This window comes from Ambystoma mexicanum, chromosome 2q (assembly GCF_040938575.1).
Source record: "Ambystoma mexicanum isolate Mex_15411 chromosome 2q, UKY_AmexF1_1, whole genome shotgun sequence".
Classification (NCBI taxonomy): Eukaryota; Metazoa; Chordata; class Amphibia; order Caudata; family Ambystomatidae; genus Ambystoma; species Ambystoma mexicanum.
Window position 1 is genome coordinate 1,369,721,303 of NC_090924.1, and position 72,089 is coordinate 1,369,793,391.

The window sequence follows — 72,089 nt, forward strand, 5'->3', positions numbered from 1 at the left end:
TGATCATCATTCTGCTGCATATCTATCTGAAGAGCTTCCTTTTGATGATATTTTGTTTCGTTAGGATTGCCCGAAGCAGGGTTTGGAACTTACACCTATTCCCGTTAATCAGAAAGGTCCATACCTTGAAATGGTAGTGGGAAATAGGAAACATCAATTTTTGATAGACACTGGAGCACAGAAGTGCTCCATTGATCATTCTCGGGTTCCAAACATTCCACTGTCAGGGCAAACCAATGTTTCTGTAGGGATTTCTGGCACACCAGTTGTTTGTCCGGTTTCTTCACCGGTACCTATTTCTTTGGGTCCCTTTACGGACCACTGTCCATTTCTCTTGACTTCGAATTGTGGAGAGAATTTGCGGGGGTTGAATCTGTTGAAGGAATTAAATGCGGTAATTCATTGTTCTTCTGATGGAGTGCGTTTGACGATTTCACCACAGCAATGTTCTGTTTCGCAATTCTTGACTAGACTTTTGCCTCCAGAATTCAGTAATGTACCAGAGTGTTTGTGGGCAGTTGATGACAATGATGTCGGTGTTTTACAGATTGAGCCTGTTAAAATAGTTTTGAAACATGGAATTAAGCTGCCCCGTATTCCACAGTATAAGATCTCAGTTGAAGGCGAGCGAGCTTTGAAGAGCATTGTTTCCGATTTTGTGCATCGTGGGGTGATTGAGGAGATTGCAGGAAGTTTGTGCAATAGTCCGATTTTACCCGTGTACAAAAAAGGTGATAATGCAATTCCATTTAGTTTTATAATTGATTTACGTGCCATTAATAAAGTCATCGCTCCGCAATTTCCAATTGTGCCTGATGTGACGACAATATTAACCATGATTCCAGCTACGGCTACTCACTTCAGTGTTGTGGACCTAAAGAATGCTTTCTTCAGTATTCCTATACATGAGGATAGTAGATACTTGTTCGCGTTCACCTTAGGGGGACGCTCATTCACATTTACTTGTTCACCTCAAGGTTATACTGAGAGTCCTAGTATTTATAGTAGGGCTTTGAAAGAGCAGCTTGATACCCTTGGATTGCCCCCTACTTGTACGTTGCTTCAATATGTTGATGATTTGCTTTTAGCCGCTGACTCTGAGAGCTCTTGTAAAGAGGGCACTGTGTTGTTGCTCATCCATCTAGCTAAGCATGGTCACAAAGCTTCACTTAAAAAGTTTCAATATTGTTGCCAGGAGGTCGCCTATTTAGGCTATCTCCTGTCAAAGGAGGGAAGAAGATTGACACCTGAAAGAATAAAACACATTTCTGGCATGTCTGTCCCAAATACACAAAAGGAAGTTAGAGCCTTGATAGGTATGGCTTCTTACTGTAGGTTATGGATCCCAAACTTCTCACTAGTGATAAAACCGATGTTGGCCTTGACGAAGAAGGGTATTTCTTCGCCATTGCCATGGAATACAGAGCATCAACATTCATTCGAGTTGCTCAAGACTGCATTATGTTCGGCGCCAGTTTTGGGCACACCGAACTATGAGAAGGACTTTGTGTTGTTTGTGCATGAATGTGATGGATGTGCTTTGGCTGTATTAACGCAGGAACATAGAGGGAAGAATAGGCCATGCGGTTACTACTCTTCCGCCCTTGATCCTGTTGCATGCGCTTTGCCAAGATGTTTGCGCGCTGTCGCTGCTGCTGCTGCGTCTGTAAAACAGAGTGAGGGAATGGTCCTAGGCCATTATTTAACCCTGATGGTGCCTCACTCTTTAGATATTCTATTGAACAAAACCCAAACGCAACACCTCACTTCCGCACGACTGACAAGATATGAATTAATCTTGTTTGCTCCCCACTTTTAAATTAGGAGGTGCTGCGTTCTTAATCCGGCTGAACTCCTACCTTTCCCGCAAAATACTGTTTGCGGTGACGAAGAGTCACATGACTGCCTGTATACTACTGAACAAGATACAAAAGGCAGAGTTGATTTGAGGGACACTCCTTTGGATAACCCACAAGGGGAGCTATTTTGTGATGGCTCCTGCTTCAAACTACTGGATGGTACATCCACAGCTGCTTATGCAGTCACTACATTGAGTACGGTTGTGGAGACCAAGAGAATTACGCATAACTCTGCGCAGGCCGCAGAGATTATAGCATTGACTCGAGCTTGTGAGCTTTCCGAAGGGCTAAAAGTAAACATATATACTGATAGCCAGTATGCCTTTGGGGTGGCTCACAACTTTGGGAGACTTTGGTCAGAGAGAGGGTTTTTAACTTCGCATGGCACCAAGATCCAACATGGCTCCCTGATAGTACAATTGCTTTCAGCACTTGCGCTCCCTAGTCAGTTAGCAATCATTAAGTGCGCAGCACATCGCAAGATTATAGATGATGTATGGAAAGGGAATGCTTTCGCTGATCAAATAGCTAGACAAACTCCCTCTGATCTCTTCACAGAGATGCATGTTTCAAGGGAGACTGTAGATGCCTATGCAATGGATGAGGATGTCGGGTCTGTACGGGATATCCAAGCCGATGCCACATTAGAAGAATCCAAGAGGTGGGCTGAGGGCTTGGGGAAACTCGATGATGATGGGTGTTGGGTGGACATGGTTGAAGGGAAATGGTTGCTTCCTAATGCCTATATAGTAATGATGGTTACCATGGCACACGGTCCCACACATGTGTGCGCTCAACAGATCACGAGAATGTTAGAGAAAGTCTGGGTAAATGATAAGATTTCAAAAATTGCCCAGCATTATGTCCAAAATTGCGTGATTTGCCTACAACACAATATGGGAAAGGGGACAGCAACTCCAAGAGGTAGCTTTGGGCCTCCTTCTGTCCCGTTTGAAGTGATTCACTTTGACTTTATTGAAATGGAGCGATGTAACAATCTAAAATATGTCCTTGTGGTCATTTGCGCCTTTAGTAAGTGGATCGAGGCTTTCCCTGTTAAAGACGCTACAGCCATGACCACTGCAAAGACCATGTTAAAGGAATTCTTCCCACGGTTCGGTTTGCCGAGAGTTATCTGGTCGGATAATGGTCCGCATTTTATCGCTGCTGTAATTCTACAGATATGTACGGCATTGCAAATTGACAAACGATTCCATTCGGCCAGACATGCTCAGAGCGCCGGATTAGTGGAAAGACACAATGGTATCATAAAAAACAAGCTCGCTAAGACGTGTGCCGGCACCAAACTAAAATGGCCGGACGCCTTACCGATCGTGTTACTTTCAATGCCAATGCGGACAACCCCTCAAACTAAGACTGGGCTCTCTCCCTTTGAGGAGGTAATGGGGAGACCTGTTAATATTTGGGGTTTGCCTAAAAGCTGCGCATTGCGCGATGTAGAACATGTACTTCTCTCCGACTATTGTAACCAATTGACTAAAAACCTGTTTTCAATTTTTCAATTTATCACCAGGTGCGAGAGGCATTGCCGGTGAGGTACGAGGGCCCCGGTCACAGTCTACGACCAGGGGATTGGATCCTCGTTAAATCCTTCGATAGAGCGTCTTGCCTCGCACCACGTTGGAGTGGCCCCTACCAGGTGCTCCTGGTCACTCAGACTGCGGTGCGGGTAGGAGGACGTCGCCACTGGATCCACGGCAGCCACACCAAACGGATCCCACACCCAGTGCCATACGATACAGAAGACGCAGAACCCCTTTCCGACATTGAAACCAACGTACCCGAAACGGCAGAAGGTGGAAAGAGAGTATCGGAGGCCGTTCCGGAAGTTGTAATGCCCGACAAAACGGCCATCTTGCCTCCTTGCTCTCCCACTGCATCGTTTGTGGATCATCCATCTTCTGATCCAACTTCCGTTCACTCGCCACCTCCTGTGGGAAGTGACGACATCCTGTCTGCTGATTCTTTTGCACCGGAAACTGTGAAGTATAATCTCCGCCCAAGGAGATAGGTTTGCAATACGGCTCTTGCTGTACAATTGAAAGAATTTGAGGGCTTGCCTTTTTTTGGCCCAATTGCATAAAGGGTTCTGCTGGCTAAGGGTTGTGGGAAAAGACATTAAGAAGACGCGCGACCAGAGTCGGCAGCAAACGAACAATTGGTGTTTCTCGATTGAAGACGACAATGCCTGCATCCGCTACCGTTTGTACTGAACTTTTGGACAAAAATGTGACTAGGAGAGACAATGAGCAGATATGTATGGGGGCCCCGAAAACGTTTTGTTGTCTACTGGTGATAATCACGGGACTTTTAGTAACTGTTGGTTGTGGGTTTTGGTATTTGGAGAGAATGTACCCTTTGAATGATTTCCTACCTGTTGAAAATATAACTATTGTTCCCACTCCTTCTGTGCAACTACATACCTTGTCACCTAGAGATCTTTTGCATAGACGGAATTATCAAAATAACACTCTACTTCTAATTATGAATGCTACCCATGCAATCTTTAACAGAACCAATTGTTGGATCTGCTCGCATTTACCGCAACATGGGGATAAGGGGCTGGGTTGGTATATTCACCCTTTACCTTTGACAACTGCTTGTTATGCTTCACTTAGAGCACTGTTCTTTGGCCGATGGAACGATAGCATCTCGGGGAACTTTGATGGCACTAATTTGAATAGTTTTGAGAAACGTGTTCTGACTCCCCTGGGATGCTCGCTTTTCGCAAATAGGAGTAAGCTCAATATTGCTTCTATTAGGCCTTCTGATAGACTGTGTCGTCCTTTCCAATCTTTGATTTCCTTTAAAATGGCTCCGATAGGCGATAAGGATGCCGTGCCTCCTTCTTATACTGTTAACCATAGCCCTGATTCAGTTTCTTTCTGCATACAGAGAAATGGCACCCGGTCAATGGGAGATTTTAAAGGTTGTGCCAAAGTTGCAAATTTGACTGGGGAAGACAGACCTTTGTATGTAGGCGAACCTATCTATTTTGTTTGCGGTAATATAGCATTTCCATGGTTGCCCAGGGATTGGGAGGGAACTTGTTATCTAGGAATCCTGTTACCTGGGGTGTTTATAGCAAGTACTGTAGAGGTTTCGAAGGCTCGTCCACGGCGGGACGAGAATGGCGACACTCCAGCACAGGTTTTAGGAGATGTAGCGAAATCATTCCTTCCATTCTTTGGGCAGATAGCGAATTCCGAGGATATCAGGAAACTAGCGAGAGTACTGGAGAGAACCATCAACCGGACCACAGATATACTCTATAATATGACTTTAGAGCAGAAAGCGATCAGATTGGTAGCGCTTCAGAACCGGATGGCATTAGATGTCATTCTGGCTGAACGTGGTGGAGGATGTAAACTAGTGGGGTCAGCTTGCTGTGTTTTCGTACCGGATTCCTCCCCAACTATTTTTAAGGCAATACAGAATCTGCACATTCTTAGTTCAGAAGTGCATGTTTCCGAGGGAAATTGGGATCTTAGCGCTTGGTTCTGGGACTTCTTGCGGTCTTGAGGTTGGAAAGTGCTTTCAGTCTTGCTGATTATTTTGGGAATTCTGCTATTTCTTTGTTGTTGTATCCAATGTCTACCAAGTATATGTTCAATGCTAGGGGGATGTTGCGCTCAGGCGATAGGTACAATAGGACATAAAGTGTATGCCCCGGATAAAACCTCTAAGGAGTATGTACTGAAAGAGATCTTAGTAAAAGATCTAATGGCGATAGATATTTCTGACAGCTATTCAGGGTGTATGGACGATGACACATGGAGTTATTTGCAGGGAGATCAGAAGTAGTTTAGCACTTGGCATAGGCCAAAAGGAGGGTTTGTCAAACTAGAAATTATATCGTGCCTCCTATTGCTATGAATATATGTATATTGGCCTACGCCAAGCTGCTAACAAGCTGCTTATAAACTACATGTGAATAAACTTGCATTGCAAGGTCCTGACCTTAGAAACCATGTAAACTGTCATTTTGGGTCAAGCCGCCATTTTAGGTTTTCTTGCTCTATAAAGTCACCATGTGAGCTAAAATGGTAGCCTATGTTATTCAGAACAGAACTCGATTGTCATGACCTCTGTACAGCCAATGTATAACTTGCCTGCAGGCCACTTTTTAGGGTCATGAGCTGAGACCTTGTCCTTCTGCTGACCTGTGTGCAATGGATTACCTGTATCACCGAAACTGATCTATAATTGAATGAGAACACCTGCTTAACTATATTGTATAAATTAAGTCCTGCATTGTAATGTTAGGCCTAGAGCATACATTATTACCATTTCTTCTTGTTAATGTATAAACCTAAGATGAACTAGATTTGACCTGGCAAGGGACCCTAGAGCAGTAACTTATTTATGGAATGGTTAACCCAAAGGAGGGCTGAACAGCAGGCTTGAAATGTATAAAAGCCTGACTGGTTCAATGAATTTTTGCACTCACTGAGCACACCGAACCACGCCGGAGTTCGCTGTGTTGTACTGAGGGTCGATAGCTATCTGAATTTTGTTCTGTTCTTTTGTAACTGGATTCAGTATAAAATAAAGTGCTTTGTATGTTCCTTTGTAACCTGTGTTTGGTGTGTTTCCTTTTTGGTTACCCTGCCTCATATTATTTCCTTGTTTTCACAAACTATCGCCCAATTCCCATTAACCCCTTTTTGGGTAAGCCCCTGGAAAAGCAGGACATCCCTCAGCTTAACCTGCATTCTGACCTCGTTGGCTCCCTCCATGACCACCAATCTGGCTTTAGAGCTGCCAGAAGCATGGAAACTGCTCTCCTGAGCAGCCGCAAAGACCTGCTCTCCAACCTGGATGCTAACATTCCTTCTGTCCGCATCCTACTTGCTCTCTCCTCTGCTTCGAACATGGTCAACCATACCTCCCTGCTCAATCGTCTCTGTGACAACCTGGGTATCACTGATCATGCTCTGGACTTGCTGACCTCTTTCCTCTCTGTTCGACCCTCCCAGGTACAACTGGGGTCCTTCCTATCTTCTATCTCCCTCTCTACCTGTGGTGTTCCCCAGGGGTCTAACCTCTCTCCCTGGTTTTTTAACTAATACCTGGCAACTCACACCTACTGCATTTCCATTTTCAGCTCAAACTTCAGAACTTGTAATGAGGCCCGCTGGTATATCTTTCCCATCTCACTGGCATGCTGTTCAGGATGTTTGTTTGCATGTATAAGTTAACGAGGGCTCAGAGTATGGGATGTCCTGTGAGTGCGCTGCTTTCCCTATTTTGCCAAACTCTGAATCCTGAAAGTAGATGCATGCAGGCTTGACATGTGGCCAACTTTGCACCAGACCCGCAGATGAACTTAACTGGTCTGCTGTTAAATCTCAGTTACTAGCTTAATGGTATCCACTACTGAATAATTGCTCATTTTACTATAGCCGATATGAAAGCTCAGTGGGTTGAGCGCTCACTGCTGTGATGTGCTTGGGATCTGCAAGTTCGAATCCCAGCAAGGCCATCTTAGCCTTTCATCCTTTTTAGGTCAATAAATGAGTACCAACACAGGCTGGGCGATATTGTATGCATATTTGTTCTATAAAAAAGAGCTTAAGCATAAGTGCTATACAATAACATATTATTATTTGGCCTTGGACGTCTGCTTGCATTCAAAGAGGATCTATACACACATTATTAATGATACATATGTTGATCCATTTTTGTATGATATGTATATCACATTAGTGAAATCATAACCATATTTTTCATAGTGTACTTAGCAACAATGCTATTTGATGCCACTTCCTGTTTTGTCATGGGGTGAAAGGTCATGTTTCATCGCTTCCCGGGATGTCACGTTGGGGTGGGGTCAAATAACATCACTTCTGGTGATGTCATCAGAGGTCAAGGGACGTGATGCGAGGGATGGGACACTTTTTTGCGGCAAGGAGTGGGCCACTTTGCTTTGGGTGACCAGGCCTATTTCTTGTCCCAGCCCAACCCTCGTACTGCCAACCATCTTTGTCTAAATGCCAACAAGACTGAGATCCTCCTCATTGGTACACCTTCACCATCCTTTCCCCTCACTCTCTGGCCGGCCTCCCTTGGCCCTCCTCCTAACCCACCTGTGAGGCAAAGAACCTCGGGGTCATCTTTGACTCCGCACTTTCCTTCTCTGCGCACATCTATGACGTCTCTAAAAAGTCTAACTATTTAATGCACCTCCTTAGAGGCACTCAGCCTTACCTCTCCTTCTCCCAGAAGCTCACTGTCTCCCAAGCTCTGGTTCTCTCTAGGTTTGAATACTGTAACAGCCTCTTCCTAAATCTACCTGCTTCCATCCTCTGCCCTGTACAACTAATCCAGAACAGGACTGCGAGACTTGTCCTTGGCCTCAAGCCCTGGGATTGTATCGTGGATGCAATTATTACATTTAAAACCCTCTGCATTGTCCACAAGGCTTTCTGGGGCTTGGGTCCAAAATACCTTCAACTATCCCTCTGTAAATACCTCCCCTCTCGAGCCCTTCGCTCCTCTACTTCTAACTCCCTCAGGGTCACTCGTTTTTCAAAGAAACGAACTGGTGGTAGATTACAGTCCTCTGCTGGGGCCTCCCTTTGGAACAGCCTCCTGACCACCCTGGAACTTGATGAGAACCATCTCTGGTTCCGGAAACATCTCAAGACCTTCCTCTTCGTTTCTGCCTTTTCCCCTCCTCTCCCCTGCTGATCTGTTACTCTCTCTGCACCGAGCACCTGGCCACCCTCTGTTCATTGGGGACCAGGTACTTGCTCACCCTGCCACCCTCCTGCACTGCCTTTGGGCCTCCCTTTGCAATGGGGTCTGTATCTGTACCCATACAGTCCCCCTCCCACTATCTCCTGCACTTATCAATTATACCCTATCTGACAAATTTAGCACTTGCCACTTGCTGGCCGTACAACCACTGTCAATCACCTTTATATATTTATTTTACTTATTATTTATTCTTTTGTCTCCTCTGTTCCGCACTTTCCACTTTAGTCCCCCCTTCCATGCACTTTCCCCTTTTCCCTCTTCTATGCACTTGTGCGTTCTTAAAATTCACTCGGCCTAGTAAAATCATTGTTTTGTTCTCCCTTGTTTCCCTACCCTTTGCTTGGTCGCGCTCTGAAACACTTGTGTACGAGCGCGACATAAATAAAACATATCATATCATTAAATGATTTTCCTAGGATCACACATTTTGGGTAAGTGGTGAAGCTGAGATTTGAGCCCTGGCTGTAAATTAGGCACTCATCTACATATTTTCCTAACTCTAGTTGGTACATCTATGTGTTAACGAGAGCCTAAACAAATCTTCTATGGTTTTTATAGATGCACGATGGAGACTTAAACTCACTAGTGAAAGAAAATTGCCACCTGCTTATAATAATTGTTTTACACAGCACAGCGTTTCTTATGCTCTCCTCTCATTTCTAAGCACACAATATGTGCACTTCTTAAGGGACTTTCCACTAGCAATAGTGGCGATTACTCACTCATAGCTGCGGCTGCAGCCATCTACCACTGATCGCTCGCCATTGATAATGTTCTTCTGACAACAAAGCCATCCTAAAAACATACTTGATGGGCTCTCTGCGCCCTGTTTTTTCTTTGGACTCTAGATGCAAAGCAGCAAAACAAAGAACTACAGATAAACAGGAAGAGTCCTTGTTAATAAAATGTGTGAAAGTCGCAGTGCACCATGGGAAGTTTTTGGATGTGGACACACTGACAGCAGCGCGTTATTGTGTGTTTGCCTTGCGAAGCATAGGCTAGTGAATGGGATTCAGTTCCAAATTGATGCCGTTCGTTACAATCAAGAGCTTTTGGCGGGAGGGTCTCGATACTCAACAGGGACTTTAACCTCTCAACAGTGCCCACACATGCCCTGCTAGTCTCCAGCTGGCATCGCCATTGCAATAGGCGTCAAGTTTTCAACTTCTAACACATCCCTTTCCCCAAGGTTCCTATGTCAGACTTTCATCCTTCACAGGGTGGTACAATAAGTGTCATTCTAGACGGGGACAGGCCTTGTTACAAACATGTCCTGAGGGAGTTCCAAAGCCATGGCTCCAGCTCTGGATGTTGTCTGGAATGGAGCTAGTCCCAGTCCAGGAACCTGGACCTTGACTCTACCTGCAGAACCTGTGCCACGTGGTTAAGGTTACGGATACCGCCCAAGTCCCTCCCCTCATCAATGCTGCCTGCCAGCTTCAAAGATTGCATTCGGTTACATGTCTTATACCGACTTAATTTATAAAGAACGCACATATATCGAATACTTTGTTTAACGAAAATTATTATAGAGAAGGAACCATTTTTTTTTTTGGGGGGGGGGTTGGCGGGATTCTCCCCAAAGTCCCGTTTCCCACTCCTAAAAACTCACCCCAACCGTTTCCCAAAAATATTTAACAAAACATATTTAACCCTTTAAAGTGAATTCTTTAAAAAATATTCGATATAAAGACTGCATACCTTGCATTCCCAGTAGTAGTCGCCAGCTTTTCATCTGTCCTTCCTTAAGTCTAGTGCCGCTGCTGTACAGCACAGTGACACCACTGATAGGTTTCTTTATTTTTTATAATTTTGTATTGAGTCAAAAAAGCATCCAGACAACTTCGATGTGCTAGGAAGTGGCGCAATTCAACATCGGATCACAAAACCAAGTACATTCCTGGATGAGAATAAAAAATGCCTTAACAGTGAAAAGCAATAGGTATGAGGAGGCAAACAGTCCTAGGCGGCTGCTAATGGGAGACCGGTTGCAGGCTTACGCCCGAAACTGCTCAAGGACAGTTCAGTCCTAGGCGGCTGCTAATGGGAGACCGGTTGCAGGCTTACGCCGGAAACTGCTCAAGGACAGTTCAGTCCTAGGCGGCTGCTAATGGGAGACCGGTTGCAGGCTTACGCCCGAAACTGCTCAAGGACAGTTCAGCCCTAGGCGGCTGCTAATGGGAGACCGGTTGCAGGCTTACGCCCGAAACTGCTCAAGGACAGTTCAGTCCTAGGCGGCTGCTAATGGGAGACCGGTTGCAGGCTTACGCCGGAAACTGCTCAAGGACAGTTCAGTCCTAGGCGGCTGCTAATGGGAGACCGGTTGCAGGCTTACGCCCGAAACTGCTCAAGGACAGTTCAGCCCTAGGCGGCTGCTAATGGGAGACCGGTTGCAGGCTTACGCCCGAAACTGCTCAAGGACAGTTCAGTCCTAGGCGGCTGCTAATGGGAGACCGGTTGCAGGCTTACGCCGGAAACTGCTCAAGGACAGTTCAGTCCTAGGCGGCTGCTAATGGGAGACCGGTTGCAGGCTTACGCCGGAAACTGCTCAAGGACAGTTCAGCCCTAGGCGGCTGCTAATGGGAGACCGGTTGCAGTCTTACGCCGGAAACTGCTCAAGGACAGTTCAGTCCTAGGCGGCTGCTAATGGGAGACCGGTTGCAGGCTTACGCCGGAAACTGCTCAAGGACAGTTCAGTCCTGATAGTCTGTGGGAGGGTGTCCCACAGTTTGGCACATGCACAGAGAAGAAGAGGCCGCATTGACGATTGAGTTTAGTAGGACGGCGCAACTTGTAGGAGGTCAACTGAGGTCTTGAAAATGATCCTCTGCTCAACATGAAGGCTCTTCAGAGGTCTCAAGGCAGGAGAAATGGGGTCTTAGGAATTAAGGAAAAAGATGAGTCTGGCATCCGTCTTTGGCAGAGGTTCAAATTCTTGATCTGAGTCCTTGTTGAGACCCAGGTTGATGGCGTTGCAATAGGTACCTTTGGACAGACAGATGCCCGGAGGCACATCTGCTTTTTTGAGGCAGTGCTACATGGGGGAACATGTTTCTCATCCGATACAATTGGAGGTGTGTTTTCTGAGCCATCAGATTAATTTGATGAATAAAAAGAAGGTTGTCGTCAAAGTGGATCCCAAGGTTTCTAGCAGTGGGAGAGGGGTGGGGTGGCCTATCCCAGTAGGCAGCTCATTCAAAGGGAAGGGAGGCCAGGATTTTCCCAAGAATGGAATGTTGGAAATGGGATGGAAGTTGCTCATATGAGTTGTCAACCCTGGACTTTTCTAAGAGAGGATGGTGGTAGTGGATTTGAGCAGGGCAGAGATTGCATCAGGACAGGAAAATGTTTCACAGCTGAGTTCTAGGGTCCGATAGGACACACAAGACCTCTTTCGTTGGAGATACAGAGCAAGTGTAACATCCTTCAGCAGAGTCCTTGAGTGTGGCTGTGATGTCAGGAACGGCCTCTGTTGTTATGGTCTCAAAGTTGGAGAAAGTACTGGAGTACCTTGCATACTGTCTGGTCTTCGGTCTGTGAGCCGGGTCTGGAGCCATGGGGTAGACAGCTGCGCATAGCCCCTCCACCCCCCACCATGTGCGACTGCACCCTTTTAATACAGTGGACAGATCAGCTGCTGGATCCAAATGGAACTGTCCAGAACTGACCTCCCGCAAGAGGGAGGAGCAATACGCTGGTGCACCCCAACTTTTAACTACCAACCCTTGGTAGAATAACACGTGTGTGCCCTCCCAGATTTATGGCAGCTTTCAGCGATGTGCCAGCTTGAAACACTGCTTTTTCCCTGCATTGACCCCCCACGTGGTGTTGCGAATCCTGCACTCAAATGGGAGTAGCACCACACAGCAACACTATTGTGACACTATTGTGACAGCAAGTTAAAGGTGACAGACCTTCTAAAGCTCACCAACATGCTATCACTGTTGACAAGACTAACAGATGGGGGAGGGATTGCGTTAATGACCCCTGAAGGGAAAGGGGCACACCATCCATGTGTCATCTGTGGTGCCCCTTGATCAGTCACGGGTCAAAGCTTGGAATGGCCCATGCTCTTGTGGAGCTTGTGTGTGGATGTGTTCACTGCGCTACACCGGTCACTGCTGTCGCCTACCCGACAGTGTATCATCTGGGGCCAAGTGACTATTGCATTCTGGGAAACACTTGCAACCTGTTCCTTTTCCAGGTGCCATTTCATTCTTGTCCAAGTGTCAAACAGAAAAAAAAATGCAAGGGGGGTCCTGTGAGTCCCTCTGTCAGACATTAGTCCAGGTTACGAGAGCCTTACCCAGGTTCTTTAGCTCCCTATCTTTCACAGAGGAGAAATATCCTGAAAATACCAGTCTTAAAATACCAGTCTTTATCCCGCCCTGGGGCAGTCCAGCACCGAAATGCTAGGCAATTCTCCTCTGAATAAGAGTACCAACAGCAACTCCAGACACATGTTTTGGCCTGGTTGGACCCCATCAGTAGGGTAGAGCTGTGCCTCTCTAAGAATAGTGACCAAGGGGTCCACACCTGTAAATTCCTGTAGTAATTTAGCGTGAGACCCAAAGTTACTTAAATTATGCAAAAAACAACGGGGTCCTGGGAGTCTCTCTGCTGGACATTAGTCCTGGTTACGAGAGCCTTACCCAGATTCTTTAGCTCACAATCTTTCACAGAGGAGAAATATCCAAAACATATCAGTCTTTCTCCTGCCCTGGGCAGCGCAGCACCGAAATGCTAGGCAATTCAAACAGATGCAGTGATGGAAGCGTGCCACAGCAAAGGCAAGTAAGGGTCGCTGTCTTCTGCTGTGGTAACTGTGGGTCACCAACCCAAATCCAGAAGAATTCCATTGCCCCACTAGCAACATATTCAGACTACTCGGTCCTGCTCTGGGATGGCCATTTGCTTCGACAAATCAGCACCAAGGATTGATATGATATGAAATGATAAGTCATTTATAACGTGCCTGTACAAAAGTGTTTAGGCATGGCAGGGTAGGGAAGACAGAGGGGGGACAAAACAAATGGTCTTACTAGGCCTTGTGTCATTCAGATTGTGCAAGTGTAGGGGGGAGAGGGAGAGGAGACGTGCCGGGGGGACTGAAGGGACAAGTGCATTCAGGGCAGTATTGCTCTACGTAAGTGCAGCCAGGAAAGCGCTGCTCTGGGTAAGTGCAAGGAGGAAGGGGACTGTAGGGTTACAGATAAGGCCCAAGGTCGTGGTGCACGCTGAGGCAGTGCAGGGGCTGCTGGTAGTGGAGATGACTGGTGCCCATTGCGATTCTGAGGGTAGCCTGGCAACTAGTCAGCGCAGCAGACAGGTAGGTCAGCAGGGGAGAGAAAGAGAAATCAGAAGCGAAAAGGAAGGTCTTGAGCAGCTTCGTGAACCTCAGGACCTTGAGACGATTTGTAAATTGCGCCCGGTCCTCTAGTGGGCCCATTTGTGGTCCAATCATCACCTTTGTAAATATAAAGATGCACCTTTGGATGTTTTGGCCCAGCAAGGGAGCAGCTCGTTAAAGTGGGCTGTTCATGCGAAAAGATATTTGGGTTTGCTGAGTCTGGGGGACTATTGGTCAAATCAATCCCTCAGTGATTACATCTGTTTCCAAGAAAGTGATTAAGAGCGCAGCAGGGACAAAGGTCCAGCAGGACATTTAGGGAAAATCCAGGGCATCAGAGCAGCTGGCCCGATATCTTTTAATTAAGACATAGGCGGGTTGCAAAGAGTACCTGGATCAGGGGTCAAGTCCTAAAAATTAAAGTGGTGGGATTCATCAACAAACGAATGGGATGTGACGTCGCCAGGAATTATCAAATCAAGGTGAAACATGCACATTTAATTAAATTGGTTTTGCATAACCACCCACATTGCACAGGACAAACAGCATTTGCCTTTCATAAAATCAACACACACTCAAAACCAAGAGAGGATGTTTTCTTCTAATGGTGTTTTTGAATACATTAAAAGGTGTGCATGTTTTAAACTCCAAGAACCAATACAAATGTTTCAGCTGGGACTTGCAGTACCGAAATGGGACATTTCACCTTTAGTGGTTTGTTATTCTTCATCAGGTTACATGGTGCAGTGATAAAGTGTCCAGCCTACAATCCCAACAACGCAGTTTGATCCCTGAGGTCGGCTTTAATTCATAAATTCAAAGAGGACATTCAATGTTTCTCATTTTAGCTGGGGGGGGGGACTGAGTCCACCCTCTGAATAAAGTGGGTGGACTCCGTCCCCCGCGTGTACCCTTGACCTGGATTATGCCTCTCTTTGTATTTGTATTTGTATTTTATTGATTTGTAGAGCGCAGGCCATGCCCTGAGACAACTGGGCGCTAACAGTCATGACAATACACACAAATAAGCCGAAAAATGACGTAAAGGGTAAATATTACAACAGGGTAAGTATACAGGAAATAAATACAGTGACAGGAGAAGAGAACAGAAATATTTACAACAGTGATAGAGACCTTCTGGGGTAAGGTCAGCTATGGATACTTGTTCAGTTTATGATATGGCTTGGCACTATGATAGTGACCTTATGGGGTAAGGTCAGCTATGGATACTTGTTCAGTTTATGGCATGGCTTGGCACTATGATAGTGACCTTATAGGGTAAGGTCAGCTATGGATACTTGTTCAGTTTATGGCATGGCTTGGCACTATGATAGTGACATTATGGGGTAAGGTCAGCTATGGATACTTGTTCAGTTTATGGTATGGCTTGGGACTAAAATAGCTGACCTTATGAGGTAAGGTCAGCTATGGATACTTGTTCAGTTTATGGTATGGCTTGGGACTAAAATAGCTGACCTTATGAGGTAAGGTCAGCTATGGATACTTGTTCAGTTTATGGTATAGCTTGGGACTAAAATAGCTGACCTTATGAGGTAAGGTCAGCTATGGATACTTGTTCAGTTGATGATATGGCTTGGAACTATGATAGTGACCTTATGGGGTAAGGTCAGCTATGGATACTTGTTCAGTTTATGGCATGGCTTGGCACTATGATAGTGACCTTATGGGGTAAGGTCAGCTATGGATACTTGTTCAGTTTATGGTATGGCTTTGGACTAAGATAGTGACCTTATGAGGTAAGGTCAGCTATGGATACTTGTTCAGTTTATGGTATGGCTTGGCACTATGATAGTGACCTTATGAGGTAAGGTCAGCTATGGATACTTGTTCAGTTTATGGTATGGCTTTGGACTAAGATAGTGACCTTATGAGGTAAGGTCAGCTATGGATACTTGTTCAGTTTATGGTATGGCTTTGGACTAAGATAGTGACCTTATGAGGTAAGGTCAGCTATGGATACTTGTTCAGTTTATGGCATGGCTTGGCACTAAGATAGTGACCTTATGAGGTAAGGTCAGCTATGGATACTTGTTCAGTTTATGGTATGGCTTGGGAGAGATCCAGCTCTGTTAGCTGTTTTTTTTACTATTGTGCGGAAGTAGTAGAAGGAGTGTTTCTCTCTTAGTGAAGTGGGGAGTGCATTCCATTTCTTAGCAGCAAGGACTCGGAAGCTAACCTCACCCTCACGCTGTTGATTAAAGCGAGGAATGGTGATGCAGTGCGCTTGTGCAGTGCGAGATGGTCGTGTTGAGGTGTGGCGAGTGAATGTATCCATTAGATAGGTCGGTGCCTGTTCTTAGGTGGCAAAGGGCTCTATACCTAAAGTTCTGTATTGGAATTCTGGCAATTGCCGTGTTTCGGCTTAGATGGAACAAGGCTGTTTAAACATCATGTATTTTTTTAGGCGAGTCTGTGGAGACTGTTCAACACTACTTATTACTCTGTCCGGCCACTAAGCCCTTGAGGACGCGCTTCCTGAAGCCTTTGTTTTTAAGTCGCACCTGCAGGTCATTAACTGATGCTAAAGGCTAAGGTAGTTGAATAATGCCTTGGGGCAGAGAAACCTACTTGTATCAGCTGTCATGTTTTGTAAAATGTGGGTCTTGCTTCGACCGAAACACTGCTTGAAACACTTGTGTATAGGCGCATTACAAATGCCATATCATATCATCATATCATATAACCCTGTTTTTTCTGGTAAAATAATGAATTTGTATTCTGATTGGAAGTGATTTATGAATTAAGTATTTATGATGTGGTTGCATTTGTGATTGTGTTATTCATGTAAGGCTTTCATGACTTTCTTGTTGAACTAAAGCTAATAAAGTTAAACCCTCTATCTAACATACTGGCCACGCACTTTGCACTTGAGGGAGCATCCAGCCATGCGTGCAACATAACCCTTTCTGTTGCTATTTGGCACTACAACTTGTCGGCAATGCACATCTGTGCCATTATTAAGTCCTTGTAAACATTCCGGGCCCCTGGCCTGGAGGACCTTAGCAATGATTTGCTTAGATCTAATCCAGAATGGTGGTGTGGCTTCCTGCACAGTTTTTCTAAAGAAATCTCCATCAGTAATGCACTCCCGCAAACCTGGACTATCATAGTGCCGGTGCATAAGAAGGGCCCTAAGCAGGACCACCAAAGTTAGCTGCACTTTCATAATAGCGAGGACATTAGCTCTATGCTTAGCCTGTGCAGTGGAGAGTCACTCAAAGAAAGCTTAAGACATTTTTTTGCTGGATTGTGAAAATCCTGTTATTTTGTGGAGGAACCAATTCTTAGCTATTGGAGCCAACATGCAGAGTGTTGACACAAATATAATAGGGCAATCTTATTTGGAGGGAGACTATATTGGTCATATATACCATGTGACAAAGTTTTGGGATACGGTGGCTGACATGCTTGGTACAATAATGAATCGGGGTATACATATTGTCATGGTGGGCCTGCTCATGAGACTTTCCATTGATTCTATTCTGTTGTAATTATTGGTTTCATTTGTGTTATTTCCCATTTTATTGGTGATAGGTTTTTGTTGGTATAATTGATGGGGGTTATGCATAGGTATTATTGGGGGTTATGCATAGTTATTATTGGGTCTGCTCATCAGATTTTATAAGAGTCTATAATGCTGGGATTAATGGTTTTATTTGTGATGTTTCTGCATTTGATATTGGCTGTAAATATATGTATAAAAAGCCTATCGCCTGTACTGTACATAATAAAACTAAACTATCATGAATTGTGAAATTGCTTCCTGTTATCATGGATTCTGTCATCACTGCCTGTTACTATGAATTCTGTCACTAGTGCCTTTTACTACAAATTCTGTCATTGATTAAGTCACTACTTTCTTTTATCATTAATTCTGTCACTTCTTCCTGCTATCATGAATCCAGTCACTGCTGCCTGGTATCATGAATTATGTCACTGCTGCCTATTTTCACAAATTCTGTCATGGCTGCCTGATATCATGAATTCTGTCACTGCTGCCGCCTTTTGTGAATTATGGCACTCCTTTCTTTTATCCTTAATTCTGTCACTGCTCCTGCTATCATGAATTCTGCCACTGCTGCCTGGTATCACATATTCTGTCATGGGTGCCTGTTTTCATGAGTTCTGTTACTGCTGCCTAATATCATGAATGCTGTCATTGCTGCCTGTTATTGTGAATTCTGTCATTAGTACCTGTTATCATGAACTCTGTCAATGCTGCCTGATATGCTGAATTCTGTCACTGTTGCCTGTTACTATTAATTGTTCTCTAAAGTTCTCTTTAAAGAGTTCATCTACATTGTATTGGCAGCCAGACATCTTAATGCAGGGTTGTACACTTCAACCACTCATCCCCACTATGTTCACACATGCCGTTCCTGTAAATCTTGAATCTTGTATGCATTTCTGAGTGGTGATGGGCATCCAACATGTTTACGAGGAAGGAGCCTCCCGCCAGGTGAGCCGCAGGAGCAGCTCACCCTGAACACCGATGTCCACCACCGACGCCAGGGAAGCCCAACCGGGGCCTTTAAAGCACTTGCAGTGCTTTCACTAGCCGTCGCGGATCGAGGACTCTCCTGGCCTCCTATTTTCTTTGTAAGCTCTGTAACCTGTTTCCACCTCCAGGCGCATATTTATTTGTGCATTCTGGGCCATCGTCTCTCCCGGCACACGGAGGAGCATACCAGCTTCAAGATGGCTGTTGCAGCAGCCGAGGGGGGCTTGGCCTCACAAGCGCCACGTCGACCAAATCAGCTCACAGGATCTATATCTGCCAACGGCCCGTTACTCTGCCAAAATCCAACCCAGCAGCCTCATGCACACGGACCTGTCTGACCTCCTAAGCTTGAACTCTGGGCTCATCCCTCCGCGTAACCACAATATCCCGCTGACCAGCATCGGTATGCCCTCCGACGCCTTCTGGTATCCAATGCTCAAGTAAGTCGCAACGGAACTCTATCGAAAGCCTTGCCTCGTTCAAATCGGGCTACTATTGCCGCTTATCCCATACTATATGTCTGCCCTCCAGGCCCACCCAGCTAAAATTGAATCTGTCTATTGTAACATACTATGTATTTTAGAGCACCTGCCTACTTTGCATATTGTTTGATTTTGCCTATTGTGACTTACTATGCTCTCTTAGGGCACCTTGCCTACTTTGCATATTGTATTCTCGGGCCCACCCAGTTAAAATTGAATCTGCCTACTGTGACATACTATGTATTTTAGGGCACCTTGCCTACTATGGACACTGCATCTTTATTCTATTTAGATAAAATAGATTTTGCCTATTGTGACAACTATGCTTTCCGAGGGCACCTGCCTACTTTGCACATTGTATCTTTAGGCCCACCTAGCTAAACTTGACGTTGCCTATTGTGTTTCACTGGAGCATATGATATTCTGCTTTCCTGGCATATTGTGCTCAAACCTGCCAAACAGAGTACACCTTATCCTGACTCACTTCTAAATATGCTAGGCCAAAGCATCACTCACCCTATCTTAATACGAGCTGCCTTACAACTCCTTACCATTAGCATCACAGTCCAGCTCAACGTAACTATACCAGAAGGGAACATTCATCCCTCTACCAACTTGCTAACCATGACTCCCAACCCCAGTAGCCTTGACCTCTCTACTCACCCCCTTTGCAAGTCCTCAGGTGACTACACCACATCCCCTTGTACAACAACCAATAGAAATCTCAAATTGCGCCCTAGACTTCCTAAACTATACAAACCCCTGACTAGATCTCTGCCTCCTAGCAACAAGAGAAATAATTGCTTTACAACCTCCAATATCGCCAAATGGCCTACCTCCCCCACCATCTCCTTTGCCACAGCCACTCAGACTACCACACCCCTTTCCAAGGCTACGGCTCATACCAACCCTACTGCACGTTCAACTGCAGTCAAAACAGACAACCAGCCCCTCAAAGGAGCTCTCCTTAATGCAAGGTCCGTGGTGGCTCATGCTATTGACATAGCCAACCTAATTACTGAAAATAGCCTTGACTTCCTAGCCATTACAGAATCCTGGCTACACAATGCTGCACGACCCGCACTTATGCTAGCCATCCCGGATGGATATACCATCTCCAGACAAGACAGGGATGGAACCCGAGGCGGCGGAATAGCCATCATATCCAGAGAGAACCTATCCATGAGAATAGCCTCCCCCCAAACTCTGCAATCTTGTGAACTCCTCTCCATCAAACTCCCACTAAACAACTCACAATCTCTTACCATGCATGTAATATACAGACCTCCTGGGCCCACTGGAACATTTGAGGAGGACCTGCATAACATAATTGCCAGTAATCTTAAACCTACCTCCCAAGTATTACTGCTTGGCGACTTTAATTTAGGATTTAACAATCCTCTGGATAAACAGGCCGCACAAATTGCCAACTCCCTCAATGCATTAGGAATTAAGCAAAAAGTAGACAAACCTACTCATATCAAGGGCAGAACTTTGGACTGGGTAGCTGACTACAATTGCACAGCTACCATTACCTCCATTTCCCCTTTATCTTGGACGAACCACTCCCTCATGTCCATGACTCTTTCTACCACTAGACCTACAATCATAACTCTTCAAGTAGCGCCACCTTGTCTAACGAGAACTAGAAAGAATATTACAGTGGATAATGTGATCCCTAATATTCTACCTACCCTATATTCTCTATCAGATAATCCTGACCCAAGCACTTTGGTGCAGGAATATAATAAGATTATGCTCTCCACACTGGACAAAGTCGCCCCTCTCAAATTGAGACCAAGCAAAGCAAAAGCACACCTTAACAAGTGGTTCACTCCACAACTAAAGGACTTGTGACTACTAAAAAGAAAATGTGAAACCGCCTGGCGGCTTTGCCCTTCCAGTGAGAATAAAAAGAAGCTATCCTCCACTGCATTTCACTACAAAAATTAAATTTGTAGGGCAAAACGTAACTCATACAATGAACGTATTGACAATTCCAACTCCAGTATGAAAGAATTATTCACAATAATAAGAGAACTAGAGTCCCCCGTTTCCACTCCTGATATCTGTATCAAAAATAAGACCTGGTGCTCATGGGACATGGGACGGAAATTTAGGATTTAACAATCCTCTGGACAAACAGGCCTTGATAGATCTAAAAACACAAATCGATGAGTTGAGTGATAAAGGGAAGACGGCACCACTGCTGCTACTTGACCTCTCAGCTGCATTTGATCTGGTGGATCATAAGGTCCTCTGCAGGCACCTTGATTCAGCAGCCCACTTCTCCATAGATGCTGTCAAGTGGATTGAACCATTCCTGAGCGACAGAACCATCAGAGTTTTCTCCCCATCAGCGGCTGCTGATCCTACTCCAATCTTATGTGGGGTCCCGCAAGGTTCATGCGTGTCTCCAACTCTGTACAACATATTCACCAAACCATTGTTTGATGATTTGGACCTTCTTGGTATCACCTACACTAATTACGCAGATGATACACATATTCTCCTCCCACTTCCTGGGGATCATGGCAAGGACTTGGCGCTGGTGAATAGGATCTACCTCATCATTCAGGCATGGATGGCCACACACGGCCTATGCCTGAATGATGACAAGACAGAGTTGATTATTCTTGGCACCCCCTCCAACATCGCTAATCTAGGTCACGAATATGACTCCTTCATCATTGATGGCAACAACACCATAGTCTCAAAGGAGGTAAAAACCCTAGGTTTCTACCTTGACTCTACTATGTCCTTCAACAAACAACTAAAATCCCTGGCCTCCACGACAGCCTACACATGCAAGCTTATCAGAGCCGGTAAGCCCTTCCTTTCCTACGATAGTTGTATGATACTGGACAGAGCATTAATTCTCTCCAGATTAGACTACTGTAATGCTCTCTACAGCAGCACTAACAAAACCAGTATCCATAAACTACAATTATTACAAAATAACTCTCTCAGAGCTGCATTAGGCATTAATAAAAGAGAGCACATGACCATAATCAGACGCCAACATAAATGGCTTTCCACCCATAACAAAATACAATTAAAAATTGCCTCCCTGACACACAAAGCTTTACATAATGCTACCTCAAACTACCTAATCGACAACTTATCTAGAAGAACCTCCATCAGGCCTACCAGAACTGCCAATACTAACTGCTTGGTGGTGCAAAGATTCAAATCTTCAAAGATTGGCGGCAACAGCTTCCCTGTAAAGGCTGCTAAACTTTGGAACTCCCTGCCTCACGAGCTGAGAGCCGCCCAACCTTACCTACACTTCAGAAAGAACCTCATCACCCACCTCAACTTGTCTGATAACTAGCCTCTTCTAAAAGCACTACACATTAGCACATTTGTACCCCATTATTGCTAACTACTGTATACGAAAACTCAATACGATGTAAATTACCTATCGAATCCTTCTAATTGCATTCTCTGTACACTTGTACCCCATTTTTGCTAACAACGGTATACTAATGCTCACATTGATGTAAATAACCTGTCGAATTCTTCCAATTGCATTCTCTGTACACTTCCTATCTTGTATTTCACGTGTCAATTTATACTTTCTGTCACTATGTAACCTTGTAAGCTTTGCATTACCTTTGCTGCACCCTGTTTGTTACCTCCGGGTCTGGTGCGCATTAGAAATTCAATAAACAAACAAACGATCCGACCCAATGCATTTAATTTCCCTTTTGAAAACCCTTTGTGCCTCATTTCCCAAACATGGTACAAAGGTGCTTTTGTCCTCAATTTTACTGAAGGTCACTGGATAAACTGCATTACCATATTGTAAAAACCATTCCTTTCAGTGCTCCCACTTCACTGGTGATTCTTCTGAGGTGGGAAGGAAAGATTGGGTCCCAGGTATATTCTGCACTGCTGACATATGGCCTTCAGCTTCCTCTGTAGACAATGTAGTAATGCTCGGATTACTTACAGGTAATCTTCATTTCTCCTAGTCCTACTCTTCTTCATCACAGTACATACCTAGGAAGCCCTGCCTCCATTCCAGGAACCCCTCTTTACTTTCTTTTCCTCTGAGGTATAACACCTCCCATGTACCCAGTTACCAATTTCCAAGCGAGAGAAGGGGACCCTCCCTGCAGGGTGGGAGTGGATGGATGTCAGTACGGTGACGAGGAAGAGTAGGACTGGAAGTAATGTAGATTACCTGTAAGTAATCAAAGCATTACCTTCACATGCTTTTCCTCGTCCCAGTATTTACCTTGGAGGTATACCAAAGCACACACAATGGTGAGAGGTCCCAATGAGTCATAGAGAGACAGAAGTGCTGCAACACCAACAACACCACTTTATTACCCCTGACCAATCATCCCATACCAACAGGCAAAACTCCAAACCCAAAGACCCATCCCTGGGGTTAGGAAAATTAAGCCTGTAGTGCCAGATAAACATGCTCTGATCAGCGCATGAAACAGCCCTGTAAATCTCCTGCAGGGGCACCCACAGAGCGTCTGCCCAGGAAGCAGCCATGCCCCTAGTGGAACGACCCTGGACATGTGCTGGGGCGGGCAAACCATCAGGCACATAAGCCATAGAAATAACAGTCCTGATCCAATGACTGATGGACACCACAAAAGCCTTGAGACCAGCACCTGCAAGCCCAAAGGTTACCATAAGACTCTACATCTGCTGGGAAGGCCCAGTTACATGCAGGTACTCCAGGACTACCCTCCTGACATCAATGGAGTGCCAAGCCACTTCCTAAAGATCCTGAGGATTAAGAAAGAACGCTAGCAGAACCAGATCCTGCAGCATGTGAATCCTCAACACCACCTTCAGCCACCTCAGTCAGCCACCAAAGCAGTGTGACTGTCCTGCTCCTACATTTTGTAATTAGGGTAAGGACAGGTGCACAGGCTCTTGCACTGCCCTCCGCCGTTGACACGCAATGCTCTGTGACCTTCTACCAGCATTATTTTGCTGCATACTCTGTAAATACATGTGTTCCTTCATTAAGATGGCCGCCTCTGCCTGATGTCTACCTGTTGCCAATCAACAGTCCCGGAGGAGCAGCTTGATCCTCTTGGCTGCAACGTGCTTCTTCAGGTGATCAGAACCACCAGGAAGGTGATAGCCATCCTTCCGCACACAAGGCCTGATACACAAGGGCGACGCCTGTCTGTGGAGGTCCGTTTCGTGACCGCCCCCCTAACGTCCGCCATCAAGTGAGTAGCCACGCAGCCTCACTCCTTTCTACAGTCCTATTAAAGGTGGGGTCTTGATCAATATCATTTTTAACTGCTTCCAGTAAAGCTGGGCGTACCTCCCGCCTAACGCCCCTTAGCTCCTAAGGTCTCCTCTGAGCACTTTCTCCGTGGACCCTACCTACGAGTGAGCACTCAGAACGCACTGCGCAGGGTGCCGACACCTACCACTTTAGGACTTCTTTCTGGCCGTTCGTTCTCCGAACCTGGGCTAACTTCCTGGGCGCTGCCGTACCTTTGAGTTCCAAACTTTAAACTTGCACCTTCGCCACTAATCTGCGACCACGGAAGCGCATCACATCCCCACCTTGGAAATGCCACGTACACCTTGCGCATTAAAGCGACGAATGTGAATACCGCACTGCTCAAATGTGTACAGATTACAGTGAGCATGGCATTGCGAATCTTCGTTCTACATGCACTGTGACGATCGCCTCACATCGCTTCTAGAGACATCTTCCACAATCTTCTGTGCATAATCCTGGGCCGCCTCTAACAAGGTCTACAGCACGCTTGCATAGGACTAACTACAGTACCTGTCAATACGGTTGCCTGACCGCAGTGCACAACCTAGCCCAAATGTTACCACCAATACTTATTGTAAGGACCTTTTAGCCAATGATGACCATGTACTTTGTTGTCTAAAATGTACTGTGTAGTCTATTAACATTGTATTTGAACTGTGCCACGCATAATTTTCAGCAGCCCTACTGCAATTTATAATCAAATTTGCATTAGGCGTACGGCCAATATTGTCGGCAGTTTAGGTTTAAGCCTACTTTGTACTGAATACATCTTCTGATCCTCAGATTATACCTTCCACCCCCTCTTAGCTAATCAGACTACTAAGGATTTAGCCACACTAAAATACATAGGGCTTACGTTATAGCACCCACCTACCTGGACTCTGACTGACCCCATAGCCAACTGGCCCACTCTCCTAGAGTATGAATGATCCCAGCCACCTTACAGTACTCCCCGCTACTCACCTCAATTGTTGCCAGCTACCATGCCATAACAGTCAACCCCGTTCTGTCCGAGCCTAAATTTGCAACAATGACTACTCAATCCTCTCCTCCACCGTGGGTTAAACCCACAAAATGTTTGCCACCACTGAAGTATAGCTTACCGCACACCACCATAAATCTATTAAATTCCTACCACAATTAAGTTTGGGTATGAAGCACCATAACACAGACCTTGTCAACCCAACTGGCTCAGATGGTACTACAACCCCTAGCCAATGGATTAATTTCTATGCTATGAAACCAGTACCTTACCAACCTTGCTCCATCAGAGTTAGAAATGGCAGGCTTGGCTCTAGACTTGCCAGAGCCTTCTCTCCTCAAACTAAACCATCAGCCAAGTCTAGTCCCCCCTGATGCTCAATAACCCAGTTTCCCAAACTAAAGTCACCAAGAAAATTTGAGGGAACCAAAGAAAATGCTGTCCCAACCTCCCCAATATTACCAGTCACGTTATCAAACGTGCACTAACAAAGGCCAGATCAACGGTAGCCCATGCCATAGACATTGTGGATATAATCACTATTGGAGAATTAGACTTTCTAGCAATAACCGAGACGTGGCTCCATGCTGCAGCGGGACCCTCTCTGCTACTGGCCATACCTGACAATTACACTATCCTGAGAGCGGATAGAGAAACTTGTAGAGGAGGTGGCATTGCCTTTATTGCGAAATCGAGCCTAGGGCTCAGAGTATCCACCTCACCTATTGTCAAGTCTTGTGAACTACTCACAGTCAAACTCACTACCACTAATTCAAGTACACTAACTATTAACCTAATTTACAGACCGACCGGTCCCATTGGTGCTTTCGAGAAAGACATCACTACAATACTCTCTGCTAACACCAAACTTACCTCACAAATATTATTGCTAGGTGATTTTAACCTAGGTGTCAACGATCCTAATGACCAACATGCAGTGGCATTGTCAAATACCCTCACCAAACGTGGGCTTTCGCAAAGTGTTAACCTGCCCACCATTGATAAAGGTAGAACTTTAGACTTGATAGCAGATCTCAACTGTGAGACCTCTATCACCTTGGTCGAACCTCAGACGTGGACAGACCATTAACTAGTATTTTTTACTACACTAGCAAGCAGACCCACCACTAAGACCAACCCAGTACACAAGCTATTGCCCCTTCTGCTACCTACGTTGAATGCCATACCAGACACCTCTGACCCAGCTCTGCTAGTAGATCTATTGTAGAGGAGGTCCCAAATAAAGCCTGCACTCCAACCGCCAATTTTGAAGTACCAGGAACGTTCACACCAAAACATGTGACGTATGATGAGCAAATAAACCAGCAGAGAGCCGCAGTGGGGCTCTGTCCAGTACCTATCAGAAGAACAATGCCTATTGAAATACCAATACCAAGGAAGCCATGTACAATAAGTATCCATTGAGAAAACCCTATCAACAAATGAAACTAAATGAAGGTCGTCTAAGTACAGTCCCTGAAGAAACCAAAAAGGTCTTAATGGAAGACGAATGGTGACATCACGAGAACCCGGACTGACTCACATATAGAAGAAATGATGACCAGAGAATGACGCAAAGAGATGAAAACGCCATGAACAAGGATATCGTGAACCTAAAGTGAAAGGACGATGTCAAATGCAGAAGCTTAAGCCACGAGCATGATGATAGTAGATCAGTTTACGCATGTACATATGCTTGGAACTGCAAGAAAGCTAAGAAAACCGTGCGGCTTGCTATGCTTAGTAGAAAGATAGTGCAGCAAGCGCCACTATACATAAACAACCTCACACGAAGCACATTATATAAGTGTATTTCCACTTTGCACAAGAAGCAGAATCAACCAAGGTTACTAAAGGCCACACGAGGAAAGCTTCATATTTAGCAAAATCTTGAATACACGGCAGAAACAAAACTCAGCAAAGGCAACTTGTGCCAGGAGTGCCAAGGTCGTACCAATAGAAGAGACGAACAGTAGCTACACTTAATTGAAACTAAGAACAGAATATCCTGCCTCTGAAAGGTCGAGATAAGAAGACGAAGGCAGGTGGTGGGTTAAACGAAAATCAAATACACAAATTGATGTAAAAGAGCCAAATTCACAGTGCCCGAATCACATGACCAGCCGAACAAGAAGAAGCAGGGACTCACACCTATGCATGGCACAAGGCCAGGCGGAGATATCAGAACTTTTCCAGACAGAAGATGCAGTCTCGAGGCCAGCCACAGTGAAATAATTGACACTTGGCTACTAAAGTAGTGATGGATTGTAACCATAATTGGAGGAAGGCCGGGTAACTCAGGGGCACCCCGCACCTGGCCGACCATTCTGCGTGCTGCTAAGCAAAGTGGAAAAGTATGCATGTGGTTGGTGCCAACCCAATCACAATGGACCAAATAGTCTAGGGTCCTATAGTTAGTAGAACCAATAGGACGTCATACTTTTAGTGACATTTGTAGTAGTCATTTTGAAGGAAGAGCTTAGATGCCCACCTGACAGTGTTTACCCAATCCCCTTACTCCGTTACCATATACAGCTATAGTACCTATACTAAAGTTACCTTTCCCGAAGCAATAGAATTGCATGTCAACTTTTGAGCGTTACACGTCAATGATGACGAGTTTTCAGTATAAATATTATGATTTGTATGAAGTTCGTTGGAGTTGAAGCGAGAAGGAAGATCGCGCCATTGCTGATGTTCATAACTCCACGTTTTTTGTACTTGTCATTAACCGGACCCCCTTTGCAAAACCGTTGAGTTGTCCTTATTGATTGATGTTGAAGTATAAATCTGCACCCCCATCCATCTCACGGGTGCTGCTATCTTGTCTTAAAGTGCTTCTGAGCAAACCCCGACTCTATGGGCTGGTTGGGGGTCTCGGAGTACACTTGGTCGCAGAGATCGGATGGTTATCGATTATCGATTAGACAAAGACACCCATTGACCGTTGACATAAAGCAACTCTAGGTCCTCTGTAATATCATGAGTCCTTTGCTATTCGGCTGAGTAGACCGTGAAGCTCCCCGTAGACAGTGGAAGAGTAAAAATACAATCTGCAGGATGAGGTCTGAAGGGACCCGTGCTTCCCCACATAACCCCTTCCCACTCCTATGGGCAGCTGAGCGGGAGAAAAGCCGGATAAGGCGGTGACGAAGGCAGTGATCCTGAGGATCCAGAGAGGAAACATGCGAACGGTGAGTGAAAAAGACTAATGCTTTGGCAGAAAATATATGCCTTAGAACAATGAATGGAAAAGGTAACAGAGGGAGGAGGGAAAACAAAATAGAGTCAGAAGTAGAGAAGAATGTATATATATATATGGGGAAGCAAATAATGACTCAAGAATAATTAAGTAGACAGAGAGAGGATACCGGGGAAGACACCCGAGAAGTGAGAGGAGTTCCAAATAAAGGGGAAAAAATAGGCCACCACAGCGATAGCAACAAAAGATAGATGCACACACACCAGGTCTAGTGTCAATAATTTCAGAACCACAAGCCAAAGAAGAAAGGGAGGTTGGACAGCCAACAATGAGACATCAGTGAAGTTAAAAGCCAAATGGAGAAAACTGAGCTCTTGAAGAGACAAAAGGAGTTGGAGAGGAAACCAACTGAAACAAAATTGATGAACACCCCTGATACAGTGCTGATGGAGACAAAGGCAAGCCCAGAGAAAATCTCACAAGCACAGATGATAGCAGAATCATTATGGCTGGTCATAGCCAGGCTAGTACTTGAGACTACGATTTCATATTACGGCACGGAACACGTTCAGGCTGTGGACATGCCTCTATTGAAATAGGATCGACTCAAGAGGACGGTATACCCACAGTGAAACATCAAACAACATCGAACTGGTCGTCTTACAACGCAGGGTTTATGAGTATCCATGACCACATTCAGTAACGGAAATGCTCCTATCATTGCTACATATATGATGGGCTCAACAATTTATGAATAAATGTGGTCCCCTACACCAAGCGCCACCAAGTGGAAGGTTTTATGTATAGTGCACAGAGCTCTGTGCATGGCACCAAATCCGCATTGTGCTCAAGTAGCTATAGCGTCCTGAAGATGGGTTTCGGCAACTCACTGATTTTTTGAACTAGTCATTCTTGGTGATTGTTACGGCTCCTAGAAACTCATTACAGTGTTGACGCCCTATGTGAAAACATTATGTTACACCTGGCTCAAGCAAGCTGACGTCCCATGTCAAAAAATATTGTTCTAAACGTGGTCGAAAAAGAAGTCACCTCTGTTACTAACATTTCACTGGTGTTTTGATTAATTGCATCTCCATCCATAAACTCAAATGTGGTGGAGGCATTGTGTCTTCTTCAAACACAACAGAGAATTAATTGTTTCAAGTGTTTCTGTATTGTGTATCATCCTTTGTCTAAAGGTTTTTACAATAAGATGTTGTGACATTAATTAAAATATGTAAAATATGTGTTTTATATTGTTTCTGGTCAGTGGTTTACACAAATGGGATACAATGAGCCGTTTGTGATCAATGTGTAGAGTTGTTCATTTACAACCTGTGTAGTAGGAGACAGGGTGTCTAGTGGTGGAACTGTCTGATTCTATCATATATATACTTCCTTACCCACCACATCCCGCTACACAAAAAAGAGGAACATACTTTTGCTTACACCTTTTTGAATTGGTCACAGCCAGAGCCAGGAAGAGGAAGGAGGAAAAAGAAAGAATTGCCAGACTTTTGCCTAATCAACTTGTGCAGATGAAGAGGCCTGCACCAAGTATTAGGATACCTGAGAATCCTCCAGCAAGAATAAGCCATACAGATGCATTCAAGGACGTAGTTATAGCAAACTACATGAAAACCTTGAGAATCAAGAGAAGCAGACACGGAGATGACAGTGAACTAAACGACTACTTGGACAGCACAGCACATTTGGGAAACAACATCTGGTACCAACATTTGAAAGAAGTTGGAAGACGGAGTTCAGCGGGGGAATGCTTTGTTTGTGCACTCCTAACTTACAGCATGGGGAGCTCAAAGATCTTTGTAGCTGTAGAAATTGACGTCCAGACAGCACACTGTCTATCGCACTTAGCAATGTGGAAGACCAGAGGCCAGTTCATGGGAAGTGATGCTGCACTGAAATGGGCAACTGAAGCAACTGACCCAAATGAAGACGATTACGTACAGGACATAAAGACTAGGAGCAATGGAAAGACAACACACATTGTGATCAGATACGAGAAGCCTGGAGTTAAAGGGGCAGAGATCAGAAGAAAGGCAAATCCAAAAATGAACGTCCAAGGGAGAACTCCAGAAGAAGCCAGAAAATGGAAGAACAGAGGTCAAATGCAAATCTGGGGAACAGTGCTTTCACCAGACGGAAGGGAGAAAGGAATGGTGATCTGCAGAGCATGGATGGTCACTGGAGCCTGCAAAGAAGCAATTGAAAATTTGCAGAAGATATGCAAGTCATTATGGCCAATTATTGACATGGTTCGAAGACATAGGGGGACCCTTACAAATAGTCACATTGGAAAATGCCAAACTGTGCTTCAGAAACAATGGTACAAGAAAAATGTAAGAAAATCAGAAACTGTGGCCGAATCTTCGATGCTGCAGGAATGGCACATGGTACTGCAGTGATCATGGATCATTATTGGGCTTGTGGTAATGAGTTTGAGAGTATGATAAAAACCATCACGGATGTCGTAGGCTCTATAAAGGGAAGCCCCAAAACTAATAATGGAAATAGGATTAATCGATCCTTTGATGGGGAGCTGCTGGTTGTTAAACGTAAATACCGACGGTCTCTTCGGCTCTTGACTAAATCCAATATGGGCTCAATTGAGCTCAGTAATGAAAAAAAACGGTTGAAAAATGGTTTTACTAATTGGTGTAAACGTAGAAAATGGTCTAAATTAAACACCAAATGGCAGATAATGTTCAATACCCTTCAACGGAATTAATCTATTGCAGTCTGGAAGATCTTGAATAATGTAAGAAATGTGAACAAAGCTTGTACTCTGAACTCAATAGGAGAAAGAATATGGACTATCCACATTGATAACATCATGTATAAGAGATTACAGAAGAATTTCCCCAGAACCAACTGTAATGCATGGCCTCTCTCCTTTACCATCAAAAAGATTGAGTCCATCATAAATAAACTGAATAAATGTCGAGCTCCCGGACCCAATGGATTGGGCACGGTAGTATTGAAATACGATCCTGTCATATGGAGTAATGTGTTGTTTAAGATGTTCATTAGTGTTTGTCGGGATCGCTATATCCCAGACTCATGGAAGAATGCCATTCTTATCCCGGTGTTTAAAGTGGGGAATAGAGCCCTACCTGAAAATTATCGGATGCTGTCTATATTAGACTCTACCGGCAAAGTCTTTACAGCCCAACACCTGAATGCCTGGGTGCAAACTAACCATCTACTTAACCCATTTCAAACAGGGTTTCGATCTGGCACTAGCACTAGCCATAATATTTGTGTACTGGATGCTATAACTTCCAATGCTAAATCAAGCAAAGGGCTGTCTGTTTATGTAATTTTTGTAGATTTCAGGTCAGCGTTTGACAGTGTTGATCGAGCCAAACTGTGGGAAATCTTGTTGAAACTTGCTTGCCCCAGTTGGCTCGTTGACATCATTTACAATCTTCATGAAAACTACACTGTACAAATTCGTTTAGATAGCGAGGGCAGCCTGACACAGACGATTAATGTGAATAGGGGTGTCAAACAAGGCTGTCTACTGGCTGTCCTCTTATTTAATCTCTATTTAGCTGACCTCATCAGGCGCCTTGCAGCCAAGGCCAAATGTCCTGCAAAATTTTAAAAAGCATTAATATCAGCTATGCTTTACGCAGACGACTTGGTGGTCATTGACCACTCTATAACAGGTATAAAGGCTATGTTGGAAGAACTTGGCCACTTTGTAAAAGAACATGGGCTAACAATTAATTTGCAAAAAAACTAAGGCCATGTTGTTCTCTCGCAAAAAAGTGAACAGAGTTAAAGTAGAAGTATCATGGGGTAATGTAGAATATACCGAGGTATATAAATATCTGGGTGTCTTCTTTAACTGTAAAATCGGATACAGGTTTCTTATTGAGAATAAAATTAGGAGGGCCAAGCAAATCACTATGATGGTGTACAAGTTTGTTAAAGAATATGCGGGCTATTCACTAAAAGGAATACTTACCTTGTATCGTCAATGGTTTACCCCGGTTTTAGTTTATGGGTTAGAAGCCATTTCTATTTCTGACCTTTCCTTCCTAGATTGGATTGAAGGCCTTTTTTGGCGTACCATTTTAGGGGTACCCTGATCATGTCCCATCCAATATATTAGGGTGCAACTCGGCCTACAGTCCCTGGGATCCATTGTGAGACAACAAGGTGGCCTCCTTAATCTAAAAGCAATGTGCCACCCAGAGTGTGAGTTGCTACACATTATTGGAACAAATGCAGCTAAAATGGATGTCCCTATTTCTAGGAGTAAATACTTGTTTAGCTGCAGTAAATACTTCAAAGAATTGCAGTGGGTGGCCAATATGAATCAATGTGTTTTTTTTCCTGCTATTAAAAAAGCATGCAAAGCAAAAGCAAAGAGAGTTGACTGGGAAATGAGTTTTATCCGCATGTATGAATTGAAAAATTTGAAATATAGTGAATGGATTGTATATGAGTATTATAAGCCTCAAAGATATTTAATACGATGTCCTGACCCATTGGTACGGAATTTTAGACTCTTAATGCGCACCAATCAACTTCCGGTGAAGTCTACCTTTGGTTCCCAGTGGAAGATCCCTGAAAAAGAGAGATACTGCCGAATGTGTCTGGATTCTGATGAACTTGAGACTGTTAGACATGTACTAACTTCATGTCCTAAAAGACGCAATTATTATATGTTATATTATGGCCGATTTGTTCACAATATGAATTATATACAATCGGAGGAATTCTGGAGATGGTGCTTGAATGTGCAATCAGAGGCAGTCTATATAGCTCTATATAGAGTATGGAAAACATTTCCGTCCAGAAATAATGAAAGTACTAACGGCAAATTGGTGACCACATGTGACAATGATTTAAGGAAACTACCATCACTTACTCGGTAATGAACAAATTAATATCTTGTAAATGTATTTTACACTGAACTCTAGCACTGAAGTATGAAGGAGTGAGCATTTATTCTGTTTTGTATAATTAGTTAATGTGTGGTTGGATTGGAATGAATGTAAAGTTGTAAAGTTTTATGAACTGAAACAACTGAATAAATAAATAAATAAATAAATAAATAAATAAATAAAATATTGGGCTAGTGGATCCAGAGCCTATATCAGACTGCCAAGAAACTGGAAGGTATATGCGCAATAGTGAATGTCCACGTTCCGGCATTGGTGATTCCGAAAAGTGACCTGAGTATTGACAGTTTTCCGAAATCAGATGCTCACCTGAAGAAGAGATCTGTAGAATTAATAAACAGAATGAAGAGAGAAAATTATTTCTCTGCCAAATCAATAGAAGCTTTTGATGCAATTCCGTATGAACATAGGCTGTTCAGTCAGACTTCCTCTGTGTTCATGACAATCTTCATGCCAAGAATTCAAGTTGGAGCAAATACTAAATGGTTGCAGATAACCAGATGGGAATTACTGCAGACCATCAACACAACCATAAAAGGATTCAACGCAATAAAGGAAGAGTTAAGAGCGATTCGACTAATGACTCTCCAGAACAGATATGTCCTTGACATGCTCACAGCCATGAATGGAGGTGTTTGTGCAAAAATCGGAGAATCATGTTGCACATTTATATCTTCTCACGATGAAGAAAACGGAACTCTAACAGAAGTCATAGGTATGCTGACAAAACTACAGAATCAAATGATTGATGAAACTGACGAAGTGGACGACGACAGTTAGTTTGGATGTCTATTTTCATGGGTTCCACAATGGATGGCAGATGCATTCAAATTCCTAGGAGCCCTGCTAGGGATGATATTGCTCGGATTCTGTGTCATCAAGATAATAATCTCTCATTGCCAGAAACCTGCGAAAAAGGGCTTAGGGATGAAGAGCATGATTGATGTCGAACCAGGATGGAAGCCCAAAGACCTGACTGATGAAGAAATAAGAGACTTTGTGAAAACTAGCATTCATGCACCCGAAGGAAAAAGTTTTTCGTATCCAAGGAAACAAAGAGATTGTGTGGGAAGATGGATCTATTGCAGCCCAAATGGAAAATGCCAACTGATGACATGGAACAAGGACGAACACGTGAGAGCAGCAGGAAGCCTGAAGGGAGTCATAAAAATATGGACCCCAAAGAGACATTTCTTCAGGCCGTCATCCAAAGAAGAGGGATACAAAAGAAGAAATGAGAGTGGTCGATGAATCGCCCAGAGGGGGGATTGTAGAGGAGGTCGCAAGTATGGCCCGGACTCCAACCATCCATTTTGAAGTACCGGGAATGTTCACGCCAAAGTATGTGACGTATGATGAGCAAATAACCAGCAGAGAGCTGCAGTGGGGCTCTGTCCAATATCTATCAGAAAAACAGCACCTATTGAAGTACCGATACCAATGAAAACATGGACAGTAAAGTATCCATCGAGAAAACCATATCAACAAATGAAATGGAATGAAGATCGTCTGAGTACAGTCCCAGAAGAAACCAAAAAGGCCATAATGGAAGACGAATGGTGACATCACAAGAACCCGGACTGTACACCAACTATGCAGATGATACCCAGATTCTCCTCCCACTTTCCGGGGATTACAACAAGGATTTGGCCTTGGTAAATAGGGTGTGCCTCATCATCCAGGCATGGATGGTAACCCACGGTCTATGCCTGAATGATAATAAAACAGAGCTTATCATCCTGGGGTCCCATACTAATCTTAAAAAACTAGGCCAAGACTATGGGCCTCATTACGAGGTGGGTGGTAAGGGATTACCGGCACCGGTAAGGGGACCGGTGCCGGTAATCCCTTACCGCCCTACTATGAGTTCCCTTTGCGGGTCCTCCTTTAATGCCTGGTTTTACCAGGTGTTAAGGACGGGACCCGCAAAGGGACTTTGGAGCTAATAACGGTACCGCAATTTGCGGTAACATTATTAGCGCCTTCCCCATTCCCATTGAGCCCTATGGAGGCTCAAATGGGAATGGGGAAGGGCCCTGGTGAATGGGGAATTACCGCCTCCGCCAACCTTGGAATGGGGCGGTAATAGCTCCATCACCAGGGCGGAGTCGGTAAAGATTTGGAGACAGCCATGGTGCTAATAGCACCACGGTTACCTCCAACCTCGTAATGAGGCCCAATACCTCATTTGAGATTGATGGTAATATCATCAAGGTGTCTAAGGAGTTGAACACGCTTGACTTCTACGTGGACTCCACCCTCTCCTTCAACAAACAGGTGAAATCCATGACTTCTGCCACAGCTTACACGTGTATGCTCATCAGAGTAGGTAAACACGTTCTCTCAGATAACAATTGCATTATCTTAGCTAGAGCCTTGATTCTGTCTAGGCTCAACTATTGTAATGCCTTATACATTGGCGCTAATAAATCTATCATCCACAGAATTCAAATCCTACAAAATAATGCCTTGAGAGCAGCTCTTGGCGTATCCAAAAGAGTGCATATATCTAAGATCAGGTAACAGTATAACTGGTTGTCGACCCAAAGTAAAATCCAACTAAAAGTTGCTTCCCTTGTTCACAAAACCTTTAATAATGCCGCACCTAGCTATCTCACAGACAAATTCCTAAAGAGAAGCTCCACCCGACCAGCAAGAACCTCCAATGCTAACAGTCTTATCATACCGAGATATAGGTTTGATAAGGCTGGGGGTGGCAGCTTCTAGGTCCGAGCGGCCCAACTATGGAACTCACTGCCTCACCCTTTACGTGAGGAACAGCCTTTCGAAAATGTAGGTCCAACTACTTCAATCTGCTGAAGGCTGCCGATGATTAGCTGCACACTATCTTGTACTAAACACATGGTACCTCCCACTGTATATATAGTTATTCACCTTCCTGTAGCCCATTTGCACACCTCCCCACTCTGGCTAGTGATGTGCACCCGGCTAGTGGTTGTATATAGTCTGTTTTGTTTGCAATCTGTAACTGACCCTTCTGGCCTGTATATATTTTGCTGTGTGTGTAATATGTAACCGACTGTTGACTGCTTGTATTTATCTTGCTGTGCATGTAATCTGTAACCATGTAACCTCAATCTTTGCATACTCTGTACTGCTGCGCCCAGCTACCTTCGGGTTTGGGGCGCATTATAAGTGAATAAAACAAACAAACAAACAGACATATAGAAAATATGACGACCTGTGAATGACGAAAAGAGATGAAACGCCATGAATAAAGGACATTGTGAACCTAAAGTGAAAGGACGATGTCAAGTGTAAGAAGTGTATGCTACAAGAGCGATGAAGATAAGCAACCAGTTTACACGTGTACATATGCTTGGAACCGCAAGAAAGCTAAGAAAACCGTGCGGCTTGCGCTGTTTAGTAGTAAGATAGATTGTGTCAAGTGCCACCTATACATATCTACCTCAAAAGAAGTACATTATATGAGTATACTTCCACTATGCACAAGAAGCAGAATCAACCAAAGGTTACTAGAGGCAGCACGAGAAGAGTTTCATATTTAACAAATTGAGAATAAAAAGGCAGAAACGAAACTCAGCAGAGACAAATCATGCCACAAAAGCCAAGGTCGAATCTGCTAAAATAGACGAACATCAGCAACAATTAATGAAGCAAGGAACAGAATATCCTATTTAGAAAGGTCAAGATAAGAAACCAAAGGCAGGTGGTGGGCAAAAAGAAAATCACATACACGAATTACATGGAGAATAAGGACATTTTATGGTGTCTGATTCACGTGACCAGCCAAGCAAGGAGAAGGGGGACTTTCCTTTCCCACCTACGCATGTCAGTGGGCCATGCAAAGATATCAGAACTTTTTCCAGACAAAGATGCAGTCCCAAGGCCAACCACAGTGAAATAATTGACACATGACCGCTGAAGTGATGATTGATTGTAGCAATAATTGGAGGAAGGCCGGGGGAGCTGATGGGCACCCTGCACCTGGCTGACCATTCTGCATGCTGCTAAGCAAAGTGGAAAAGTACAAGTGGGGCTGGTGCCAGCCCAATCATAGTGGACCATGTAATCTAGGGTCCTATAGTTAATAGAACCAATGGGACGTCGTACTTGCCGTGACGTCCACAGTAGCCATTTTTAAGGAAGTGCTTAGATGTCCCACCTGACAGTGTTTACCCAATCCCCTTACTCCATTACCATATACAGATATAGTACCTATATTAAAGTTACCTTCCTAGAACCAATAGAATTGCATCCAACTTTTAAGCTGTACACGTCAGTGATGATGAGTTTTTAGTATAAATGATGTGTTTTTTATGAAGTTCATCAGAGTTGTGAAGCAAGAAGGAAGATCACGCAACCGCGGATATTCATGAAACTCCCCGTTTTTTGTACTTGTCATTAAACTGACTCCCTTTCCCAAACCATTGAGTTGTCATTATTGATTTGATGCTTGAGTATTAATCTGCATCCCCATCCATCTCACGGGTGCTGCTATTCCAGTCCTATGGGCCGGCTGGGTTCCCCGCTACACAAACCCTTAAAAGAAAAGGGGTGAGAAGAAGCCAGACCCTAAAGGAACCTCCCTCCAAGGCATCCCCATCCATTTGTCCCTCAGAATCCCCCATGAGGATCTTCATGGAAGCCCACTGGGAGTGAAGGGTAGACACTGCAAGCCCCTTATTGAAACCCTCCTGGCAGACCTGAAGCACAGATGGAAGCCCACAGGAACCCCTTACCTCCCACACCAAGCACGGAATAGCCCCCAGTGCCGTTCATAAGTCTTCAAAGTAGTCGGCCTAACATGAAGGATGGAGTCAACCACTGGACCCGACAACCCAGGAGCAGTCAACTGAAACCTTTCAATTTTCAGACTGCCCATTGAATCTTCTGGACCTCGCACCCCAGGCCGGCTTGTAGAGGGCAAGGACATTTCGGAATCAATCCTGGGTCCTGACACTGGAGTTCCAGAAGAGAGGGGAACCAGCCCCTGTGAGTCCATAATAGACCCACCAGGAGAAGCGTAGCCCTGTGCCCCTTGATCCGTTGAACCCCCTGTGGGAGAAGAGGGAGAGGAGGAAAGGCATACAAGAGACCATTTGGACAGAGCAGAATCAGGGCATCCACCGCCCAGACTCCCACCTCCAGAAATCTGGAGCAATAGAGGGGGACACTCGCAGAGGAATGGGAGGCAAAGAGATTCAGAAATGTGACAGATCTCTGAAAAGACCCTGTCCGACAGAACCAGATCCTGAGAGGAGGGAAACCACTGGCTGAGGTGATCCGCCTGGACGGTGTTCACCCCCCTGATATGTGTGTCCTCAAGAGAGATCAGATGCTCCTCCCCCAGAAAGCTATCTGAGAAGCCAAGGCATCTAGGGACAGAGACCCTGAGACTCCCTGACAGTTAACATATGCCAAGGCAGTCGTGTTGTCCGTCCTGACCACGACGGCCTGGCCATCCAATGCCCCACCAAAAGCCAACAGGGTTTGCTGAATGGCACACAACTCCTAGTTGGAGGGACAGTGATGCGCATTCAGGGCCCACACTCCCTGAGTTGTACAGGAACCCAGAGTGGCCCCCCACCCTTGCCCGATAGCATCTGTGATAAGAGTGGTCCTCATGGGCGCACCCTGTCCTCCCCTCCGGAGATTCCTGGCACTCGTCCAACACCGTAGCTCACATTTCAGGGAGACAGTGAGCCAGAAGGTAGGAGACCAGGGGACGCGGATAAAGCCGGGCCCACGGGACCAGGAAAATGCAGGAGGCAATGAGTCGCTGTAGAGTAAGTAACAGACGTGCCAGTAACCACAGCCACCAGAGAACCCTGGTGAGAACTGACGGAAGAGGCTGGACCCTCTATAAGGGCAAGAAGACTCTTGCCACTCCGGTGCAAAACTGGGCCCCAATGAATACCAGATACTGGGAGGGTACCAAATTCGACTTCCTCCAGTTGACCAGAAACCCCAAGGCCTGCAGGGCCAGACAGACCAAATGAAGATGTGTCTGGACCTTCCCTTGGGAGATCTGCTTTGACCAGCCAGACGTCCAGATAGGGGAAAAGCTGAATGCCCTGCAGGTGAAGGTGAGCCACAAGGGGCACAACCAACTTGGTAAAAACCCTCAGGGGTAAGTGCAACCCAAAAGGAAGGACCTGAACTGAAAATGCAGGTCCCCCACAGTGAATCGAAGAAATGTCTCTGGGAAGGGAGCAGTGTCACATGGTAACTTGCGTCCTGGAAATCCAGGGATGCCAACCAATCCCATTTCTGAACCAGAGGGATTATTTTCTGCAAAGTCTCCATCTTGAACCACACCTTCCTTGTGAAACATTTAATTGATTTGAGGTCTAGGATGAGCAGGTGCTTCCCGGAGGGTTGCGGGACAGGATAGACCCTGGAGTAAAAACCCAGGCCCATTGGGCCTGTGGACCGGAACAATAGCGTTCTTCTGTAATCATTTTTCGAGGGCTGTAAACATCAGAGACCTCTTGGGTTGAGAGAGTGGAGTAGGAGTCCTACTCGAGATTTTTCATGTTTTTTCACATAGCAATCCTAACAATCACGGTGGCTGCAAGGATCAAGTTCAAGACCATCTGCATCGTCCACAAGGCTTTCTGGTGTCAGGGCCCGCACTACATCCAACTCTCTCATCCTAAACACCTTCCTTCTCAAGCCATTTGCTTGGTGGGATGGGCAACCCCAGCCGGGTTTAGTCCACCCCCAGGGACATCATTTCACCGAATTGCCATGGGTAGCAGAAGTGAAATCACACGACCCTTGACCTCTGATGACATCATAGGAAGTGATGTCATCTGACCCCACCGAAGTGACATCACGGGAACCGATGGAAAACAACCGTTCACCCTTTGATAAAACAGGAAGTGGCATCACATAGCATTGTTCCTAAGTACACTACGAAAAATATGGTTATGATATCACTATATTGTGATATACATTTCATACAAGAATGGATCACCATATGTATCGTTAATATCAGTGTGTATAGCCCCATATTACCAAATTATTGTGAATGTAAGCACACGTCCAAATTCAAATGATAATGAGGTGTTATTATATAGCACTTATTCTTAAGCATGTTATATAGAACAAATATATATACAATATCACCCAACCTGTGTTGGTACTCATTTATCCACCTCAGAAGGATGAAAGGTTGAGTTGCAGTGTTTGAGAACAGACTAAATCAGTGACTCACCCCCTGATGTGTGCCTGAAATAAACCTTCAATGAGTCTAGCAATTATTGTATATAATTCCAGAAAGACAATTATTTGGTATTCCTTTTCTTTCTTATTTGGGGTCACTGCTCAAATCCTTACACTTTTAAGAGGCCTGAACAAGAAAGCCAGCTTCATCAGGCACAAAGAGCCACATGGTGCTGGCCACAGCCCAAGAGCTCACATTAAAAAAATTAAAAAATGTTTAAAATAATGTTTTTTAGGGGTAGCAAGGGAGACCACAGGGATAGCAAAGGAGACCTCAGGGGTCACAGCTGGGACCCCTGGCGACCCCCAAATGACGTCCCTGCCACCCACCATCATCGCACTTAGACCGTGCTCTGCCCTGGCCATGCCCTGACACTTCCCCCTGGATGCCCCCAGCACTTACCTAGCCCATGGGCCCTTTCTTCCTTCTTCCCCTCCCCCCTGCATTTCTATGCCCCTCCCCTGACCGTCATCTATTCCCCCTCCACCAGTCCCCCCCCTGCACTTCTTGTTAATGCACTTGCACAATCCGAATGTCACATGGCCTAGTAGGACCGCTACTGTTGTTTATCTCGCCTGCCCCCCACTTTTTTCTTGTGGCACCTGGAAATAACATTTTGCTGTATAGTGCAACTTATAAATAATCAATAAATAAATAACCATAGTTTTCTCTCCAAAAACACTCAAGTGAGTTGAAGAGCTTAATTCCACATTCGAGAAGAAGGCTTTCGGATGTTTGCGAAAATCAACTAATTTAAAGTCTATCTTTTGGCGGGAAGTTCATTCTGCAGACGGACAACACAGCTCTCCAAGGGGATTTTCTAGGAACATCGAGGAGGGTGGCTGGACAGGTTAGCAGCTTACAAGGGTTTGATTTCAGCATTGAGTATGTGCAGATAAGAGGAAATTATGTGACTCATGTCCTTTCGTGGATACCAGTGGGTGGTAAAGGTGGCTTAGGTATGAATGAGGACAAGGACTTTCTGGCATAAGTGTGCATATCACAGTTTATGAACGCTATGCAGTGGAACAGAGTATCTGAGAATGTTAATGTTTATAAGGATGCTGTACGATGTGTAAGGAATACATGAAAGGATGGCGTGGCAGCGAGGGATACAGAGAAACTGTTCAAGAAAGCAAAGAATGAACTTGCTGTAGAAGGTGCCAGGTTGGGACAGGGGTACTGGTGCTGGCCAAGGATGCAGATGTTGAGGACATGACCAAACAGCGTGACACATGTTATGACACTGACAAGAAAGTGAAAACAAGTGAGCCTTCTATGAGTGCTCACAAACTAACCATGATACCATAGGAGGAAGTTGCATTTGATGTTGTGATCCGTGTGCAAGGATAAAGAAGTAAATGTCATTGTTGTGGAAAAAGATCTGCTTCATAAGTTATTATTATTTTGTATTATTTATTTATTATGTTTTAGTTAAAAATCAGACCTTTTCATAAGTACAGTAACATTAATAACATGTCTGAACATTCATAATTTAGCAAATAAATAATCACAATTGAATGGACAATCCAGCCTATAACAAAACAACACTAGTGTCAATATAGTACCTACACTATAAGATCAACAAGATTTGTGTACCGACCACAGCATTACACTTGATTGCAGTTTTGCTTTCATTACATCGTGCTTTTCATAATGGTCACCATTTAGCCTTACACATTCATAAAACCGTTAAAATGTCCTAACAAGTCTTCCATTTGTATCCAGACATGGTAAAGTGGCATGTGTGTAGATGTGGTATCTGTGTTTAGGCAGTAGTTCCAAAGGTCCATGGTTTTTATACTCTCGCAATCATGGACTAGCTTTCCCAGAGAGGTCATATACAAGGGGCCCAATTGGGAAAAACCAGTGAAAACATGTCTTGCAGTCTCCAAGTCATTGGGACACAGGCAGATCCGACAGTATCCCTCTTCTGCAGCCAGACCCCATCTAGCTCCCCAAATAGCCCGTAACGGTAATAAATAAGAATGCATCAAGATGCACATTTGTCGAATTCCTGGATGGTGGCACTGCACACAGTACCCCTGGGGCTTTCCAAAAGTGTGGATCAAAGTGTTCACAGATGAGTAACCCTTTAATTTCTCTAGGTGGGTGTAGTTACAAGACCAATCACATCCATTTCGTTTCCTACAGAAGACCCCTTTTACTGTATTGAAATCATTGCAGCGGTCTAAATCGGGATGATGTTGAATTAGGTCAAATTGCTCATTATTCTGTTTCGTGTAATTTGATCCTTGCAGTAAAGGCTCTTTCTGTGAACTACTGCCTATCACTGCTAGTAAAGGACACCGTGGAGATAGCAGGGACTTTATGTAGAGTACTCCTCTTCTTCTCAACGCCATTCCTGTCAAGGAGACCAAACCTAGTTCTAAGCGTATGTATTGCATTGGCGTCGACTTTGGCAACCCCAGTACATTATGCCAAAAGTAGCTTTCCAGTCTATTTAGCCAACTCAGGTCGCGCATTGCTAAAGCCTCCAGTCCATATATGACAGAAGGACAAAACCACTGTTTGTACAGCATAACTATCCCAAACAGGGAATAACCTGCATAGTGATGGACAAATCTATGGAAAAGAGCGCTTAGCTTTTCTTTTCTCATTTTCAGCTCTATAATATTGGCATAGTTTGATATAGAAATTGGCTACAATGATGGTCACACAACAGACCAGACAATGCATAGGAAAAGTGATTATATTCTTGAAAGTGTATTCTGGAAGGTATAGTTCCTCGCAAAGATGGTGAGAGATAATGGGGCACATATGGTATCTCAAAAAACAGAGAATCTTTCGAGCGAGACTGGAATAGGACAATGTACACCACTCTATATCATCCAGAATCAAATGGAGGCGCAGAGTGGATTAACCGCACTATTATGGATGCAGTCCGGTTGGCAGTGAAAGTGGAAAATCGAAGGGAAAAGTAATTGTACAAGGGTGTGACAGTGCAGACAAAACTGAAACCCTTCAAAATATTGAGGACAATGGTGAATACCAAACTATTTTCAGGATGGATGGGAAGATCATGATATTTGAACTGGACTGAGATGTTGCTAAGAGAGCATGTGGAAGAAGCAAGATGACAAATGAAAAACATACCATGATCACAGACACTTAAGCAAGGATGATAATGTGAATGTAGGGCATGATCACAATGGATTGTTCACATTTTCCAAATCTTTCAGGGTAGTGGTAGATCTGGCTAATGCTCTATATATTGATGATACCATAGTATGGAATAAGTGGAGGGTCATAGCTGAAAATTTATAATTGTCACCAATTATAGCTCATGGTGGAAAAGGTGCATATGTGTTATTTCATTCTCTTATTCTGTGGGATGTGTACAATAAACATTGCCAATATTCCCATATCACCAAAATGTCTGCATTGGCCAAAAAGTAAGAAAGGAGCAGAACTGTTTCAAACAGGAATCTATGCATTTAAAAATATATTGTTTACAAAAAGGAATTTGATTTGTTAAAGAAAGAAGTGGTTCTTTTAAAGACACATATATATTTTAGAAAATATATCATACATTTTTGACAACCACACATCAATTTCAAATAATGCAAACAACTATTTGTTAACACCAAAATGCCAGAAAAAAGCCTTCATGATTTGCGATCTGACAAAGTAGAAAATAATCAGATTCAATTTTCCTGTGAAGAAATAAAATCCTTTCATCCACCCATTGTAGGGCCACTCACAGCGTACACTGATCATCTGAGTGGAGTACTGGCAGATGCTGTGTTGCCTTTGAATTGTGAGGGCCACAATTCTTTCATTGTAGTCTGTGAACACAGAAGGAATGACTTTCCCATCTCCACACTTAATATATTTACTCTTTCTTCTCTAATCTACATGGCTCAGATAGTGAATGTCTTCAGACAGGTGTTGGCCTACAGGCCACCTACTTACTACCAAGCAGATCGGTCCATCCCTGTGTCACACCTTAGTACATCTAAAGGTACCTTCATCCCCGGCTTGATGTTAGCCTGTTTGTGGTGACTGAGATTTTATTTTATCTGCAGAAACCTATAAAACCATGATTTTGAGTGTCTATGACAGATACCATAGTGGCCATGACTCATGTGGTGCACGGTGATTCCATTCAGTACATTAATTCCAGAGAATAAAGACATTGAAACAGGAAACCCTACTTACAAATGAAATCACACCTCTTGGTCAATGCATGTAAGTGGTTTGATGGAAAAGACATGGATAATAAAACACCATTAAATACAAGAGAGGGAACCTTTTCAATGTTCCTTTAGTGGTGGACTGGTCCATTGATCCCATTGTAGATTCCACGTAAGTCCAGTGCCTGTCAAAGGTCATTATAGTGGCATCAAAGTTAGTGGCAAATAAGTGGGGTCTGACATGTCGCTGATGCCCCACCATTCTATACGACCTTTCCGAGGCGCTGGCCTTGCCAGTAAACTCATTTCTGAACAGATCTTTCTTTAGTCTTTCCTTAATGCTTAAATGAAAAAAAAGTGCAATGCATTACTCACTGGCAGGAGACGGGGTGCTGCAGTCGCTGCTCAGTGGACGCCCCATTTGCCCGTGAAGAGATGGAAGGGAGAGTCGTCCAATGACTTGAGGGAACAGGAAGGGGTAGGATGTTGGTGGAAAGCGATTCATGGGCCCAGTCACCGTAGGGCACCCACGGCTCCTTGATGCCATGTCAATTTCCCAATTCCTAATTCCACTAGAAGCATACAGGGAGTGGCCAGCATTACTCCAGCCTAAGCAATAAGGACCCAGGCATGTGGGCTGATCCGATTTCAAAGAGAGGATCCAGGCATGTGAGTGGTGTTTCCAGTTTTGGGTGGATCCAGTTATGAGGGCAGCATCCAATCATTCTGGTGGATCCTGTTACAAAAGTACAGTCCAGACATTTCAGAGAATCTGATTACAAAGTGATCCAGATCTTCCAGTAATGTAAGGAGAGGTATTTACAAAGGGAATACCCAGACTGTTTATAGAGGGCGTATCCCAGTGTTGGCGGAGTCAATTAAAAGGGCAGCATCCGGACCTGTGGGTGGATCCGATTATGTTGCCACAATCCAGACATTTACAGGGGGATCTGAAACTTCCAGTATGCAAGGGGGGTTATTTACAAAGGGAATGTACAGGCATGCGAGAGGATCCGCTAACAAAGGAAGTGTCCAGTTGTGGGGGGATCCAATTACCAGGGCAGGATCCAGTCACGTGGGTGAATCTGATTACGAAAGTGTAATTCAGACATTTGAGAGGCTCTGATTACAAAGGGATCCAGAACTTCCAGCAATGTAAGTAGAGGTATTTACAAATGGAATGCACAGGCATGTAGTAGAATGTGTTTCCAAAGGCAACATTCAGACCAATGGATGCTTCTGATTGCAAAGGGATCACTCCATCCTGTGGGTGGATGTGATTACAGGAGCAGATCCCAGAGATGTGGGGCAGCAGAAATGCTGGTAAATCAGAACAATAAGGGAGCACTCACACAAGTTAGTGAAACAGTGCTGGCTGTTGAGGTCCATTTGCAAGCTGCAGGTCACACTTTGGGTCTCTGTGGGACCTACTCAGCCTTTAATCATTTAAAGGTCAACAGAATAAGTGCCACTGAGCTGGGTATTTGGAACCATGTTATTTACAGCAGCTTGTGATTTATATAAGCACCGAGTTACTCTTCTTGGTCTTCCAGCAGTTTCACCCAGGGCAGCTGGCCATTGCAAACATATTTACATGTTTTTAATCATATATGAACCGACTGGTAAGGTCCTCCTCGAAACGCCCACGCCAGTTCACGCCTTCTGAAACAGAACAAAATGGGAACGTTACTCTACTCATGAAAGATAAGATGCAAGTAGGGTGAGGGGGTGGGAGAAGCACCTACTGCTGGCATGCAGGTGGTAACTTCACGTCATATGTTTGAATGACATGGGCGCTGACTCAGCCTTTCATCGGTCATAAGGAACACATGTCACACTATTCAGAGCACTGCAAGCCCATAACCGTTGAGGGCTAGGAGATACGAGAACATCATTGCAATTATGGATTAAAGCCACCAAGCCTACAATAACCGTCACGCGACCATCATTCCCACAGGCATCCAATTGGCAGAAAGAGTTTATTTATTTCTACCGCGCCACATGTACACGCAGAATCACATTATACAAACAAGCCATGGGACAACATGAATCTACAGATTTTCAGGCGGGTTTTGGTTTAGATTAAGGAAGTCATCTAAACAAGTGGGTCTTGAGTTTCTTTCGGAAGGTAATGTAGAATTCTTCCCATGACTCCTACAAAGACATCCTGGGTGAACCGGTCTGTGTCACCACAGACCCCCAATGTCTTTCATGCTGTGCGTCTTAAACCCCTCCCTTTGCCCACAAACTACCCTGATGCCCTGAAAGAGGAAGTGCCACCCACTCCTGGAAGCAGAGCCACAGTACGGTGCTCACCCTTCACCCACTACGGCCACATAGCCAGCATGTGCTTTCGTGGCCATAATCCTTGAAACATTGGACCAACCACTGGAGGTTGGCTAGCCACAGACTTGAGTGCGAGAGGTGAGCCGGGGTCTGGCCTGCCTTTAAGAGCCAAAGCTCGAGTCAAGCCATCAACAATTGTTTTCACACAACCAACCCATGGAACATAATATTTTGTAAATGACAGAAGGGGCTTAATACAAGATGGCCCATTTTCTGACTCTATATCATATACATCAGAGGCTCTTCCTGGGCCTTTTTAGAATCTGCTGATTGACAAGTGATGTAAAGTTGAGCTACCTGCTTCACAACATTTTGGGAACCTCTCTATAATGCTCATAAAGTGTTTAATATCATAGTCCAAGCCCTCCTACTCATACAGAAAAGTCATCGCCCTGACGGAAAACATTCCCTAGCCTAATACAGTAGATGTGTCCCCTCTTTTATTTCCTGTCCTAGTTGCTCTGTGTCATTACACTTGTTTAGTAAAATAGTCCGCCATCTTAGAGGTCATTAGCCTCAAGAACTGTGACAGCTGTGTACAACTAAAGTCCCCCCAAAGAGGTTGAAAGCTGTCTCTGATTGTTGAACATCTTTAAAAGATATCTGTGTTTTAGAGGATGACGTGGGAGGTCAATGCTTTTGACATTATGGGCCTGATTCATGGGTGTGTTTAATAATGGTGCAATCCCATAGGAAAACGTTCTGTAAATCTCGCCCTATGACTTTACGCTGAGGTTTTACTTTGAATCTGAGGCTTGAAGGCCCCACATCTCAGAAAGGCACAATATTTGCACTTTCACGAGATGCCCACTTCTGTTCACTTAATTCACCAAGGACAATGGGGCTTTTAAGACATGGAACAGCAGAAGAGCAGACACAGAGCATCTGCCCCCTTTAATACATCTCTGCTGGGTGAAGTCACCCAGTCATATTGCATACATTGGTCCCAGCACCTAGGATTTATCATGACAGGCATTAATAGGCTTGATTTCAAGCTTGCAGGAAAATGCATTCTTTATGCCCTACAAAGGGCTACGCATGTACGCAGGAAAGCAGCGTTGTGAGCTGAGGACAATGGAGAGAAGGATCAGAAATGACTCTTGTGTGCATTGCACGGACCCCTGAGCCTGTGCGGAACGGATGAAGATGGAAACACAGCCACGTTGCCGTGCATTTTTTGTGTATGTCCTATTGTTGAATAAGGCCTGCACAAAATGAAGTGAAAGCAAACACGCTCCTATGGCGATATTGTACATAGAGGTGAAAAGGTGCACAGTCACATTTCCCTCTGCGGATTCCCCACAATGCTTTCTCTTAAATGATGATTTACGAGGAAATGCATCCTTCATTTGCGTGGGAATAAAACATCTGCACTGTTACAATAAGAACGCCTATAGATGTTGGGTCCGTTTCATGGGATTTTTTTGCACGGTTCAAAGTGGCTTTGCCCCGCTGAAAAGTGACATTGCACTGCCGACACAACCCCTGATTCATGGAACTGTGCAAAGTGTATTTTTCAGGCGCAAAGCCTGTGCAAAGTCATTTTGGTACTGCAAAAATGACTTTGCACTGCAAAAATGCACTTTGCACACTTCCATGAATCAGGGGTTGTGTCGGTAGTGCAAAGTCACTTTTCAGCGGTGCAAAGTCACTTTGAACCGTGCAAAAAATGCACTGAATCGGCCCTTTGACTTTTCCCACAACCTCGTGTTGTTGGAAAGAGGCATTTTGTGGTGAACAGATTTTCACGGGCAATTTATATTTATGTGCTGCACAATAAAATATACTGAAAAGCTTACATTGAAAAAAATAATTACAAATTATAAGAAAGACTTTAAAATTCCAGGAGTAAGACAACCCAAAAAAAAAAAAATACTCAGTTGAATTATTGAAGTTCTGCACTTAGCTCATCTTTGCAGCTGAGTGAACCTGCTACAGAGCTGCTCATTGTGCTCCTAAGTGTAATCTGACGGCATAGATCTATTAGGTTTGCACTGCAACGTAAACGGCTCCCTGCCGGAAGATTTTCGTCATTTGCATGGTGAGTAAAAGCTGCATGGCATGCTTGCATGCCTGGCAGTGTTTACTTTTAATTGTGACGCACGCATGGCAAGAGGCGCTCACAATTACAATTAAACCCTGTCCGACATGCTTGTCGAGCATGATTTCATTTTTTTGGGGGTTTTTTTGTAACTTTTGCACGTATGGTAAGCAGTGATCACAATTACAATTAAACCCGCTCCGACATGCAAACATGTTGTGCAGAGTTCAATTGCAAACGCAGCCTGCCATGTTTACAATTGATCCCTATGGGGTCCGCTGGCTTTTTGCAAGTGCATAAAGCAGGCGGACCCCACTGGGATCACCAGCATTTGCGCCTGCATGAAAATCCATGCCGGCACAAATGCTGGAACATTTGTCTGGCGAAGAGGAAGGAGCTCTTCCGCCAAAGCGCTATACACAATTACACAAAACTTTTCCTAAAGAATGGAAGTATTTAAATACGAACAATCATAAATAAGGAAGATGCGTTTTAAGAGAATAACGAAAGCTAAATAGCATAGAATATCGTACTGTGCTTTTCAGTGAGGGCCAATTTCCTTGACAAACATTCAAAAGGATGGATATTAGGTTTAAGGATGAAGGGTTAGGGGTGAATGGGTTGGAGATAGAATGAAGGTTTAATAGGGAGCGGTGAAAGCTTAAGGATGAAGGGCTGGGAAAGGGGGTCATGGCGAATGGGTGACAGGTTACTGGTGAAGGGATGTGGATTAAGATTTGAAGGTGTAAAATGTAGATGTTAGGAGCAAAGGGTTAGTAGAGAGGAGTATTGTGTTTTGGATGTTGGCTTAAAGGTGAAGATGTATTACTCACCCCTACCTGAATGGCTGGAGGTGAAGGTTTCCAGGTGAAGGATTGAGGATAGTGGCCAGGGGTGAGGGGTCAGGTGTTTAGGAGAAGGTTTGGAAGTGAGGAGTGAATGGTTAGGGCCAAGGCGTGCAAAATGTTTAGGAAGAGAATGGTTACTGCTGTAGAACTAAGGGTAATGATTATAGTTGTAGGGTCATGGGAAATGATACAATATGATATGATTGGTTATATATAACGCGCTTAATACCCAGAAGTTTCTAAGTGTGGACCCTGGGATCGAACCTGTGTTTCTCTATGTCGTCTTGCTTCCAAGGTGAGCGTGTTGCCCCTGAGCTATCCTCCCAAGACAATGATAAATGTTTAGCTGTAAGGGGTTAATGGTTAGGCGTTGAAGGACTAGGGGTATCATTATAGCAGTGAAAGTCTAGGGCTGAAAAATTCGGAGTGGGGCTGCTGGGTTATCATTAAAGGGTAAGGGGTGAGGGATGAACAATTAGCAGGAAAGACCTAGGGTCCTGAGGCCTACGGGTTAGTGCCGCTATAGAAGATAGCAGATAGATAGATAGATAGATAGATAGATAGATAGATAGACAGACAGACAGACAGACAGATAGATAGATAGACAGACAGATAAATAGATAGATAGATAGATAGATAGATAGATAGATAGATAGATAGATAGATAGATAGATAGATAGATAGACAGATAGAGCCAGATTCTTGACGTGTTGGGGCCAGAAGGCAGGTTGCAGCCACTGTGGGGGCTGCAGAAGGGGTGAGAACCCCCCTGAAATACCCTACCCAGTATTCAAGGCGGGTTCTCCATCCCTTTTGCAGAAAGAAGACCCTGGGATGGAGAACCGCCTTGGAACTACATCTCCCAGCAGGCCGTGCCTTGCACAAGCCTGCTGTCAGGAAATGCCACGCCCGCGCTAATGCCCATGCGCGAGCCGCACCATCGGAACGACGCTCGCAATTCTGGATGCAGAGGAGAGAAGACGTGTTTCACCCGAGCTCCGGCAGGCACGCCTACGCGGGGCACAAGCTCCCGCCTGAACACCCCAGGCCCCGCGCACAACTAAAAGATAAGTTTCTCTTTTAGAAGTACTTGTTGGGAACCCAAACGCTGTTAGGAGGCCACGACGATTTCGGCTGTACTTCCGGTTGGGATTATGGTTTAGACACCGTACTGCAGACTGGGGCAGAGGCACGAGAAGCATCGCGCACGAGTCCCCTGTAATCTGGGAATCAGCACATAGACCCCGCTTGATTTGGGCAATACTGTGACTAACTGCCCACGCACATAATGCGTGGAAAACATTACTGAGGCAACTTGGAGTGAAGTCAACTACGAGTTGTTTTCGCCCGCACTGACAATGTGTTTTGGTATTTTGCAGTGAAAGCTGAGTGTCCTTTGGCTGAGCAACACAAACAAGTCAGGAGGATCGGAGGCACCAGCCAGCAATCAGAGCTAAGTGATGTTATATGTTTGTACCCTGTATGAGTATAATGCAAGGGGGTTGGTGATCACGCACATGATTTGGGAATATGTCCTGCATGAGTAAATGCAGGTGTAATTTCTGTGGCGACACTATAGTTAGTAGCGGAGCAGCTACAATAGTCAGCACTTTTATGTCATAGTGTCCTGGTTTAGGAGCTCCAGTACAAAGGCTCCCCTCTGAAGGGCACACAGTGTGAGTGAGGTGCATGAGTGCATGGCCGGAGTACGTCCATCGGAGCAGCGCACAGGAGCCGAGGAGCATGTCTCCCTAAAAACCACCACCTATCCATAACAGCCTCCTAACCCTCTTTCCGGTTATCCTGAACTCCCTCTACCCATCCAAACCAACGGACCCTAACCCTCTTTCCCCGGCGGGTCAAGGTGGCCTGTGGTTTTTACATCCTAGGTGCTAAGACCCAACGGGGAGGCAGGTGTTTGTGCTGCCTCTGCGCCAGACAACAGGAGCCTGACCTCAAGTATTAGATGGCACTATGTTTCAGCTGTTTCCACCTTCCCGCAATGCACTAGTCTAACCGTCCTTTCACATTCAGCAAGGTGTTGACATTTTGTTGAGCCACCAAGAAAAGTGTCTTGAGGGTGGAGAAATCGTTTGGGCTGCTCCAGGTCTTCTGAGTTGCTGGGAGACCCACTCCCAGGATATACAGTGACACGGTAAGGGATTTCCTCTGCACTTCTGAACCAGGAAGCTCTGTTGAGAGCACTTGCAGAGTTCTGTCACCACCAGGGTCTAGAGCGGGATCCTGGGTTCCAGTGGTCTCAGCTGCAGTAGATCTTGTCCAGCCAGTGGTCACCCCAAATATTCAATTGTGATGGTTAGGGGCGAGAGCTTGCCTCCTCCTTGGAGATATTAATCTTCACCTCTATGGCAGAGCAATTTTGAGCAGACTGTACTCCCAAACACCTTCCCGATGACTCCTTCCTCTTGAAGTGTCCAACGATGAATCAACTAAGGGGATGTCCTCCTCCTTTATATGGACAAAACGCTCCAGTGGTGTGGTTCCCTTCTGGCATTCTGTAAGTGGTTGCAACCAGGCTGCATCTCCCTTGTCTGGCAATCTTATGACCAGAGTGCTCTGCCCGAAGGAAGAGGGAAGGGGCAGAGGAGATTTGGGATCCCTAAGGAACCTCAAGATGGTAGAAGTCTTCTTCCTCTGAGAGTCCACTTCTGGGGTACTCTGACTCCACCCCTCTGCCTATTTAAAAGAGTCTCCAGTAATCAGCATCCTGGTGAGAATGGCCCTTTGCACTGACAGGGCTTTGAAGCACAGGTTCCCAACTAACCCACCCTGTGCCCCGAAGAAGGTGACAATCCTGCACAGGGGATCAAAGAGAGGGTTTCCTTGGTGGAATCCAAAGGGCATGTTTTGGGGGGAAACCAACTGAATACACAACAGGCCATGTCAGGAAGGAGTCGCTTCCCACTAAGCTGACTATAAAATGACACAATGTGTGTGTGGCTCTATACTTGAATAATGCCAGTAGCCCCCATGTCAAAACCGGACATGACTATATTTATTTATTACAAACTGCAACCAGGCAATCCCTTTATCATTACCTTCTTTGATGGCTGCAATAGGTTCATCTGCTTTATTCTCTAGCATCTTAACTTCCATTCATATATTGCTATATCGATTTATTTTGTGAGCAGGTATTTTCTATATCACATTGCTCTTTTTTTTCAGCTTAGTCTATTTGCATTCCAAGATAGCATTTCTCAGTGTATCCACTGCTACTTAAAAGATATAAGAAATCATCGACATACAATAGTGATGTGGATATGAACGAATATCCTGGTATCAGATTCTGGAAAATTTTACACAGTCCCTTTTCCCCAAGACAGGTAGACATCATCATCATCATCATCATCATCATCATCATCATCATCATCTTGACATCATCAAGAGAATCTGGATTGAATATGAAGGAGGAGCTGGAGAAAGAAAATAAGCAACTCCATAATATAGCATTATAGGCTGAGGGAAGGATCATTATCATGGGATAATGAACCACTCCCAAGTTATGGCCCGAGATGAAGCTGACGGCTATAATTTGGAAAAGGGCCATTGTCCCGAGGGATAATGACTCTGTCTGAGGTTTATATGGTCATTAACACATACTGATAGCAGCCATAAAACCTCTGGAGTTGTGGTTTGAAGTAAATAATGTTGGAATAATAATGAGAAAATACACAACGTGCAACGTAAATTAAATGTGCTTTCATGTTGTGGTATTTACCTAACTAGGTTGTGTTTAGAAGGTACGTTTCTCACTTGCAAAATTGGTGGAACTGGAAGAGTTTTAGCATGAGTGAACTCTTTCCAAAACTGAAAGCATTGTTCCATGTTTAAGAAGTCTCTTAGTTGTGTTCAATTAGTTTGGAGTGTCTTGGTGGGAAATTGCATTGATGTCTCTTAAATGTAGAGATATGTTTTCTTTTGTTTCCCTCGCTGTTTCTGAAGTGAGAATGTCTAGAAAACCTTCAACAGCAGCAGCTATTGACTGCGTTCTGAACATTCTGATTGGTTGTCATGTGGTCAATAATGAGTTCCATGTCCTTATTTGGACAATATAATCTGCAAGACAACAATGAAGACAAGGCAAGATTCAGTAACAGAATGCAGAAATGATAACCATAGCATAGCACAAGAACACAATTTGGGAAAATACAAATAAAAAAGGATTGAAAATGCTCAACGTCTGAGACAAAGCTTGCTGTGGGTCACCACAAAAAAAGAGACTTTCTACAGAAGATCAGAATCTGCCAAAGGCATTAGATCCAATCTTGCAACAAGCACATCCCACAAAGAAGCCACTGGCGCTAAGAACACTTTAGCACTGGTTCTAAAATGCATTGGACCATAGGTTTTTTGCACTAAGTAATACTGTGCAAAATTGCATTTGCACTTGTGCAAAGTTTCTTTAATAAGACAGAAACAAAAAGTAACTCAGTTGTGGTCACAGCGTTTCAATCACCCAAGAACGGGATTAAGGCGGTAATTACGAGTTATGTGCTATTTGCAAAATCCTGGCAGAATTACCGTTTGTCCGATTCAGGGTTGGAAGAAATACCTCTAGTTCAATACCATTGGAACATCGCCCGAGAAAAGCCCTCAGCAAAGTCTGTCTAGTTTTGCCTCCATCTAGAAGCAAGCCCTTCCCTTCAATACAGTAAAACAAAATTATCGGGAGCATAAGGGGGTGAGAAGCGGGCATCTGCAATGCCCCGTACCAATACCCTACACGTGTAATGTAAAAAAGCAACAAAAAAGTCACTGTTGCCCCTTTTCTGCATTATTTTTTTTAATTAACCAGCAACTACACATTTTATATTTCCAACTCTACACTGAAGGTGGGAATGGGTAGGAAAAAACATTCAGAAAATACACATTTAAGTTTCCACTGGCCCAGTAGGTATTTCTTAAATACTCCTGGAGGTGGTAAACCTACAAAAGGATGAATTGGTGGAAATATCACCACCACAGTGTGATTTCTGCTAAAACACCCACCCTACTCGTAATCAGGCCTTTTTTATAACCTGATAACATGTGCTCATTTGCTCAAAAAGATATCCTTACATTGTACCTGCTGCTTTGAACTAATTTAGATCAGATTAAATTGAAGGGAGAATTCAGAATTGACTTAAAAATGCAGTAAAAACTAATCTTCAACTGCATTGATGTTGAGGGTTGGAGCGGCCTAGCGGTCAGGCAAGGTTGATCGAATATTTCTTGATGCTCCTACTTAAAGTAGGAGCTTACATGGACCTCTTCTAACCAGGTTACCAGTTACTCTGCTAATTCAAAGTTGTCTTATTACGCTATACCCTACAATTGTGTTTACTTGTATGTCTGTTTTGAAGTGTTTTTTGCGTTCTGTATGCATACCTGCCTAGTCCCCGGGTTTATCTTAGAGACTCCAGGTTTTTATGCTCTTCTCCGGGTCTCTGGGCAAGAGCGTGGAGTCACCGGGATTTCCGGCCCTTCCATTAACTCTGCCCACACCTCGATATGATTGGCTACAAACAGACCAATAGTAACTAATCACATTGAGGTATGAGCAGATGAGCGTAAATCTCACTAAGATTGGTGTCATTTGACGTTGATTTTCAGCACGGGTTGGCAGAATCTCTGAGGAAATGGGATGGGCGTCTGATGACATTACCCTCCAAATTTTTTCTTTAACAAACGTATGTCACATGTTGAATTTGTTACATTTTGTGTTTGGAAAATTGGATAAATAAACTCCTTAAAGAAAATGCAGTAAGAACTAAACTGTATCAGACAATGTTCCAAACAGGCTATGACAAATTCCGTTCACAGTAGCTTTTCAAACATTGCCATCTTTCAAGTCACTGGGATTTTTCTACAAATGACAACACCACACAGTGCACTTCACATTTGCTAAGTGCCCAGATAACAGAAGGTAAAATAGGATCCTGTAAAGGTGTATTGTGAAGCCACCCTCAACACGGGGAGTTTTTTGCCTCCCACTCAAGGTGTTACGCAGCAAACAGTTTAACGTATTCTTTTATTCAGCCCTATTTCCACCTCATATCATCATGCCCCTTGGATTCCCCCCCCCTGAGCTACCCATGAGCCAACTACCAGGGCGGTGCTCAGGAAATATATTTGTATTTATTTACATTAAAAGTAACAGAAATCGCACAACTACACACGCCACCTTCTTTCTGGCTCTCCATTAACTTCTTGTTACACACATCAATTGTATAAATTAGTTTAAGAAAAAATTAAACAAAAATCACAATTCTTTGCTTTCTACAAATTTCACTTCAAGAAATAATCAAACCGATCAATAACCAAAGCAATTATAAATGTAGTGATTTGCAATTTAGATTTTCAAGCAGGCTTAAAAGGCTAGCAGTAGGGTTTCACGATTGGGACAAATACATATGGCAATTAGGATTTCATCCTCACTTTTGGTTTAAAATAAACAGGATGATTTAGCGGTTTGTTTTTCAGACTACCCTTACTGTGGTCTATGTTGGGGAAGTCGGGAATACAAATTTGAATGATTTGGGGAATTTTGGATTTCAGACCCCCCTCCACTGAAAGGCCTGTGTTAGGGGAAGCTGGACAAAAAGATTGGACTGATTTGAGTACGAAGACACCCCCCTTTCAATGTTCACCTGCAGCCACAAGCAAAGCCGTTTTTGTGCAAGTGTTGAAAAAAACAGCTTTCATTGTGAAAGGGACTTCAGTTTGGGGCCTTTGAATGCAACCCACAATCCGAAGGGGAAGTTTTATTACAGAGATGGTGACCAAGTCATCCTCCTGGGGGACACTTTATTCCAGAATAAAGTCTCCAGGGAAGACTGAATTGAATAATGCAATTACAGGGGAAGAGTGCTGGGGGTGCATCTATTTCAGGATGCCAGCCCTGCCCGCTTGGCATGTCCAATAGTGACTGCCGCCTCGTCTGGACAGCTCAATAGGCATCGAGATGGCAGAAAGTTCCAGAGGTTGTAGCTGTTGCCCCTCACCCCACCCACCCCATTTCCATCAGTGAAATTATCAAGGGTTAAGGCATTTAGCGTTCCCTTATCTAGAGCCATGCCTGTCCTACTCATTACTGGACCATAGTTTGTCGCTCAACCAATACGCATTGGAGCAAAACCTCTTGGTATGGATAGCGATAGATGACAAATGTGCATAAACACACACCAGCACGGGTGATGCTTCTGGCATTGTGATTTGCTCCATGGCGTAGACTCTCTGTGTGTGAGCAGTTGAGGCCGCACTTGACATATGACAGCCAGAAACTATTTGCTTCGCTAATTATTTTTATTTACTTTTTTCGATTGCACCCCCCTCGTTGGCAGACATTGCACACCTTCTTGCGGGCGGTGGTTCTCACACATGATTGCTTTTTGGGAACATGCATAGAGCAAACAGTGCTTCCCTCATTTGCAAGATGCAGATGCATTTTCCCGTGGAAGACCCTCTTATGAAAATACCATTCAGCTCCTCGTACAGGGGTCAAAATTAGGATTTCTTGACCAGGATCAATAAACAGCTACTGGGTATCAGGCTTCACCTGTTATGCAGGAGCTACGGCTGTTGAACCAGAAGCAAGTACATAATCCACAGCAAATCTTACTTGTGCACAAAATGCAAACGCTAACGTTTCGTCTATTATACAATATCCAATATACATGTTCATTAGGAGTGTCTTTTATTCTTTTATAAATATTCCCAAACCTACTGAGCTAATATCCCATAGCTACGTTTGTATGACATCACATGCTTCGGGTGTCGCAAGTAGCTCCTGGTAGCTCTGGTTTCAAGCTAACAAGGCTCCCTTTGGCTATTAGCAGGCGATCAATAGCTCCCAGCTGCTGGCAATTTCAAACCCTGTTTTAACACATTTTACTGGGCTGGTTTGCTAGAAATCTGTATGAAGGTCTTTCATTACATACTTCATAATATGGCAACTGATAACGTTTCTGTGACCCTCCCCACACCATGATGCAAGCTACTGTCCTGCAGGTGGCGCACGTCTCTCTGCGGCAAGTGCATTAACGCAACAAGCTACATTAGCAGCACAGGCATTAATGAAAGGTGTCCTGAATTGTTAATGCCAGAGCTTTGTGTAATTTAATTCGTTTAGGTTACACATTTAAGAAAAAGGAAAGAACAGCTGCACAGTTTGACGTTTATTAGAGCCGCGGTCGCGTCTCCGGCGCAGCAGGCCACAGCGCCACCCCTGCACCCCGTCGGTGCTAAATGTATAATTAATACAGACTATGTGGAGCACACAGGTTTCGATAGGAGGGAAAGTGCACCGCTGTTACTTAGTTTCGAAGTATCCAATTCCAAGGTCGTAAAAGGGAAACTGCAAAGGGAAACACCTGCGCTCAACAAAAGGCAACGTTCTGAAACCCCTGCAACAGCGCCCCCCATCCCCTCTCTCTTCTGCTATTGCAATTCCTGCAACAAGGCACATACGAATGGATAAATAGACGCTCCACAGTACACACATGCATAGGGGCACACGTAGGTTCCAGCATGTGCCCCTTTTTCATTGTTCTGCGCACAGCACTATCTGCAGAGCGTCTTAAACTCGCCATGAACCTTGCAGCGCAGGCGCACTGGCGGATAGAGAAAGTGCAGGAAACACGTTTTTTTTAAGGCATTCGGGCGCATTTTTTCAAAAATGAAAAAATAAATGGACAATTTACAGAAACGGATACAATTGTTTATCTAAAACCACATGCACTACATTAAGCACATTTTCGAAAACGTATAAATAACTTTGTAACTGAATCCGCTTTTTAGACCACTGGGGAAATCGCCAGGAAAGTTCACAATGGCTGAATGTGGGGTAGAGCATTTTGCCATGTACCACTCCACAGCCTGGGAGCGATCCAAGGGAAAGGAAGGGAGACTGATCATAGGCTGGCACTCTCAGACCCATTCACACCCACGACCCCCGCATCTGTTTGGCTACCGGATGTGGCCGGCCCCTGACACCTTCACTGGCACATTCTTGGCCACTATGTCTTCCCAAATGTACTACCTTTTCTGGGGTCCAGTATACATTTTTTTAAATGTCTCAAAAACACCAGCACAGTGCCACTAATCCCTACCACTGAGGGTCAGCGCCCCACCTCCCAACACCTTTGATGTGACACGCGCCTCGCCATTCTGCTCCAGGAAAAAGTAAGTTCTGTTACTGGAACCAGTACATCTGTGAACATGGTCAGATCCGTACATGCAAATGCGCCGTGTCTTTGGGGTGCATATGTTGCCCCCCTGATGAGTCCATGCAACAGTCCTCAGATGCCCACCACTCGATGCTAACTGGGTCAGCTAATTGCCCGGCTTCCCTGCAGATGCATTGACCGGGTTGGCCACCAATTCCTTGGTCCAAAATCTCCTTGTGATCATGTGGGATCATGGCACTATTGCTGCGGGACACAACTATGCCACCCATCACAGCTCTGCGACAAACCCTCTTGCGGTCACGGTCTACCCAATGAGGTCAAGTCATTGCCAAATGTACTATTTTCATATCTGGCCCTGGCAGCATTCTTTGATGCGCTTCATTGGAAATCCTGTCAATGAAACTCCCACTGCCCAGAGTTTCCGACCCCTGCATCTGCTCTTGCTCTTTTGCCTCCTCAAGGCACTTCGGCTAAGGGTGTGATGGCAAATCCCAAATGACCGACTGATGAAACATGTTTATATCTGCGTGATGAGTCTTTGGCGGGCAGGTTTTCCTATTAAAGGACCACCTTGATCGCTTTCTGTCCCCCACCTGGCCCTCCAGTCCAAGAGTCAAGGCTAGGGTCAGTCTCAGTAGGCAGGGCACTCCAGACCCCTGACCATACTAGGTTCTGCCAACATTAGGTGAAGTCAAATGTCAACTTCCATCAGCCTACCGCCACCCCCATTCCAGATCCTGGTTCCCTGCTTTCATTCCCATAAAGCCTGCATTGTAAACTAGCCACGCCCTATGGAGGCCATCTATGTATGCTGACACGAGCAGATAGTGGTTATGCTACGAACCGAAGCACCACTCCATTTGTCATTAAACAGAGAAACTGAGTCACCAGTTCACGATTGATTTTCGATTGGTGCCTTCTTATTCTTCTGGAGCCCTTCCTTTCCCTCTTTTGAGTTTCATCACTCACACTCTTATCATACAGCATAAATACATTCATACATACAGCGCCCAGATGCCTCAGGGTTCGGTGTGCTATACACATTGCAAAATAAATAAATAAATAAATAAATAAATAAATAAATATATATTTAATTCTGGTCCGGCCTTCATAACATTGATTTCACCACACTATCCTCCCATTTCACATGTTTTTTTCCCTACCCCAGTAGGTATAGCTGTGTTCTCGGTAGTGACCTCCTTGCTTGCCATAGTGCTTCACTCACTGTTGTCTGAACACTCAAACAGGCTCTATGTGTAAGGTGTAAGTTCCCTTGAACAGCAATGGGTGTGGTTTAGGACCAGAGAGCGACCTGTGTGTAAACTGACAATGGCCTAATTCTTTCTATTTTAAATTCTATAACCATGTATAATGTGTAATGGATTATCTGATAACATTGTAACGTTTTTTAACCAAATACAATAAAACAAATAATTAAAAAAAAAAAAAACAAAGGTCGTGTTACAGCAGTCCTGGGATGTGATCGAGGTCATAGGTCATGTGATATCAGTCCCTGTGATGTCACTGTGCAAGTGATGTCACTTCCACCACACCTGACATTTTGGTGAAATGACTTCCCTGAGGCTCTTTGGGTGAGAGGCTCTTGATGTGCCAAAGCGCACATTTCTACACACTGATGTGGGCCGAGTGGCCTCGGAACCAGCCCTTGCGATTCCTTCTTGACATACACAAGTCGAGCACGGGTGCTCTCGCAACTAGTGTTCTCCCCTTTTAAACCACAGATACTGAAAGCGGCCTGAAGCTCCAGTAGAGCGCTGTTCATTCATTGTTACTGCTCTGTACTTTCACTGCATGTGCTAGGACGAAGCCTGTGACTGATGTGCTGGGGCCCTAGCTATGGCATGTCGTGGGTACAATCAGCCTGTTACTGGGTCATGGTAAATTATGAATGGCCTCGCGTCCCCTGGAAAAGTTTCTAGGGAGCCTTGCCGCACACCCGGACCTGCTGGTGGTGGTAGGGCAGCAGCGGATCCTCCCTGGCATCACTACAAAGACCAGAATTCCATGAGACTGTAATTAAAGAAGCAATTGGCAACAAGTGAATATAAACACAGCCTCCCTGAAGAGAGTTGGAGACTCGAAAGTACTTGGAAGAGCAGAACTATTGTGCATTTGAACTGGCAGTTGGGATTTAACCCTGGTATATTTCTTTTTGAACATTTTGTGGCAGTTGGGATTTAACCCTGTTATTTTTTAACATTGCTGGGATCAAACCCTGTTATTACTAGTTTGAGGATTAAAAAGACTTGGAACTAGAGTGCACGTCTGGCCTTTTCTTTTTTACTTAAGATTAATTTGAAACCTTCCAGCCGTCACCTTTTTTGTTGGGATTTAGTTACCCTGAGTGGAATGCATATGGCCCAATGTTGTTCCGAGCTTGCTGGGCCTATAGACCCAAGCTACTCCTCACTGCTGACACCCAAAGAGGCCGAAACATGTCTGGGGATGCTTGCAGTCTTGTGCAGAAGGGACGTGACAAAGCAGTTGGGCTGGGCTGTCCCTTTTGGGGTAGGACCAAGCCTGATTTGTATATGGTCTTTCCCCTTTTGTAATGGCTTGCCAGGTGTACAACGATGGTCTGTAGGGTTGCCCAGAGCAATGCCAGAGGTTATGATTAATTCCTTCCAGCCATCACCTTTTGGTTTAGCCTAAGTTACCCTCACCCTAAATCACTAATCTCAGACAAGAAAAGAAAACTTGCAAAGAAGAAAGGTGGATTGAGCTTTCCGTGCTTTAAGGAAAATCATGTAATTTTTGTTTTGTTATGAACTAAAAGAACACTAGAACCCCTGACCAATGAAACCCTGAGATGAGTGGCTCTGAAAAAGTGTCCTTGGACACAGGGACCGCCGCTCTCCAGCCCTAAAGTCTCTACACTGGTTCCCGGTGACTGCAAGGATCAAATTCAAAACCCTTTGCATCATCCACAAGGTGTCTGGGCCCTGGGACCTCTCTATATCCATCTCTCCCTCCCTAAATACTGCTGTCGGGGGAAATTCTGCCGGGGTCGGCCGGGCCGTCCGCAGACCTCCGGGCAGGGAGGCCCCAACTCCTCCTGTATATCCCAGATGAGATAGAGTATGAGACGCACACAAGGAGCAAGGCGACTCTGCTGTTTATTTATACAAAACGGCAGGGATGGGTCAAGGAGCGTACGCGTCCGTCCTGACACACACATAATCGTGGGGCTCGCAGGCCCTTTTTACTGCATTATGACGCGCTACTTGCGTCACTTCAGAAAGTTAACAAAAAACCTATCGCCACTCTTAATTGGTTGCTCGAGTGGTAGGGTTAGTATAGTACACATATAGAGAATGATATTAGTGGACAAGGTGTAGTCAGGTGGTATATCTGGGTTGTCCCTATAATTGGATACATAAGAATTGTTACATGAAGGCTCCTGAGGATTGGCTAATGTTACTGACGTCTGAGATAAGAGCCCCATGTTCTGATTGGTGCATCCGTGAGCTCCCCAGCCTGGGACCACCGTTGTTCCCAGCTCTCGGTGTACCTGTGTTTGCAACAATGTTTCAATATGGGTACGTGCAGACAATGTGAGGATTTATTCATAGGTGGAAGGCTGACTGCTCCCGCTGACCGCTCCCACTGTAGCAGGTGTCCATTGAGCCTTTCAAGTGTCTCGGCCTGTGTCTCGTAGTGAGGGACCCAGACGCCTTTTCTCTCCTGGGTTTTGGCATCTCGTCAGATTCGGCTTGGTCACGTGAGGCGGGACCGTGTTTGAGGCAGAATTCTGCACAATTAATATTGCTTTTCCACTGTGTGTCTGGTTTAATTTGTAGATATGACTTTAACGTTGGTACGCGGAGTACGAGGTTGCAACATCGTGCCTTTGATGATTTGTTCTTGGATGTGGGCTTGCAACATTGCGACCTTGGCTGGTTGCTCCATCGGGTTCTTTCTGCAGGATCAGCAACCTGACTCTTGCTTTGTTAATGTCCACGGGAGCTCTTGTTTGAGGCCTACTCGGGCCTGGTGCTTAAGTAGTCTGTTTGGTGCATAGGTGCTTTAGATTATTGTAGCATACATTTCCATGACCAGTATCGTGTTTCCATTATACCTCTCATGGTGGTAACGGGTTTCAAGGGAAGCGTGAGCAAGCGTTATAGATGAGTTCATGATGCATCTTGCGTTTCTGCATTCTGAAAGCCTATGTAAAAATAATAAAGATGCACGTCCGTGAATATGCCTGTCGCCTACGTCAGAGCACTGAGTATGTTCTTCGTGTAAATTGGTGTGGAAATGTTAAGTGTGTATACTTGTACAGATGTGCTTCCCGTTGTCTAGGTCGTCATGGCATCTCTAACGACGTGTGGTTTTTAGTCTAGCTGATCCGAGCCGCAGGTGTCGGCATGGCCAGTGCGGGCTGCTGGGCAGGCAGGTGGACACATCCGTATGTTCCTGTACCAGGGTACCTGGTCGTCTGGTAAATGGACAAACTCTTCCCGCGGCGGGTGTCTGGGCCGTGACCCTCTAGGCCAAGCGCGAGAGGTGAAGGACGGGAGCCTGGTCTTCCATTCTCCCACTTCAGTCCCCCCTCTGGTCGACTTGTCGACCACAAACATATCCTTCTCGTTATCGCCTCTTACCCTCCATATCTTAGTTATCCCTCCGAGATGTCCATAATGGTTTACATGATCTTCAAATGACCAATACATGTATTCACATGTTCCTCCAGGAGTACAGTATACCCATCTTCCTATGTAGCTCCTGGGGTTCCTTGGGTTCTCAATCTTCACTGATGGTGGGTCTAGATGATTGGTGATGATTTGGGTGCGCAACTTCTCCCTTTCTTGTATTATCACACCTGTATGCTGGCCGTCATCTGCTGGCATTAAGGGGTGCATTCCCACCATTTCCAGCAACTCGTCAGTCGTGCGTGCTTTCCGGGCCTTCCAAAATCTAATTATGATCAGGGTAGCTCCAGCCAAAATAGCACATCCCACTATTATTTTCAGTCCATCTGACAGCCAAGATGGCATCCATGACCATAATAGTGAAAACCAGCTCTTATCCTTGTTTACACCGTTACTTTCGTCCATCATTTTGGAGTGCATCTGGGCCAATTGTGAAACTGCTTCTGTCAGTGTACCATTGTCAGCATCGTTGGCAGGTATGAACGTGCAGCAAGATTGTCCTATTTTTGCACAAACTCCTCCTTCCATTGCTGTGAGAAGGTCCAATACATATCTGTTCTGGAGTGCTACCATCCTTACAGCTCGCAGCTCCTCTTTAATTGCGTTGAACCCATTTACTGTTGAATTGATGGTCATCATTAGTTCCCACCTTGTTATTTGGAGCCATTTTGCGTTTGCGTATGCCTGCAGTCCCGGATGTATTATTGAGGAGAAGAACATTGCTGCTCTGCTGAATAGTCTGTGTTCTGGCGGTATTGATGTTAGTTCCGTTTCCGACCTTCCCCACAGGTAATTTCCTGTCAATGGCTCTCCTTGTCTTTTTCTCCTGTTTAGGACAGTATCATTGCTGTTGGTCCTGTTTCCTTGCTCCTTCTGAAGTGGTGCATATCTCTTTCTTCTCTTATCCCCTTCATCCATTTTAGGAAATTTCGCCACATCGACATGCTTCTTAGGTACCACTAGTGATGGTACATTGACGTGTACCATTGTGCACACACCATTCCACAGGGGAGGCAGTGTATGATATGCCTTTTCTCCACAGGCCCAATAATGGTCCATTATTACTGCTGTTCCCGCTCCCCCCTCAGGCAACTCCATCACGCTTGCACAATTGGTGTTATATCCTACGTCCACCTCTCCTTTATGCTGGTAGCATACTTTAGGCGCAGTCAATGGTAGTATAGTTATCGGGTCTTCATCTTCTTCTACCCACGTGAGCATTGGTACATACTTGATCCACGTCGTCCAACATCGATGATTGTGTGTCTCGATAGTTGAGATAGTTTCTTTTGTTACCATGTTGCTGCCAATCACTCCTATATCCCAGCTGTTGCCCAGGAACACCTTTCCTGTTATCGTCAGTAGCGGCCTCTCCCAGCATCCTTGTTTACCCGGAACTTCAGTTGCGTACCAATCACATGGTAGATACTGCAGTGTTACCTTCTTTGTTTCTCCTTTTGCAGGGCCACTTGTTATGTACCTGAATGCTTCAGCATGTAAACTGGTCTTGTGATAACTCAGATAGGTCTTGAGGAAGTTGTTTTCATATGGGTATGAGTCTCGTGTTTTCCATGTCATGTGCACTACTGTTTCTTGAAATCTTCCTTTAGTTTGGAACAGGGCCAAATATATTATGCACTGTGCTGTTTTTTCATCTATTTCTGTGGCAACAAATGTTCGTGAAGCGCTCATGGCGTATGGTATTAATGAGCAAACGTAACAGCTATCCTCAGTTGTCTGCTTACCAATGCGGGTCATGTGTTGGTACCATATGTTGTTTGTGACGTGTGCTGAATCTTGTACATAATTATCAATACCTTTATTGTCTGAGTACGTGCTGCGTTTAACTCTATTTTGCTTGGGTGCAAAATTACGATTACCACCTGACGTAACACCTGTTGCAGCAGGGGACGGGGGTATATTAAGTTTGGGTGCAGCAATAAAATCAATAGCATAGCTGTACTGCCAGACAGAGGCAGCCAAGAACCCGGTGATCATAAAAATCCCTATTATTTTTATTACATATGCTAATTTCACCGGCATTTTGCTCTTACCTTGCTGCGGTCCTGGCAGCTTATTCTTGCGACGTTACAGTTGCCCGCCTAAAAATTCTCAAAAGTGCTCGTTATTAAATGTTAGTTTTGTTTCCTTTAAGCTCTCCCTATCAAGTGGTCATTCAGTGCCCAGGCGACGAGCTGCTCCCACGCTACTCTAAGTGATGGGTCTCTTAGGACCGGCAAGTATGGGCGGAGGTGGGGCATGTAATATTCTATGGCCAGGAGGAAGGCTGTGTAGTAGACACGTACCCTTCTCCTTTTTAGGTATGTTGGCCTCTTTATTTCGTATACAAATTGGTGTGACAATTCTTCTGGGTAGTTATCGTCTGGCAGCACCATCTACGCCTGTACACTGAACTTGTTAATTAGCTTTTCTTAACAATACAATATTACGCAGTTCCTGTATGTGCGAGAGAAAAAAGAGAACATTCACGTGTTTACATGTGTATTGGTGCAAGCAATGTCCTTTAGTTTTAGTTACAACTGTACTTAGCAGTCAATGGGGGGGGGTTTGCGCTCAGATGGCGGAAGTATTTTTACTCTTTGAGCGCGTGACCATGGGGTGGGCAGTATGGGGATCACCCCTTTCTTCGTCAGTTATCGTCTCCGAGGGAACAATTGGGTCGTTGTCTGTGGTGGAACTTTCTTCCGCTGTCGGCGATGTTGTTGCTGTTCTTCCAACGGACCTGTCGTTGGCGCTGGGGCGGGTCTGCAGTTTGTAGATCTTTACGTCATGTAGGTGGTTCCAGGCACGCTTATCCTTTAGTTTTACTGCTCTTGTTGATACGTCCTCTACCAGATGGGGGCCAGTGAACCTCTTCTCGTGCCACCTTCTATTGAAATTGCGGAGTAGTACGTGGTCACCTTTGGCAAGTTTGCACGAGTTCTCCTTTCCCAATTCCGTACTTTCGTCTTTTTCTTGATTGCTGGTAGACCCGCCCCGTGTGCGCTCGAGCTGTTGAGACACAAACACGACACTAGTAATCAAAGAAGACACATATTGATACATTTCATCTCCTAACACATTCGCTGAACTTTCGTTATCGGTGAATGCCCTTGACGTTGGTGTTAGGGGAAGGCGCATTTGACGTCCAGTAACCACTTCGTGAGGGGTGAGGTGGTGGTCGGACCCTGGCCTGTTTCTAAGTTCAAACAATGCTAACGGAAGGCAATACAACCAACTTTTCTTTGTTGTTTGTTGTATTTTAGCAATTGCCTCCTTCAACAGGCCATTCAGGCGTTCACATACACCATTAGCCTGTGGGTGGTATGCACATGCAAATTTGTGTTTAATGTTCAGCAGGGATGTAATATGCTGGAACATTTCATTTGCGAAATGGGGGCCGTTGTCTGATCTTAACACCTCGCACACTCCCCACCTGGGGAAGACCTCCCTTACTATGAATTTGGCTGCTCTAAACGCATCAGGGTGTGAACAGGGCCCTGCTTCAATCCACCTAGAAAATGGACATACTACTACAATCATATACCTATTGCCTTGACAGATGTTGATCATATCAACATAGTCAATGTGAAGGTGCAGAAAAGGTCCTTCTGGCCGGGGTATTGTACCTCTTATCACTTTTAGAGTATGACCGGCCGTAAACTGTTGACATGTGAGGCAATTGCTGATAAAATTTGACACATGGGAGGTTATTCTGAGGGGACCAATATGCCATTGTTTATAAGGGCCGTTATGGTTTCATATATGCCCTCATCTGCCTCTTTTGACAATGGGTACTGTTTAACTCTTGGTAGTATGGCACCTTTTTTCAATTTTATCCTTACACCCCCTATGCTTTTTATGCATCCCACGTCATAAGGGCTAATAGTCCATAATGATTTGGGCACCTTTGACATATCCTCCTTAAAAAATGGGACTGGGGTGCCTGCGGGTGCCTCAAGTGCCATTGCAATTTTCTGTGCTACTTGTTTGTGAGCCACTCTTAGCCATATTTCTACACTCATCATGAACACCATTTCATTTTCTTCTTTTTCTTCTGAGAACAGCTCTTCATCTGACACCTGGGTCAGCCTACATCCTTCTGCTAGTGCTATCACCGCCCTCCATGCTCTCCCTTCTTTATCTTGGGCGTGCACAGCAACATAATCAGCTGTTGCAATAATGCTCTCAATGTCCACTACAAACACCTTCCCTTCTAGTTCATTACCTGGTGTTTCTGGTCGGAATAGATAGGCTGCTGGTCTCCTCCATATTTTCCCTTCTATCCCTGGCATCCATGCAAATGCCATGTCAGTGCCATATTGGAATATCTCGCCATCTACTGGCTCCGCCCTAATCGCTGTCTGTCCACAGTATGCTTGCAAAATCTGTCGTGCTGCGAGCATGTTAATCCCTGGAGTAGAGCAAATTATGCCATCCTCTGTAAAGGAGATCGTCATGTTCAACCTGTTCATTATGTCCCTCCCCAGTATATTTACTGGTGAGGCACTATAATACAAGAGTGGAACTGACAGATCATAATCTCCAATAGATAAGGGAACATTATCAGTAAATGGAACCAACCCTTTAGCCCCAGAAAATCCTTGGGTGTTCATGGCTTCGCCTGACATCTTAAATTTACCTTCCCTTATGCAAGACCGGGTTGCCCCGGTGTCAACAAGAAATGATAATTTTTTGTCACCTATCGTTACCTCTATGCGTGGTTCCTCCGCACTATTAGGTGTTACTGACAGGATGGGACACACCAAGGCCGTCTGTGGGCTGGCCTATTGGGGGTACAATGATTGGCCATTCCCTGTGTAAGGGTTGTGTCCCAACACCGTCACCCCACCCAATTGTGTTCGTTCATTTTGGGGTGGTGGTTGTATTAACGCTACTTGTTGTTGTGGCGGTGGCAGGTACTGTGTTATTTGTTGTGGCAGTGAATAGGTTTGTGGCTGTTGTGTTGTTTGTTGTTGTGGGTCACTCCCCTTTTGTGACGTCTGCTGTTGTTGTATGCCCTGCTGTTCTTGTAATGTCCTGGGTTGTGCTTGTTCATTCCATGCTGGTGTTCCTGGCCTGACCCTACATGTACGTGACATGTGTCCCAATAGTCCGCAGCTCCAACACACGGGTGGTTCCCTGTTTTGCCATGGGAAGCTCCCTGTGTTGTCCTGGTATACGGGTTGCCCTGTGGGGTAGTTATTTCTTAGTCCCCCAGCCTGTTGTTGGGTATTATATCCATATCCTCTCCCCCTCATAAACCCTCCTCTCCCTCGGTTATAACTATAATACCCAGTTCCTTGCATTGGGTACCCTCCTCCCATGTTTGGTGCGTGTAATTGCAGAGGCGGCACTTGCTGTATTACACCTTGTGGAGGCGTTATTTGTGCGGGATCTTGTGCAGCCACTACTTGCGTTGGGCTTTGGGCCATTGGTGTGGGCGTAGTTATTAGTGCCCCTTCCATTGTGTATTTAGTAAGTTTTTTCTGTACTAATTTGGCCTCTTCTGTTTTCCTATCCTCTTCCTTTTGTTTCATTTTTCCTTGCCATGTTCTGCAGTGATGTACTATAGTCAGTTGTATTTCTGGCCATGGTTTTGCTTCCATCCCCACTACTTTCTTTAGTTGTTTTTGAACTCCTTCTGGGAGCCCTTGTACTAGTATATGATAAAATATGGCTGGTGTTTTGTCCCATTGTTCTCTAGTTTCCATGCGCCACTTCTCTTGAACATCCTGGATATAATCAACAGGATCCTCATTTTCACCCATCTTACGGGAAGTAATGGCTCCTATGTCTGATGTGTCTGGGTACTGCACTCTCAGTGCCTGCCATAGCGCATGTCTGCAGTTTGCAAATGGTGCCCCATCATGCGATGTGTTCGTTATTGTTACCCCATGGAATCCCGCTCTTTTCCAAATGTCATCCGCTCTATCCCCTAATATTGATATTAACAGGCCCTTCACATCTCCTACTGCTAGTTTCTGTCCTGCGGTGTGTTTTTCCATTTCATATATCCACTTACCCGCACCTCCACTTAGTGATGGGAGCCTACATTTTATATTTTCCTTATCCGTATGTTTCCAAGGTACATACTGTGGTCTAACCCCTCCTCTCTCCAGCAGTGGCATTAAATTCTGTCTTGTGTCACCCTTTACGCTCCATAATGTTGAGTCTTCACACCCCTCCTCTTCCCCCATTTCTTTTACTACTCCAAATTCTTCCTTACTACCTCTGCTCCTACCTCCCTCTTCTTCCTTTCCCCTTTTTTCATCATTTCCTGTGTTCAATATGGGTATGTTTATTTGTCTGTCTTGCCTGCGACTAGGGAGGTCCCTAAGCCGACATGCATAAGGTGTAAGTTCATTCATGAAGGGCGCGAGCTTTATTCTGTGCAGAGAGCGCGCGGTAGTTGAACATGTAGGGCGTGACGTGGGAGGGTGCGATGGTGATGTGGGTGGCGTGGTTTCATTGGTTTGTGTTTCCCCTATTCTTTTCACTTCCTCCTTACTTCTCTCCAGCTCCTCCCATCTTCTACTCATCCAGGGCGAATCTATGTTTGTTCTAGTAAGGTATAGTTTATCTAAGCTTTCCCTTTCACTCTTCCTTCCATCCTTCTCCACTCCTCCTTCCTCCTCACTGCAAAAATCATTCATAAATGGCACTCCCCACTCTGCCTTTTTTCCTTTTATTGTTACTGTTTTTAAGTCTATTAGGTCTCTTTCTCCCTTTCCGTTGTTACCAACTGTTCCCCTTTGTGCTGATGTTGTTGCTACCTCTCTACTTTTATATACATCTCCCCATCTTTCACTCTCCCAACCCCTCTCTTCTCTTCCTCCTTCACTCCTCTCCTCCATTTCCCTACTATTTTCCTCCCTTTTCCTTTTCAACTCCTCCATTACTTCGTTGCTCATCTGTTCCAATATCCTTTCATCCTCTTTCTTCCTTTCCCATTTCACCCTTTCTCTTTCTACTATACTCTCTATTACCTTCCCCTCTTCATATTTCTTAGTTGCCTCTGATATTATCCTCCTCCTCCATATTTCCATTTCTTTTTCCTTTTCTTCTTCTTCCTTCTTCTTCTCTCTCAGCACTACTCTTGATACCCTATCTGCTGCTCCTTTTACCCTTTCAGCTTCTCTCTTTTGTTCCTCACTTCGTTCCCTTAATTTTTCCAATTCGTCCTTACCTTCTTTCCTTTTCCTCACTCTCTCTCTTTCCTCCCGCTCAAGTTGTTTGATCAGTTCATTCTGCTCATCCCTTAGTTCTGCTAATCTTTCCTCCAAAATCTCTTCCTTCTGCCGTAGTAGCTCCTCTCCCCTCATTTCACTCTCTCTGGCACTATCCTCGTTTGTTCTCCTTACCGCCTCCCTTTCTTCTCCAGTTAGTGAGCCTCGTAATTTCAACAATATCTGTGCAGCTATCCACTCATCGTTTCCTATCTCTACAGTCTGCTCTTCTCTAATCCTCCTGTCCCCCATTGGTATCTTCCCATGAGCCACATATGGTGGAGGGCTGTATGCCGGGTTTGAGTATCCTTCAGCCGCCCTTAACTGTCCTGCTATTTCTCCTAATTCTCTTAAAGGGTACAACCCTCCTCCCTCTGTTTTCACTCCCGGTGTTATGGGTATCCCATTGCTCGGTTCCTTTTTTATGTCGTCTGATTTATCAATCTTTTCTCCTCCCTGTCTTTCGTTCCCCGTATTCTTTGTGCTTTCGCACTCCTTTTCCCCACCCGTTCCTTCTTTCTTAATCTCCTTTTCTTCCGGTGTTTCCCCCATAGTGAACATTCCATTTGGTCCTGGTCGAGACCCCTGGAACATCCTCCATAAGTTAAACACCTCCACATGGTTTGCCAACTTCTTCCCCTTGTATGTATTGTGCAGATGGTTCAGTAGTGAATGTTGGGCATATGGATCGAAACTACCATTAGGCGGCCATGGTGTTAACATTTTGTTATCTGTCCCCTGGGTCCACTCTATGCTGTACTTAATTAACTTCTCCCTATGTGGTGGCAGTGTGGTGCATATGTGCTGTAGTGGGGCAGTGAGGGTGTTCCCCCACCCTCCCGACCCTCTCCCGTATGACATAAATTCACTCCCCTTGTTACCCTTCCCCTTACTAGCAGTTTACGATATACAACCTTGTATTGCTTACCTCGCCCCGCAAATGTGGGGACTTTCGACAATCCTTTTGACAAATTATGCAATGATAATAAATATGATGTTATA